This window comes from Aegilops tauschii, chromosome 4 (genome assembly GCF_002575655.3).
Source record: "Aegilops tauschii subsp. strangulata cultivar AL8/78 chromosome 4, Aet v6.0, whole genome shotgun sequence".
Lineage (NCBI taxonomy): Eukaryota > Viridiplantae > Streptophyta > Magnoliopsida > Poales > Poaceae > Aegilops > Aegilops tauschii.
Genome location: NC_053038.3, coordinates 252,386,602 through 252,458,690, shown reverse-complemented (window position 1 = coordinate 252,458,690; position 72,089 = coordinate 252,386,602). Strand labels below are relative to the sequence as shown.

Below are 72,089 nucleotides of genomic sequence, written 5' to 3'. Positions count from 1 at the left end.
TCATGTAGTCGACGTTCACATAACACCACTAAAGGAGAGACAACATACATCTCATCAAAATATCGAACGAATACCAAATTCACATGACTACTTATAGCAAGACTTCTCCCATGTCCTCAGGAACAAACGTAACTACTCACAAATCATATTCATGTTCATAATCAGAGGGATATTAATATGCATAAAGGATCTGAACATATGATCTTCCACCAAATAAACCAACTAGCATCAACTACAAGGAGTAATCAACACTACTAGCAACCCACAGGTACCAATCTGAGGTTTTGGGACAAAGATTGGATACAAAAGATGAACTAGGGTTTGAGAGGAGATGGTGCTGGTGAAGATGTTGATGGAGATTGACCCCCTCCCGATGAGAGGATCGTTGGTGATGACGATGGAGATGATTTCCCCCTCTCGGAGGGATGTTTCCCCGGTAGAACAGCTCCGCCGGAGCCCTAGATTGGTTCCGCCAAGGTTCCGCCTCGTGGCGGCGGTGTTTCGTCCCGAAAGCTTGCTTATGATTTTTTTTCCAGGGTAAAAGACTTCATATAGCAGAAGATGGGCACCGAAGGCCTGCCAGGGGGCCCACGAGGAAGGGGGCGCGCCCCCCACCCTCGTGGCCAGGGTGTGGGCCACCTCTAGTTGATTCTTTCTCCAGTATTTTTTATATATTCCAAAACATGCCTCCGTGAAGTTTCGGGACTTTTGGAGTTGTGCAGAATAGGTCTCTAATATTTGCTCCTTTTCTAGCCCAGAATTCCAGCTGCCGGCATTCTCCCTCTTCATGTAAACCTTGTAAAATAAGAGAGAAAAGGCATAAGTATTGTGACATAACGTGTAATAACAGCCCATAATGCAATAAATATCGATATAAAAGCATGATGCAAAATGGACGTATCAACTCCCCCAAGCTTAGACCTCGCTTGTCCTCAAGCGGAAGCCGATATCGAAAAACATGTCCACATGTTTAGAGATAGAGGTGTCGATAAAATAAAATACGGACATGAGGGCATCATGATCATTCTTATAACAGCAACATATATATTGTCGTATGATTTCTTATGCTAAAGTAACAATCTATTCACAATGTAAAGTATGAATCAGAAACTTCATTGAGAACCAACAAACTATAATCTCAGTCATTGAAGCAATTGCAATTTATCATAATATCGGAAAGAGTCAATATAAGAGTTTTTCAGCAAGTCCACATACTCAACTATCATTTAGTCTTTCACAATTGCTAACACTCACGCAATACTTATGGTTACGGAGTTTTAATCGGACACCGAGAAAGATAGGGGCTTATAATTTTGCCTCCCAACCTTTTACCTCAAGGGTAATGTCAACAATAATAGTTCATGATAACTTACATCCAATTGGATATATATATATCTGGATCTTTCCAACACAATGTGCTTACCAAAGGATAAAATGTAAAAAGGAAAGGTGAAGATCACCATGACTCTTATATAAGGTATGAGACAAGAATAAAAGATAGGCCCTTCGCAAAGGGAAGCAGAGGTTTTCATGTGCTTTTATGGTTGGATGCACAAAATCTTAATGCGAAAGAACGTCACTTTATATTGCCACTTGTGATATGGACCTTTATTATGCAGTCCATCGCTTTTATTTCTTCCACATCGCAAGATCGTATAAAGCTTATTTTCTCCACACTAATAAATCATACATACTTAGAGAGCAATTTTTATTGCATGCAACAATGACAACTTACTTGAAGGATCTTACTCAATCCATAGGTAGATATGGTGGACTCTCACGGCAAAACTGGGTTTCAGGATATTCGGAAGCACAAGTAGTATCTCTACTTGGTGCAAAGAATTTGGCTAGCATGAGGGAGAAAGGCAAGCTCAACATGTTGGATGATCCATGACAATATACTTTATTTCGGATATAAGAAAACATAACCCATTACATTGTCTTCCTTGTCCAATATCAACTCTTTAGCATGTCACATTTTAATGAGTGCTCACAATCATAAAATATGTCCAAGATAGTATATTTATATGTGAAAACCTCTCTTTCTTTATTACTTCCTATTAATTGCAACGATGACCAAAACTATGTTTGTCAACCTTCAACAACTTTTATTCATCATACTCTTTATATGTGAAGTCATTACTCTCCATAAGATCAATATGATCTCTTTATTTCTTTATTCTTTCTTTTTCTTTAATTCCCTCAAGATCATAGCAAGATAATCAAGCCCTTGACTCAACACAAATCTTTATTATATATAGCTCACGGACTCGATTACATAGAAGGATCATAAGGCAAAACTCAAAACTAAATCATACTAAAACTTTATTCTACTAGATCAAGATATTACCAAAAGGATCGAACTAAGAAAAACGGTAAAGATAGGGGTGTGATGGTGATACGATACCAGAGCACCTCCCCCAAGCTTGGCAGTTGCCAAGGGGAGTGCCCATACCCATGTGATTATATCTCTTTCCTCGGGGGTGGTGATGATGGAGTTGTTGATGATGTAGGCTTGTCGTCCATCTTCCAAGGCATAGGCTCACCATCATAGAAGGATGATCGAGTCTCCGGAATCCTCAAATCTGCAGCCAAACTCATCCTCTTGAATCTATATTCATACTCACGGTTTTGGTTTTGCAGGTCATAGACCTGGGCTTGGAGACGCTCAATTTTCTCGTGAAGCTTGAAGATGGCCTCCCCAATGTTCTTGGCATCCAGCTTGTGATTGTTGGTGAACTCCGTGATCATTATATGACTGGCGTCGAGTCCACGTTCCACCATCTCATGGCACTTGAAAACTTGTTACTCCATTGCCTCGAGCCTTGTCTCCATGCTTCCGGTCCTCCTTGGTCCCTCAACATCGCGGATGTGTAGTAACCCCTCACGCATCTCAATGGTTTGAGGATGTTGCAGCACTTCCGCGAGGTAGGGGTTGATGACCTTCTCGAAGAACTTGTCCTTGGGGGCACTTGGAGACGTCATGGTGATCAAGATCTGTCAGAAAAATAGCTCGAAACAAAAACAGAGGATATTTGCGTGGTACGGTGGTCAAAACTTCGGGAGATTATATAATGAATTTTTACCGACCAAAAGAAGTATCGGGCAAGAAACGGAGTTCGGAGAGCACACGAGGTGCCCACGAGGCAGGGGGCGCGCCCAGGGGGGTAGGGCGCGCCCTCCACCCTCGTGGACGCCTCGTGTCCTTCCCGGACTACTTCTTATTTTCCTATTTTCTTAAATATTCCAAAACGGAGAAAATTACCATTAGAACTATTTTGGAGTCGGTTTACTTACCGTACCACATACCTATTCCTTTTCGGAGTCTGAAACATTCTGGAAAGTGTCCCTTATGTATTCCTCCGGGGTTACGGTTTCAATAACATTGGTTTCAACATTTATAGGATTACCTGAGATGTAATGTTTGATTCTTTGACCGTTCACCACCTTTGGATTTGTGCCTTCGAAGTTGTTGATTTTTATGGCACCGGAACGATAGACCTCCTCGATAACTTAAGGACCTTCCCATTTAGAGAGAAGTTTTCCTGCAAAAAATCTTAAACAAGAGTTGAATAGCAACACATAATCACCTACATTAAACTCACGCTTTTGCATCCTTTTGACATGCCATCTTTTAACTTTTTCTTTAAACAGTTTGGCATTCTCATAGGCCTGGGTTCTCCATTCATCAAGTGAGCTAATGTCAAATAGTCTCTTCTCAGCGGCAAGTTTGAAGTCATAATTGAGCTCTTTAAAGGCCCAATATGCCTTATGTTCCAGTTCGAGAGGTAAGTGACATGCTTTTCCATAAACCATTTTATACGCAGACATACCCATAGGATTTTTATATGCAGTTCTATAGGCCCATAATGCATCATCAAGTTTCTTGGACCAATTCTTTCTAGATCTATTAACAGTCTTTTGCAAAATTAATTTGAGCTCTCTATTACTAAGTTCTACTTGACCACTAGATTGTGGATGGTACGGAGATGCAATTCTATGATTAACATCATACTTAGCAAGCATTTTACGAAAAACAGCATGAATAAAATGTGAACCACCATCAGTCATTAAGTATCTAGGGACTCCAAACCTCGAAAAAATAACTTCTTAAAGCATCTTAATAGAGGTGTTATGATCAACACTACTAGTTGGAATAGCTTCTACCCACTTAGTAACGTAATCAACAGCAACTAAAATATGTGTATACCCATTAGAGGAAGGAAACGGTCCCATATAATCAAAGCCCCAAACATCAAATGGTTCAATAACAAGTGAATAGTTCGTAGACATTTCTTGACGTCTACTAATATTACCAATTCTTTGACATTCATCACAAGACAAGACAAACTTACTGGCATCTTTGAAAAGAGTAGGCCAATAAAAACCGAATTGCAATACCTTATGTGCACTTCTATCTCCAGCGTGGTGTCCTCCATAAGCTTCGGAGTGACACTTGCGTAGGATCTGTTCCTGTTCCTGTTCATGCTCAGGTACACAACGTCTAATAACACCATCTACTCCTTCTTTATAAAGGTGTGGGTCATCCCAGAAGTAACGTCTTAAATCATAGAAAAACGTTTTCTTTTGTTGGTATGTGAAACTAGGTGGTAATAATTTAGCAACAATGTAATTAGCATAATCAGCATACCATGGAGCAGTACGAGAAGCATATATGACAGCTAATTGTTCATCAGGGAAGCTATCATCAATAGGTAGTGGGTCATCAAGAACATTCTCTAACCTAGACAAGTTGTCTGTAACGGGTTCTCAGCTCCCTTTCTACCAATAACAAGTTGCCCACGAGGCAGGGGGGCGCGCCCCCCACCCTCGTGGCCAGGGTGTGGGCCCCCTCTGGTTGATTCTTTCTCCAGTATTTTATATATATTCCAAAACGTGCCTCCATGAAGTTTCAGGACTTTTGGAGTTGTGGAGAATAGGTCTCTAATATTTGCTCCTTTTCCAGCCCAGAATTCCAGCTGCCGGCATTCTCCCTCTTCATGTAAACCTTGAAAAATAAGATAGAAAAGGCATAAGTATTGTGACATAACGTGTAATAATAGCCCATAATGCAATAAATATCGATATAAAAGCATGATGCAAAATGGACGTATCAGGGTCCCTGATTTTTTTCCGCTGCATTGGCTCGCCAGTGCAGGGCACCGATGCGAGATGTAGCAACAGTTGTCTTTACCCCAGTTTTGACATACATAGTGGACGGCCTTAGTGCTATTAGTTCTATGTTACTAAATTTGTGCATGTACACACCTGTTAGTATCAATTTGCTGTCATCCAAACACTGTCGCTATGCTGTTGCAGTTATATTTACCTTCCTCATAAAATGTTCAATTTGTTATTTATTGTACATGAGTAAGAACTTGTAGCGTTGTTGTAGTTAATTATAGCTTCTGATGTTCCAGAATTTGGTTGCTGTCTCAGTAGCAATTAATTCATTTGCACATTGCTCTTTTTGAGAAGATATGTCATAATTAACATGTTTCTTCAGTTTTTCAAAATAAGCATTGGTGATTTTCTATGTTGCTACAAACCCATTTCCCCTACAATTGTTACTGATCTAGTTTTAAATATTGTAGGATGAACGGAATTGTTCTTACTTGGAGTGGGTTGATCGAGAGTGGCCACAGTCTTTGAAGATGTGCCTAGTGAAGCTCTGGAGCATGTATGACGAAGAGAACAGACGTAGGCTTAGAGAAACTGTTGTCAACGCTGAAGAATATTTCAAGATGCGGGATAAAAAGTTGAAGGTGGAGAATGAGCTCAGATTTTTTTAATCGGATTTTTTTAATCGGATAACTGTTGTCAAATTGTTCGTCTCGTGATGCTCTTCATTTTGTTCAATTGCACCATGTTCATTAGAGGTCATCTTGATGCCCAAATCTTCGTTGGAAGAGGGCTAGTTGCTGTTATTCTCTGGTTCTTATCAGAACTTGGAGATTTGTCATTTTTGTATCATTTAATCTGTGCATCTTTTGAGCATGAGCTCTATATGTGTTTTGAAGTATGCCATGCCATCTTTCCAGTGGTATAGTCTATGTATTTTTGTGATCTCTGTGGTGACTAGCACAAGCATGCAAAGTAGGCCCCGTAATATTTCTGATTTCAGGGACAGTGATTTCTTTAAGTCCTTGTCTGCTGTAATTTTGTTGCCATGTAAACTTGATGCTACAGAGAGATACATGCATATTTTGGAGATGTTCAGTAAGGATGTTTTGTAGCAATAGTTGTAATTGATCCATTCCTGCAATTGTTTGCAATTATAGAGTGCCATAGCATGACTCAATCTTGCTCTACTTTTGCTATAATATATTTCTGGCAGATTCTTGACATGATTTGCAATATTGCCAAGCTTATTGTAGTTGATTTATACATGCTATGCTTTTGTTCTTGCCATGGTTAGCTTCATAAACATGCCATCTTGCTGTAGGTATGCTTGGTTTGTCATGAATTGCTCTGTAGTGAGCGCATAAAGCTAACAAAGTGGCCTACATATTAATATTTCTGCCATGCTCTGTTTTCTGCTAAGTCTGAAACCTGATAACGAAACTTGCTATGTTTACATGCTTGCCATCATATCTTCTGCTCCTTTTTGGCTTATGGTCAGTAAGGGACTTTTGTCATGTGCATTTAGTAGAACACTGCCATGCCTTGTTTTGCTATGTTAAGTTCCCGTAGCATGTTTATTTCATCCTCTGAACATTGCTACCTGATGCTGTTTACTGCCATGTCCAGTTTTTCACTAAGTCTGTGAACCTGTAATCTTTTGCACTTTTGCCATGCTTGTTTGAGCTTGATGTGTTGTGAACTAGCCGTAGCTCAGTGTTCATCTTTTGTCAAGCATCTCCTGTAGAGTACTGCCATGTGCTTTGTTGCTATGTTGGGGTGCTGTAGCATTGTTGTTTGTTGCATTTTATGTGCTATCTTGCTGTTTATCGCAGATTAGTGTCATTCTTGTTTTGCTTGCCATTTGCAAACCGTGCATCCGATTCCGGTGATCTTTATATCGATTTCGACCGAAATCATCTCATCTTTCCAGTGGCATACTTCGTTTGCCAAGTTACTTCCATGTTCATCATTTTCCTTCCGGAGCTCGCATATGCATCGCATATCATATCTTGCATATCACACATGTTTTGCATCATGTTGCTTGTGCATTTCTCGTTGTTGATTGTGGTTCCGTTTGTTTGTGTTCTTGTCTTGGGTAGAGCCGGGAGACGAGTTCGTGAACGAGGAACCTGTCGAGTACGCTTACGAGGATCAAGCTTTTGACAACTCTGAGAACCTTGCAGGCAAGATGACCACCCCTCGAAATCACTTCTATCTTTGCTATGCTAGTTGTTCGCTCTATTGCCATGCTCGCTACCTATCACTTGCTATATCATGTCTCCCATTTTAGCCATGTCATCCCTAACCATCCTTCCCTAGCAAACCATTGTTTGGCTAAGTTACCGCTTTTGCTCAGCCCCTCTTATAGCGTTGCTAGTTGCAGGTGAGGTTGAAGTTTGTTCCATGTCGGAACATGGATATGTTGGGATATCACAATATATCTTATTTAATTAATGCATCTATATATTGGTAAAGGGTGGAAGGCTCGGCCTTTTGCCTGGTGTTTTGTTCCACTCTTGCCGCCCTAGTTACTGTTATACCGGGATTATGTTCCTTGAGTTTGCGTTCCTTACACGGTCGGGTGATTTATGGGACCCCCTTGATAGTTCGCCTTGAATAAAACTCCTCCAGCAAGGCCCAACTTTGGTTTTACCTTTTGCCACCTAAGCCTTTTCCCCCGGGTTTTCGCGAGCCCGAGGGTCATCTTATTTTAACCCCCCCCCCCCCGGGGCCAGTGCTCCTTCGAGTGTTGGTCCGAACTAAGCAGACTGCGGGGCCCCCTCCTGGAAACTCGAGGTCTGGTTTTACTCGTAGGATGTCTCATCCGGTGTGCCCTGAGAATGAGATATGTGCAGCTCCTATCGGGATTTGTCGGCACATTCAGGTGGCTTTGCTGGTCTTGTTTTACCATTGTCGAAATGTCTTGTAAACCGGGATTCCGAGACTGATCGGGTCTTTCCGGAAGAAGGTTTATCCTTCGTTGACCGTGAGAGCTTATGATGGGCTAAGTTGGGACACCCCTGCAGGGTATTATCTTTCGAAAGCCGTGCCCGCGGTTATGAGGCAGATGGGAATTTGTTAATGTCCGGTTGTAGATAACTTGTCACTTGACCCAAGTAAAATACATCAACTGCGTGAGTAGCCGTGATGGTCTCTTCTCGGCGGAGTCCGGGAAGTGAACACGGTCTGTGTTATGTATGACGTAAGTAGGTGTTCAGGACCTCTTCTTGGTCATTTCTAGATGACGTCCGTTCCGTTGCTTCTCTTCTCGCTCTCATATGCGCAAGTTAGCCACCATATATGCTTTTGCCGCCGCAGCTCCACCTCACTACTCCTCCTTTCCCTGCAAGCTTAAATAGTCTTGATCTCGTGGGTGTGAGATTGCTGAGTCCCCGTGACTCACAGATTCTACCAAACAGTTGCAGGTGCCGACGATGCCAGTGCAGATGATGGGGTCGATCTCAAGTGGGGGTTCGACGAGGAACGTGGACGTTACTATGTGTCTTTTCCTGATGTTCAGTAGTGGAGCCCAGTTGGGACGATCGGGGATCTAGCATTTGGGGTTGTCTTATTTACATCTGGATTTTGGCCGTAGCCGGCCTATATGCTTGTATTTTGGATGATGTATGAATAATAGTTATGTATTGTGTGAAGTGGCGATTGTAAGCCAACTCTTTATCCCATTCTTGTTCATTACATGGGATTGTGTTAAGATGACCCTTCTTGCGACAAAACCACTATGCGGTTATGCCTCTAAGTCGTGCCTCGACACGTGGGAGATATAGCCGCATCGTGGGCGTTACAGGGAGGGGGCATCCCGACCCCCCTCCCCCCGGCTTGGCCTCATGCTAACGCGGCAATGCGTGCTTGGTTGACAGGCGCAATGCAGTTATTCTGTTTCCACCCCCCCCCCCACGCACGCAACCCAGAGCCACGCCCCTAAGATAGATAGTAGGGTCACTTATGTGACGGACTCGCCTCCGCATGCGACGACGCGGCGTGCCGCGTCGTCGCCTGCTCCGGCTCGTTCCTAGCTTGGCCTCGCAGGGGGAGGGGAGGGGTCCCTTCCCCCTCCCCCGGCTCGGCCTCGCGCTAATGCGATAGTGCGTGATTGGTTGACAGGCGCAATGCGGTTATTCTGTTTCCACCCCCCACGCACGCAACCCAGAGCCACACCCCTAAGATAGATAGTGGGGTCACTTATGTGACGGACTCGCCTCCGCATGCGATGACGCGGCACGCCGCGTCGTCGCCCGCTCTGGCTCGTTCCTGGATCGGCCTCGCACTAACGCGGTAGTGCGCGCTTGGTTGACAGGCCCAATGCAGTTATTCTGTTTCCACCCCACCCCCCATGCACGCAACCCAGAGCCACACGCCTAAGATACATAGTGTGGTCACTGATGTGACTGACTCGCCTCCGCATGCGACGCCGCGGCACGCAGCGCCGTTTCTTGACTCGGCCTCGCAGGGGGTGGGGAGGGGGGGGTCCCCCGGCTCGGCCTCGCGCTAACGCGACAGTGCGCGCTTGGTTGACAGGCGCAACGCCGGAGCAGGCGAGGGGGAACTTCTCTGGTTTCAGTGATTAAGATATTTAAATCCAAAAAAATGAAAATGTAAATAAGAAAGTTCAAAAAGTAAAGACACATAAGTTCATGGTTTTGAAAACACATCAGATGAACATGTTTACAAAAACAAATTGTGCACTACCAAAAAACTAGAAAGTTTAGGTTATCTACGTACTGAAGTTCTACCACTGTTCGAAGTACGAAAACATTTTACAAGAAGAAGAAAAAGTGCGTGCATACTTGGGCTAATCCCATGGTTGCTCAAGGGACAAAGTCCAAAAAACAAAAACAACTAAAGAATTAAAATTACCAAAAAAACAAACAAAGAAATTTTGGAGCGCGATGCACCTTTGTCTTGCAATGTGCAAAACCAGAAGTTCAACCAGTAATAACAAAGAAGTCCAGCTTCTACTAAAGACCGTGGATTAAAGGCAAAGAGTATGCATGTGTCTATGGACCAGCTCCATCGTTACACACATGAGGACTGTCAAACAACAAAAAACATACTCGATTTTTTATATAACAATAGCAACAGAGCAGATCGTTACTGCCACATCACCTCAAAACGTGTGTAAAAACTATAGAAGTTCAAGTACAAATGTTATAGAAGTCAAACTTGTACAACGGAACGTGAAATGATTGAAAAAACAACCCCAATCGAATTTGGTTCCCAGATTTAATTGTTTGGGTCGACTCCAACGTGTCAGCCGCCATTTCGAATGTCATCATGCTCTAGATAAACATCAAAATGATCCGCGATCATGATGTCCGCTCGAAGAACAAACCATGATGGGAGGCAATAGATCCAATAGCCCGAGTTCGGAGTGTATAAGTCCGCCAAATCAAATTAACAACATGGGAAGGATTCAGTCACTCTAACGGACGCAAATCCGCCACCAATCTTCACAGCAAAACTACAAATCGACAGAAAGCAGCGGAAACCACTCCCGCGAACGAAGAACAAAAAACGAAATCAAATTCGTTTGAAAATAACAACAAAATGTCCACTAAACTCATACCTAAACCCAATTCCCATCGTGTTAGAGGTTATAGAACATCCAGCGCATGCATCAAACTTGTAGCAGACACATGTTCCTCATGTCTCAATAGCACATCCGCCAACGAGCTAGATTACGAATCGAAAAGAAACATTGAGATGCTAGAAAGTGTGTCTGGATTACACTTACATCACAAAGAACAGGAAGCACCAGGCAAAATGTCTAGGGAAGCCACAGATGCGAAGATAGAAGGAAGGTCTAGTTCTTACATGGCCAGTTCAGTTTGAACAACTCAGGAAGTTCAACCAAGGATCAGAATATTATTCTGATCCCATGATCAGAATAGCGTTTATGTGTGTGTGTGTGTGTCTATATATATAATTTAGGACGACCATATGGGACAGCTAGGTGCCTGGGCACCTTACCTATTGACCGTTGCATTACATTGAGATGTGTGCATGTGTAACTACTATTAACACTGACGGATGTCCCATTACCTCTTTTATTAGAAAAAAGTTATTGCTTGATATGGACATTTAATGCCCACATTAGAAGGAGAGAGAAAATCAGCAATTAATGATCCATTAAGGCCATGCATGCTCCATTACGTGCCCTTCTTTGTTTCTTATACGTGCACTTATTTCATTTTCTGGTATGTCTTGAAAATCATTTACGGGTATGTCTTCAATATACGTGTAATTTTTGTAGAACACAGTACGTTTATTTTAATTTTTGATATATTATTTAGGGGTATGTCTCTTATATCATTTATGGGTATGTGTTCAAGGTATATACAGTGTATTTTATTTTTGGGTATATTATTTTATGGGTATGCCTTCAAATACCATTTACGAGTATGTATTCAAAAAAGGTATATTATGTTTAGGTATGTCACCATTAATATTACATCATTTTAATTTTCAGAACATAGTGCGTGTAATTTTTTTTAGAACATAGTACGTGCATTTTATATTGGTATATTATTTACGGGTATGTCTCCAATATCATTTACGGGTATGTCTTCAAGACGTATATGTGTATTTTATTTTTGAGAATATTATTTACGGGTATGTCTCCCATACCAATTACGGGTATGTATTCAAAAAAGTATTATATTTTGGGTATGTCACCGGTTACTGGTATATAATCACCCAATGATATGAAATTGATAGCACCCAATACAATTACCGATATGAGAAATTAAGAGTGCTCAATATATTTCTAGGTATATGCATACTCATCATATTTATAAACAAGTACATACCCTCACTTGAAAATTATGAGTATATACCCAATAATACATAGGTAATATATGTAGTTGCAAAGTGGGTATGATACCTAACTTTTGCCTACGCAAATATGAGGGCATGGTACCAAATAAATTTAAGTATATAGTCGCAAATACATAGTGTACAACTTCTGCATGAAAATGTTATGAGAGGAGGAAAACAATAAAAGGAGATGTACTAATTGAGAGAATTTTGAACACTTAATTATATGTCATACATGGAAAGTCTTGCATGTAAATAGTAGGAAACGAATCAAAATTTCTAGAAAACGCATTAACGGGTTGGACCCGATCAAGGTGCCCCCAACATTTTACCTTGTGTGTGTATACATCTGGGCTATTCTATTTCGCGTAATAGAATATATTGTTCTGTTACCCTACTTGAACTGATGATTTCAGGCGGTTGTACTGATGAATTCGAGCGGTTGAACTGATGCTTTCATTTTCCCTTAAAAATCGTCTTTTTTAGTTCAATTTTTTTGTAATTTTGTTTATCGAAACAGAGCATGTAATATATCGTTGGAAAGCTCTTGACATCTATATTACAATCATATAATTTGTTTTTGCAAAAAAATTATGGTTTAAGAGCAGTTTTGAAAAAACTGTTTTTTCAAAACCGAAAACGTGAATCGTATTTTGGACTTAATTTTCAAATGGTTTATCGGAATTGAGCAAATAAGACGGCGCTGGAAAGCTGATGAAAATACGCTTATTCCATATATCTAATGTTTTTTCAAATTCTATACGATTTAAAATTAATTTGGAAAACAGTGAAATTCTGGGCGAAACGTATTTTCTCTTTTTTTGCAAACGGTTTGTCGGATTAACGCAAATGATACGGCGTTGGAAAGCTATGGAAAATGCGCAACTTTTCCGTATAGAAATATTTTCCTAATTCCTTACGGTTTAAACTCGAATTCAAATACGGTCAAATTCGATTTCGAATGTGATTTTTTTTAAGTTTGTCGAAATGGGGCAAATAATATACCATAGGATAGCTATCGAAAATGCGAAATTTGGTCATGTTGAACGTTTTCTCTACTTCGCAACCATTTAAGAGTAATTTTGAATAAGGTGAAAGCCATAGTGTTGTTTGTCCTGTCTAAAAAACACAGTACTCGTACTGATCTATGTCTATGTTTGTACTGAGGTATTTTTCACAGAGTACTTTTGAATACGATGATACCGGCTGTGCTATTTTTCTGTTTTGGAAACATAGTACTCGAACTGATCTCCGTATGGGTTTGTGCTGAACGTATGTTTTCACATACTCGACTTTACTATGTTTTTTCGTTAGAGGTTTGCTTGTAACCTTTCAACGGTTTACTATATTATCGTCCCCGAACATGCATGGTTTATATCATTGAACTGAATGCTATTCTTTTCAAAAATAAAATGTTTTGCATGTTTTGGACTTCTCTCATTTTACGACTTGTACATTTACCGTTTGAATTTTTGTGGGGTTTCTTTTTTGTTTGAACTTTTACAATTTGAATTTCTATGTGTGTTTCTTTTTTAATTCAAACTGACCATTTCTTTTTATTCCGAACTGATCATCGTTTTTAACTCGTACTGATCAATATTTTTAATTCAAACCTTTTTGTCCTTTCATATGACAGAAATTATTCATCTCCCCTGACCTCTTAAAATTCAAGACTCAGGCACAAACATCATCATCTTAGCAGGACAAGCTAATTCATTCGCATGCAGAGCAACAATAACAAAACTCCAAACATACCAAGGGACGTCACACTGGAAAAACAATGCAACCAACGGGTTCTCCCCAATGGCAAAATCCACAATTTTTTAACTTGCACGACATCTAAACAAGAACTACATGATACACAATTTTCCATCATGCACCTGCTATCCTGAACATAAATGAAATGAGAGAAGGGTATCCACATCTAAACAAGAACTTGCAATTTTTTCCATCATGCACCCAGAGGTTCTGCCTTCTCCCCCGGCCCTGAAACAAGATCATCATCAGTTTAGTTTTAAACAAATTGAAAGTTCGAACATGAGGCATGTAGATTTTCAGATGATGAAAGTCAAAAAAGTGAGCTATTTTTGTTTTACTTTAAATAATTCATCATGAAGAAGACAAATAGAGATAAATATTTTTTTGTGCGACATTCTGAAGCATATGTCAGTCAGACATTTTTAACTATTTTTTGCACAAGGAGATGATGTTATTGAACTGGCTAGGTACATTGAGTTTTACCTGGTATGGTTGGACTAGTAATGCAAGCACTTCTTCCAAGGTTTTATAGAGATCAGTAGCCATCCAACTCCTCAGCCTTGGTAGAGCAGACGACGATGCCCTTGGCTTCGCTCTCCTCACCGCGACATCGGAGAAGTTACCGAACAACATGATCAGAGGATTGTCGTTGCTCATGTCCGTCTTACGTAGGTACACCTGGGCCAGCGCGTATCCCACTGGCCAGGAAACTGGGAATGCCTCCGTATTGCCGACTTGCATGTATCTGTCAAGCATCATCAGGCACATTCAGGAGACGCGTTCAGTTCATGTCAAGCACCATCAAGCAACATGCTAACAAAATACATAAATTCATTTTTATTAACACAAAAAAATAACTACAACGACCAGGAATACAAAATGCACTATACAGGTAGAAAGTAAACATACAACTCCCATTCTAAAAAATACTCCCTCTGTCCCATAATATAAGACATTTTTGACACTAGACTAGTGTCCAAAACGTCCTGCACTATGGGACGGAGGGACTAGAACTTAATAGCTCTCAGTGTTTGAACTATTGTACACTTTTTTGTCTAACTGATGCAAAAATCCCCCATGTAGCAAATTGTCATACAATATAAAACCGATGAACCGAATTGGTGCAATAACACAAATCAAACTTCTATATGTGCTTATTTATGAACTGATAATATAAATACACTGTGAACTGGTAGACCTAGTGTGTTTTTCTTTTGTACATAGTGTATGTTTTGCCAGCAATAGAACTTCCTGCCCTTCCAAACTCGTACTGTAAACATGTACCAAAGAACATCATGCACCAGTATTCAGAAGACATATTAGAGCTACACACTGCCATGAGGTACCCAAAAACAGAGTAGTTTGTGCATTTTTTGACACAATGACATTTTATGGAACTACTTCTGCATTTAGACATCCTATGCTCTCATAGAGATTAACACACCATCTTGTGTGCTAGAAAGAACATAGTAACATAAGTGAGTGAAATCAGATTTAGATAGGTGAATTATGAAATGCAATTTTTCTCTTTTAGGAATAAGCAAAAATACCTTCGGGGCACAAATGTCAGCCATCAGCAGTAGCTCAAAAGGCTATTTCTTCCTAAAAGAATTCTTCAATTCCTGAAACTTAAAGTGTTTTTTCAATTGAACTTGCATGGAAGTATCATGCATATAGTCCGTACACGAAAAGAAGATGCGGAATTTACAGACGAGAAGGTTAAAACAAAAGTTGAAACAACAGGGAAACAATGAAGGAAATAACATCCGTGATCTTCTAACTAAAGCATCATACTGTACAGATATTTCTTTTGTCAATGAACTTTTGCAATATAGGTACTAGAACTCACTGATGCTATTTACTCATTTTTTAAGGCATTTTCAGTACATGCTGAGCATCCGTTTTTTTAAACACATCCACGGTTGAAATGGATCAGTACATGATGAACAATGTCCGTTTTCAGAAGCAAAACTTGCACTGAATCGGTTAAACTTCTTTTTGCCGAGCTACTAATTTTTTTATATATAGCCACACTATTTTTTGAACACACACATTGAACCGTTTCTGGGGTTCTTGATGGAACAAAACTAGATTCTACGTTGCACGAGTCTAGGTAATTTAAGTACAAACTAGCATCTTAATTAGCTAGGTTAGCTTCCCTTGTACTATTGATCCGAGATGGTAAGTGATACCTGGTTGATGTTTTGTTCCATTTAACTTTATACGATATCTGAATAATGCTATATCAAAGTCCTTGATACATTTACCATGTAACAAAGTTATATATAAGAGGCGATGTAACGGCTACATGATGGAACAAAACCGATCTTCTCGCAAACGGAGTAATCCTTCTGCGAAGCAGAAATTTGGCAATGAATTCTTTCATATACAAGAAGAAAATTTGCATAGGCACAAAACATATGCTACTACATTTCAGATTTTATGGTTTCTATATATGCTACTAGGATAAATTAAGGTAGTCGGTTGACTCCGATGTGTTGAACATGTGTACATGTACGTAGGTTTGGGTTTCGTATGCAGTACCTGTAGTGTCTGTCTCCCTTTGTATGTACGTGTATCTTAGGAGACAAGATACCGGTCGCACCCCTTTACCTATATATATGTGCCTAGTGCACGATCAATCAATATTGATGCACCAAATCATTCTCCACATGGTATCTATCGCAAGTCGATCTTCTTCCGCTTTTGTCTAACCCTAGCCGCCGCTGCCTCCTCGGGCCGCCGCCGCCTCCCTGCGCTGCGTCTCCCCTCCCGGCTGCGCTCCCGCTAGCGCCACGCCCCGCCAGCCGCTTGATCCCGCTAGCGCCGCGCCCCACCCCGCCGCTAGCTCGCTACCTGCCCCGCACGCGTCGCACGAGAACGAAGATCCCCCTCTCCGGAGCCCCAAACGGACTCCAGATATGGCCTCCCGATGAAGAACAGGAGGTGACGGCGGCTCTGTCTCGTGGATCACGATAATTCTTTCTCCCTCATCTTTTTTCTGAAAAAATAGGATTTTATAGAGTCGGTTTCAGGGTCAGCGGGGCCACCAGGTGGGGACAACGCACCTGGGCGCGCTAGGAGAGGGGGGCGCCCCCTGGTGGGTTGTGCCCACCCAGGGGCCCCTATCCAGTAGGTCTTGGCTCCAGAAATTCTTATATATTATATAAAAATTCCTCATGAAGTTTCGTTCCATTACGAGAACTTTTATTTCTGCACAAAAACAACACCATGGTAGTTCTCCTGAAAACAGCGTCAGTCCGGGGTTAGTTTCATTCAAATCATGCAAATTAGAGTCCAAAACAAGAGAAAAAACGTTAGGAAAAGTAGATACGTCGGAGACGTATCAATGTTTTGTATGAAGATGTCTATGGTGAAGATTGAGAGTTTGAAGTAACGAATGTTAAAATTACTGAATAAAGTTCCTTTAAATATTTAAGTTCTCCTACTAGAAAAGAAGAACATGAGGGTATAGAACTAACGAGGAAAGTTATGGATGACTTGATCAAAAAGGACTTGGGAACTAAAGATGACAATACTTGAAACTATGCATTACGCCTAGCTAGGGGCATAAAACAATAGCGCTTGTTGGGAGGCAACCCAACAGTTATCTTATTTTTCTTGGTTATTTTCTATTTTCTTGTGTCCACACAACTATGCTACTGTTATGATTGTGTTCTTGTGTTTTAATTAGTGTTTGTGCGAAGTAAAGCCTTTGGGATGATTTGGTTGACAGTTGACTTGATTCAGTGAAAAAACAAAAACTTTTGCACCCGGTATTGAAATTGTTTAGATTTAGTGAAATGCGATAAAATTTTGATTTTTTTACACATGATGGATATACAAATTTCCCATGTTGTCCTAATTTTCCAGAATGTTCGCATTTACAGAAGTATTGCATTTGTTCAGATCATTACAGATTGTTCTATTTTTTTTACAGATTTTGTTTCTGTTGCATAGTTTGCTTGTTTTAATGAATCTCTGAATTGTATCGGGGGTATAAGTCATGGAGAAGTTAGAATACAATAGGTATTAGGCAATAATAAAATATGAATGGGTTTACAACAGTACCTAAAGTTTATGATTTCTTATTATATTAACGGGTCTCACGAGGTTTCTGTTGTGTTTTGTGTACTGAAGTTTTCAAGTTTTGGGTGAGATCGCGATGGATTAAGAAATAAGGAGTGGAAAGAACCTAATATTGGGGATGCCCAAGGCATCCCAAGGTAATATTCAAGGAGAGCCAAGCGTGTAAGCTTGGGGATTCTCCAGAAGGCATCCCCTCTTTTGTCTACAAACCATCGGTATATCACTTGGAGCTATATTTTTATTCATCACATGATATGAGTTTTGCTTGGGGCGCCGTGTATTATATGAGTCTTTACTTTTTTTTGCTTTTTAGTTTGCCACAATCATCTTTGATGCACACACTTTTTGAGAGGGACACACATTTATTCGCGATTTATTAGAATACTCTATGTGCTTCACATATATCTTTTGAGCTAGGCAGTTGCTCTAGTGCTTCACTTATATCTTTTAGAGCACGATGGTGGATATATTTTAAAGAAATAGTAGCACTCTCATGCTTCACTTTTATCTTTTGAGAGTCTAATAAATAGTAATGACAATATGCACGTGTTATGAAATTGGTCCTAATATGATAGGTATTTAAGAGGGATATAATAAAAACTTTGATGTAGATCACTGAATATGATAAGTTTAACTCCTTGCAGTAGTCTTGCGATATAGAGATGGTAATATGTGGGTTGTACTAGTGAATAATTGTGGTTTAGTAAGAATATTGGTGTTAAGGTTTATGATTCCCGAAGCATGCACGTATAGTCTCTCGTTACGCTAAGAAGTTAGAGCATGATTTATTATTGAGTGTCTTCCTTTGCATGAAGGTCGGGGCACGCGATGATTAACTCCTACCAACCTCCCCCAGGGGCATGCGTAGTAGTACTTTGCTTTGAGGGCTAAAAAACTTCCGCAATAAGTATGTGAGTTCTTTATGACTAATGTGAGTCCATGGATTATACGCACTCTCATCTTTCTGCAATTTGCTAGCCTCTTCGGTACCGTGATTTCCCTTTCTCACCTCGAGAGTTGGTGCAAACTTCGCTGGTGCATCCAAACCCCATGATAAGATACACTCTATCACACATCAGTCTCCTTATATCTTCCTCAAAACATCCACCATACCTATCTATCATGGCGTTTCCATAACCATTCCGAGATATATTGCCATGCAACTTCCACCGTTCCGTTATTATGACACACATCATCATTTTTATATTAATTTGCATGATCATATAGCTGACATAGTATTTGTGGCTCAACCATCGTTCATCATTATCATACATGTTACGCTAGCATCATTGCACATCCTGGTACACTGCCAGTGACATTCATATAGAGTCATATGTTTCTATTTTATTGAGTTGTAAATTTGAGTTATAAGTAAATATAAGTGTGATAATCATCATTATTAGAGCATTGTCCCCGTGAGGAAATAAATAAATAAAAGGAAAAAGGAGAGGCCAAAAAGAGCCCAACAAAAAAAAGGAGAGAAAATGAGAGAATGGGCAATGTTACTATCCTTTTCCACAATTGTGCTTCAGAGTAGCACCATGTTTTTCATATAAAGAGTCTCCTTTGTTGTCACTTTCATATACTGGTGGTAATTTTTCAGTATATAACTTGGCTTGTATATTCTGATGATGGGCTTCCTCAAATGCTCGAGGTCTTCATGAGCAAGCAAGTTGGATGCACACCCACTTATTTTTCAGTTTGAGCTTTCATACACTTATAGCTCTTGGCATAAACACTAATACAAACAAAACAACACAACCATAATAGTAGAATAATTGTGTGCACACCAAAAAACAGGAAATAAACAAGAAAAATAAAGATAGCTATTGGATTACCTCCCAACAAGCGCCATTGTTTTACGCCCCTAGCCAGGTGTAATGCATAGTTTCAAGTGTTGTCATCTTTCAAATTAATTCTGTAGGTGGCGCTCATAATAGATTCATATGGTGGCTTAATTTGTTTCTAGGGAAGTTTTCCATACCCTTCTTTAATGGAAACTGAAAATTTATATTGCCTTCTTTCATATCAATAATAACACATGGTTCATAGGAAAGGCTTACCAAGTATTATGAGACAAGACGGATTGCAACAAATATCAAGCACAATGAAATCAATGGGCGCATAATTCCTATTTGCAAGAATAAGAACATCATTTATTCTACCCAAAGGTTTCTTAATGGTGGAATCCGCTAAGTCCAAATTAAGAGAACATTCATCCATATTAGTAAAACCTAGCACATCACATAGAGATTTGGGTATTATGGAAACGCTAGCACCCAAATCACATAAAACATTGCACTCATAATTTTTAATGTTAACTTTAATGGTAAGTTCCCATTCATCATATAATTCCCTAGGTATTGAAACCTCCAATTCTAGCCTTTCTTCTAAAGCTTTCATCATAGTTTCTACGATATGTTCAGTAAAAGGCTTATTTTGTTCAGAAGCATTGGGTGAATTTAGCATGTATTACAACAAGGAAATACACTCAATTAAAGAACAACTATCATAATTAAAATCCTTGAAATCCAAAGAAGTGGCACATCACTATTTAAAGTTTTGACCTCTTCAAACCCACTTTTATCAATTTTTTCATTAAGATTTTCACCCTCCGAACAATGGGGACGCCTTCTAGCTAAAGTTGGCTCATCACCAGCCCCCTTTTCATCAAGTTTTATACTGCTAAACAAAGATTGAATGCGTGTAACGCCAATCATATTAATCTCTTCATCATAATTGCAATAAAAACCGTGCGGAATCGTTTTCTCTAAGAATTCTTGCTTAGCCCTCAACCTAGCGGTTCTTTCTTTACTTTCATCAATTGAAACATAAAGAGCTTTAATAGACTTGCTAATATCAAGCTTGGGTGGCAAAAGTTTAGTTTTGAGATTTATCACATCATGGACAATTCTATCCATTCTCCTACACATATCATCAAGTTTACTCAATTTTTCCTCTATCATAGTATTGAAAACCTTTTGAGAATTAATAAATTCTTTAATATCAGTTTCAAGATCAGAGGGCATCCTATTATTATTATTATAAGAATTACCATAGGAATTGCCATTATTAGAGGAATTTTCAGGAAACGGCCTAGGATTAAAATTACCTCTATAAGCATTACTTTTGAAGTTGTTTAACAAGACAGAATTCACATGTACGGGATAAGCATTACTTTTTACTAGTTTTGAGATTTTTCACATCATGGACAATTCTATCCATGCTCCTACACATATCATCAAGTTTACTCATTTTTTCCTCTATCGTAGTATTGAAAACCTTTTGAGAATTAATAAATTCTTTAATATTAGTTTCAAGATCAGAGGGCATATTATTATTATTATTATTATTATTATTATAAGAATTACCATAGGAATTGCCACAATTATTAGAGGAATTTTCAGGAAACGGTCTAGGATTAAAATTACCTCTATAAGCATTACTTTCGAAGTTGTTTAAGAGACATAATTCACATCTACAGGATCATTATTTTGCTCAATCAAAGTAGACAATTACACATCATTAAGATCAATATGAGCACTCATACTAGCAACCATTTTCATAAACGCATCTACTTTATCACTCAAAGTACTAATTTCTTCAATAAAATTCACTTTTTTTACTAGTGGGAGTTCTTTCAGTATGCCATTGTGACTAATTTGCCATAATATTATCAAAAAAAATTGTAGCTTATCCTAATGTGATTTTCATAAAAGTACCACCCGCCGCGGAATCTATTTTTTTCTAGAAACAAAGTTCAACCCCGCGTAATTTTTTTGTATGATCAACCATAAACTTAAGCCATGAGTAGGACAATTTCTTATCATTAATTTTATCCTCTCCCAAGATTGGGCAACATGTTCATGCGCAAGTTGCTTAAAATTCATAATTTGATTTCTAAGAGAAATAATTTTCGCGCGAGAAAATACTTGTAAATAAAAACATCCTTACACTTATCCCAAGAATCAATACTATTTCGTGTAGCGCGATCTCGTAGTGAGAACATAAATAATTTTAATTTAACAATATCATTATCCAATTTTTTTTCTTTTGCATATCACACAATTCAACGAAAATGTTAAGATGGGATGCAACGTCTTCAATAGGACTACTAGAAAATTGTCCTTTCATAACAAATTTAGCAAAGCGACATTAGTATCACAAGACTCCGCACTAGCGGCGGGAGGATCAATTGAAGTACTAATAAAATCCTTATTATTAGTATTGGAAAAGTTACACAACTTTGTATTTTCTTGAGACATCGTGACAAAGCAATCAAACAAGCAAAAAAGCAAACGAAAAATATTTTTGTGTTTTTGTGAAAACATTTTAGAAGTGGGGGAGATGAAAACGAGAGGCAGATATCAAATAAAAGTAAATGCAATGAGATGAAAGTTTATGCGATAATACTTGATAGATGTTGATGATGTCTCCCCAGCAACGGCACCAGAAATTCTTTCTACTACTTTGTGACCTGTGTTGGGATTTCCTCTAAGAGGAGAGAATGATGCAGTACAGTAGAAATAATTATTTCTCTCAGTTAAGAAACAAGGTTATAAATCCAGTAGGAGAACCACGCAACACCTCATTAACAACACCTACACACAAAATAACGAATAGTTGCACCAACGCAAACAAGGCGCTGTGAATCTCTTGGCGGGTAATTACAAGGATCAAATCTTGTAGTGATAGATAGATAAATAAAAATCACAAAAAAGTAAAAAATAAATAAATTGCAGTAAGGTATTTTTGGATTTTAATATATGATTAAAATTGACCCGGGGGCCTTAATTTTCACTAGAGAATTCCCTCTTGAATATAACATACAGTGGATAAATAAATTCCTATTAGGCAATTGATAGAAAATCGCATAGTTATAACGATACCCAAGGCATGCTGGTCCTTATATATGCATGTAATCTTTCACTAATAAATGATGCTAAAGCTCACGGAGACCTTGTGTTTGCGTATGGTGTCCCGGACCAACTACCTAATCAGCTCTGGAAGGAAAACAATGCAGCCTTGACGTCGGCCTAAGTCTTGATGTAATCCTCGAAAAAGATATTGCTTGCAGTTAGGTTATACATAAACATGCATGTTGTAGGTCTGTTAATTTTAATTTTGAATACTGAGATCTATTCAGATGCTTTCCTTACTCTTATGGCTAAAAAATCCAGCAGATAGTGACTGAAATTTGTTAGTTTTACTCAACTTGCTGCTGCTTGATTAGTACTCAATCAGGCCGAGTGTGACCATGATAGCTGGTGTTGAGTAGGTATATGCATTGAATTTTTCGTTGTGCCAAAACTAACACATTAGAATCTTCCAATTTGGTGCTACCATATTTCAAAGTAAGAACACTATGATGCAAAGGAATCTTATTATGTAGCCATATGTAATCTCAATTTGTTGCTATGTATAAACTATGATAGGAGTAGTCCCATATAGATGTGTATCCATTTTCCCCTTCTACTGATATATGACAATGGTGCTGGACTAAGTGGCCGTTGCTATTGAAGCAAAGGAGTGGAACTCGCAATTTTTCAATGAGTGGAGGTTATCTTTCATATGGATTTTATTATTAGATACTTGCAGATGTGTGTCACTTCCTTGGATCATGTTTGATTCTTAAATTTTTAGATGTTTCATGTAACCATCAATTATGCTACTGGCAGTCCCTGTACATTATTTTTTATCTGCTCTAAAAAATTATCTCGGTTTATAAGCATCATACGTTTTAATGTATAAGTAAGATTATGAGTTGATCCAGTGCCGATTTTTTTTCCAGTTGAACATGTTTGTTCTAGCAGTTTTAGGCAGCATATGAAGTTTGATTCCATGTGAAGTCTATGATTGATTTTTTTGGGATTCTTCAGGTTTGATTGGTGAAGTTACATTCAGCAGAGAAGATATGTTTATTTGTAGGGAATTTTTGCAGGCACAGTCCATCCAACCATATATAAGTCTGATATTCTCATTCTTTAACAATGTGTACATGGCCTCTACTCTGTCATGTGTTGAGAAAAGGCTGGGACATATATTGTTGTTTGTATAATCTTATATTGTAAAATAATTTGTGGTAACAAACATGTTAACAAGGGCGCAAGTTTTTCTATACATAATTACAGAAGTACTCCCTCCATTTTTAAATATATGACGTTTTGGTAGTTTAATTTAAACCACCAAAACGTAAGGAAACAGAGGGAGTACTATTAACTTATTTGGCTGATTTCCCAAACTAAATCGCTAATTTGAACCATTTATTTCTGAGCTACGGAGGAGAGCAAATATTATTCATGGTATATTGTAATTAAGAAAGAAGAGTGATTTAATGGTAAAAAAATACATGATAAGTATTTGCACCAATACAATGTCTATGCCACTAGCTTGATTCTCACAGCTTGCATTCTCCCCTTGCAACGTACGTGCATTTTTGCTAGTGGGAGTTCTTCTAGTATGCCATTGTAAATAGTTTACCATAATACTATCAAACAATTTTGTAGCTTATCCTAATGTGTTTTCAATAAAAGTACCACCCGCGGTGGAATCTATTTTTTTTCTAGAAACAAAGTTCAACCCCGCGTAATTTTTTGTATGATCAACCATAAACTTAAGCCATGAGTAGGGCAATTTCTTATCATTAATTTTATCCTCTCCCAAGATTGGGCATCATGCTCATGCTCAAGTTGCTTAAAATTCATAATTTGATTTCTAAGAGAAATAATTTTCGCAGGAGAAAAATACTTGAAAATAAAAACATCCTTACACTTATCCCAAGAATCAATACTATTTCGTGTAGCACGATCTCGTAGTGAGAACAGAAATAATTTTAATTTGACAATATCATTATCCATATTTTTTCTTTTGCATATCATACAATTCAACGAAAATGTTAAGATGGGATGCAACGCCTTTAATAGGACTACTAGAAAATTGTCCTTTCATAACAAGATTTAGCAAAGCGACATTAATATCACAAGACTCCGCACTAGTGGCGGGAGGATCAATTGAAGTACTAATAAAATCATTATTATTAATATTGGAAAAGTCACACAACTTTGTATTTTCTTGAGACATCGTGACAAAGCAATCAAACAAGCAAAAAAGCAAACGAAAAATATTTTTGTGTTTTTGTGAAAACATTTTAGAACTAGGGGAGATGAAAACGAGAGGCAAATGTCAAATAAAAGTAAATGCAATGAGATGAAAGTTTATGCGATGATACTTGATAGATGTTGATGATGTCTCCCAGCAACGGCACTAGAAATTCTTTCTGCTACTTTATGACTTGTGTTGGGATTTCCTCAAAAAGGAGAGAATGATGCAGTACAGTAGAGATAATTATTTCTATCAGTTAAGAACCAAGGTTATAAATCCAGTAGGAGAACCACGCAACACCTTATTAACAACACCTACACACAAAATAACGAATAGTTGCACCCAACACAAATAAGGGGTTGTGAATCCCTTGGCGGTTAATTACAAAGATCAAATCTTGTAGCGATAGATAGATAAATAAAAATAAAAAAAATTTAAAAATAAATAAATTGCAGTAAGGTATTTTTGGATTTTAATATATGATTAAAATAGACCCGGGGGCCTTAATTTTCACTAGAGAATTCTCTCTTGAATATAACATACAATGGATAAATAAATCATTATTAGACAATTGATAGAAAATCGTATAGTTATATACTAGTCCTTAAATATGCATGTAATGTAATTATGAAATAGAGAAGAAGACCAAATCTCAAGGCACCAGTTTTTGTCTTCTGTTGAAAAAGCGAAAACTTTTCGAGGCGGCCAAAAATCTTCTCATGCCGTGCGTGCCACTCAGCCTAGTAGTCTTGGCCATGGGCAGCCCGGCCTGAACAGCCCGGCCCGACCCGACCCGAAAAAGACCGACCCGGCCCGGCCCGACGCCGCTCCCGGGCCGGGCTCGGGTCTAGATTTTGAGCCTGAAGGCCGGGCCGGGCCGGGCGCGGGCCCATCGTTTTCACGTTTTCCTGAAGGACGGGCCGGGCCAGCCCGAAGCCCGACGGGCTTTTACGTGTTCGGGCCAGGCTCGGGCCCAGAAAACAGGCCCGACGGCCGGGCCGGGCTTGGGCCTGGGTTTTTTGCGTCAGGCTTGGCTAGGCCCGGCCTGAAGCCCGGCCCGGCCCGAGGTATGGCCAGGTATAGGCCCACTCAATCCCCTCTGCCCCCTCGCTTCCCAACCCGAATCCATCCACCCACGCACGCGCCCACCTCCCCGCCGCCGGAGCGGCCGCGATGGACGTCGCCGAGTCACCGGACCTCCAGGCGCAGCTGGCCGCGGCCGTGCACGCACTTAATCACGCCTCGCATCCCTCCGCACGTCTAGCCGCCAACCAGTGGCTCCTCGGCCTGCAGCGCTCGCCGCATGCGTGGGCGCTGGCGGTCTCGCTCCTCGCGTCCGCGGATCATCCGTCCCCTTCCGCCGATCTACTCTTCTTCGCCGCCCAGATGCTTCGCCGGAAGATCCAGTCACCCGACTACTCGCTCCCGGACAACGCCGCGCAGCTCCTCGACGCGCTCCTTGTCGCGGCCCGCCGTTTCTGCCTTGCCCCTCCCCGGCTGCTCACGCAGATCTGCCTGGCCCTCGCGGCGCTAGCGCTCCGTGCGGAGGGAGGGGTAGACGGGCTTTTCGCTCGAATGCCGCACCTACCCGACCCCGCCTTGCTGGAGCTGCTCACCGTGCTCCCCGAGGAGGTGGCGCAGGATGAGAGCGGCGACACGGGGGTCGACTCCGCCACGCGGTGCAGGTTCGCGCGTGAGCTGCTCATGCACGCGCCCGCCGTGCTTGAGTTCCTGCTAGCGCAGTCTGAGAAGCCGGCCGCCGCGGACGGGGTGCCCCTCCACGAGCGCAACCATAGAATCCTGCGATGCCTACTGAGCTGGGTATGTACGGTCTTTGCTTGCTTCACCCTCAACTCAATATTTCAATTGCGTTCGTCTCTCGCTCTCCCTGTGCTAAGAGAAACGGCAATGTTGTAGGTTCGCGCGGGATGCTTCTCGGGAGCGCCGGCGTCCGCCCTCGCCGCACACCCACTTCTGACGTTCGCGTTCAACTCCCTGCAGGTGCGAACAGTGTACGCACTTCGACCAATTGGTTGTTCACTCATCACGTCCTCACATGTTGTTTCGTTCCTGTGTGGCTGATAAAGGCGTTCTTCTCGTTTGAAGTGGCCATAGAGGTTATGACCGAACTTGTCAGCCAGTATCAAGTAAGTTCTGTTCTTCTGTACTGCATTAGTGCAATCGACTCATTGAGTAACATCTACTGTTTAATTGTTGTATGAAATAGTGCTTGAAATGGACCCTGTACCAACTTCTCAGTGTACTACTTACTTTTCGTGCAGTGCATTTCTTTCAGTTAAACCGTAGTTATCTTTATGAAGCATCATGAAATAATCTGGGTCTGGACATGTCAGTTGATTCCAGTTCTGTTCTCTTTTCACGTGCAACACATGCATTTTTGCTTCTCTTTGCACGTGCAACCAACTGCATTTTTGCTGCTTCTGTGTGGTTGGTGGGCTAAGAAGCTCCGTGTCATGGTATGAAGGAGTACAGCGGCGGAGCTTGAAAGAAATCTTTGAAGGGGCGAAGCTGTAAAAGAACCCGAGTACGAAATCATACGAATACAACAATTTAGATATTGCAAATATCAAGTAACTCAGATAATTATATTGATCTTCTCCACACTAGCTTACAAAATACATTTCTAATCAGCAGAGAATTCAGTTCACTACAAAGTGCTATTTAACCATGGAGCATTCAGTTGACTATAGATCAGCTCCAGAACAAAAGAAACTATACCCAAAATACTATTTAATCATGGGGCATTCAGTTCACTACAGATCAGCTCTTCGTTTCTTTACACCCTTAAAGTGCATAAGAACATCTTCATAGCTGTGCTTCTCCGCGATTTCACTCTTTATGTTTACTAGCAAGCTATTGGCTAGATAATCATCTTCCATAGTATTACGTAGCCTTGTCTTAATGATCTTCAAAGTAGAGAATGCCCGCGCGGCACTTGCTGTAGAAACTGGAATAGTTAGAAGCAATCGGAACAATCGATCAACCAAATTGTAGATAGAATGTCTCCCTCTCTCAAAGAGATATCGACAACGATTTGTTAAGGTTGACACATTTTTCAATTATTTATCATGGGGGGCATCCACAACAAAGTGTTTTAGTTGCTGCTCCAATCCATAGATTTCCTGTTGGGTGAAATCTGCTGGATAATATTTCTTCACTAGCTCGCAAATATCATCAGCATTGAAGGATGTGGTCCGTGTTGCTCAAATTCGAGCAACAACAGAGGAGGCTGAACATGTATTGCTTCCGTTGATGTTGGTTCATCAGCTTCACATTCAGTTGAATCACCTCTCTTTCTTTTGTGAAATGCATCAATTGTTTTCCCCTTAAGCATCACTGCCTCCCTCGGTCCCTCTTATAACCTGTAAAGGACATTTTCTATTTCAGTACAAAATCCAATTGACAAAATCTAATTGACAAAATCAATACCAGATGACCTAATTAGAATTTTCCTCCACCAAGGTAACAAAACTACAGAATCACAATATTTCAACTTTCCACAATTTCCATATGGGAGAGATTAAGAGAGATACAGGGACGGCAGTCTGCTCACACGGCTCACCGAGGCACTGCGCGGCGTCGACGGGGCTTGATGTTGTCGCCGTGTCGCGGACAGCCGCAGCCGAGGCAGAAGTGGATGAACCTGAGCGGAGGAGGAAGGAGCCGACCAATCCCTAGCCGGCCACCCGCCAGCAGTCGCCCCCATGCCGGCAAGCCACAGTTGCCACCTTGACGCCGGTGGCCCACGTCGCCACCTCCATGCTCAGCCGTCCGCGGTGGGGAAAAGGAGTTTCTGGAGTTGGTCGCTGCCTGGTCTGGTGGCTGGATTCGTTCGTATCCAGGCATCGTACTAGTTGATAAGTGGGCCTATGGGCTGTATGTAATACATAGCGGTAGTAAAAAAAAAATCATTTTCGCTGGGGGGCGATGGCCCAGGTTCGCCCCCACGAAGCTCTGCCGTTGTAGGAGCACATAGCCTGAGTTGATGAATTGAATGTTCCTTTTTTCCTGTTCAATTATGTGTTGTTTTGCCTATGTATTGCCCAGTCAAGTATCATGCAGTGTTGTTGACTATGCAATGGTACTGTAAAGTTATAAAATGGCGGATGTTGTGCCCCCTTTTGTTTCTGTTACTTAGAAAAAGCCACTGTCCTTCTGTTGAGGTTGCTGACTAGCAAAGCACCGTTCAGCAAATGTGCTTCCAACTCATAATGAATGAGAATTCTCACGTATGCTGGTATGGTTGTAGGAATTACCGCAGGCATTTCTGAGCAAGATGCCATACATCAGAGAGGTTCTTCTTTTACCAGCTCTAGCCAACAGAAGTGAGAAGATTATTGCTGGTCTTACTAGTTTGATGTGCGAAGTTGGTCAAGCAGTAAGTTTTTTCTTACTTGTAAAGTTTTGTGTGTTTTAGCATGATGGTCAGGCCTTGTTTGTTTCAGCTTCAATTGGCTTCAAATCACCTGTGAATTCGCTTCATTGGGAATCAACTTTGCCACTGAAGTACACCTGGACGTGCTTCAGGCAATTGCACTGAAAATGGCCCGAATCCAGATTCAGCTTCACTGGCAAAGCTGATTTCAAATAGCTGTTTGTTTTGGCTTCTGATTTTTCCTATGAGAAGCTGCTGCCTAAAGCTGAAACAAACAGAGCCGTAGTCTAGTTACTCACACATGTCTAGTCAAAATTAGTTTCCCAGTTAGGGTTTGCTTTGGATGGACAATATATTGGATTCTGCCTTTTAGCTTTTGTGGCACTCTCTTGTCACAGAGAACGCTAGAAGCTTGCCGCCACTTCATCCATACGACTTTGATTCGATGGCTCACATCTTCATCGATATTACCATCCTTTTGCAGCATCGACCCCAAATATCGAAAGGTGTCCTTATGAGGTACCGCCTGTCCATCAAGGCTAACCTCCCCCCTCATGCCTAGTTGTATTGAAACTGCACCTCATGTACTCAATTTTTGTTCTACTAAGCTTAAAGCCTTTCGATTCCAGAGTTTGTCTCTATAGCTCTAACTTTCTATTGATCCCTGCCCGACTATCATCGACCAGCAGCACATCATCCGCAAAGAGCATACACCATGGGATATCTCCTTGTGTATCCCTTGTGACCTCATCCATCACCAAAGCAAAAAAGATAAGGGCTCAAAGGTGACCCTTGGTGCACCTATTTTAATTGGAAAGTCATCAGTGTCGCCATCACTTGTTTGGACACTTACATGTCCTTGATGAGGGTAATGTACTTTGTTGAGACTGTGTGTTTCTCCAAGGCCCATCTTGTGACCTCATCCATCACCAAAGCAAAAAAGATAAGGGCTCAAAGGTGACCCTTGGTGCACCTATTTTAATTGGAAAGTCATCAGTGTCGCCATCACTTGTTTGGACACTTACATGTCCTTGATGAGGGTAATGTACTTTGTTGAGACTGTGTGTTTCTCCAAGGCCCATCTTATGACATTCCGCGGTATCTTATTGTAGGCCTTCTCCAAGTCAATGAACACTATATGCAGGTCCTTCTTTTGGTCCCTGTATCTCTCCATAAGTTGTCGTACCAAGAAAATGGCTTCCATGGTCGACCTTCGAGACATGAAACCAAACTGATTTTTGGTCACGCCGGCCATTCTTCTTAAGCGGCGCTCAATGACTCTTCCATAGCTTTATTGTATGGCTCATCAGCTTAATTCCACGGTAATTACTACAACTTTGAACACCCCCTTCTTCTTGAAGATTGGTACTAATATACTCCACCTCCATTCTTGTCGCATCTTGTTTGCCCGGAAAATGAGGTTTTAAAAGCTTAGTAGCCATACTATTGCTATGTCTTTGAGGCCTCTCCAACCTCAATGGGGATACAAATAGGGCCCATCGCCTTGCCTCCTTTCATCATTTTTAAAGCCCCACTAACCTCAAATTCCTGGATTCGTCGCACAAAATGCCTACTGGTACCATCAAAGGAGTTGTCCAACTCAATGGTAGAGCTCTCATTCTCTCCATTGAATAGCTTGTCGAAGTACGCCCGCCATCTATGTGATCTCCTCGTCCTTCACCAGGAGCTGATCTGCTCCGTCCTTCATGCATTTGACTTGGTTGACATCCCTCGTCTTGCTCTCTTGGATCTTGGCTATCTTATAGATGTCCCTTTGGCCTTCATTCGTGTGATCGTGTCTAAGCGCTGGTAGAGGTCCTCGTATGCCCAACCCCTTGCTTCACTCACAGCTCGCTTTGCGGCCTTCTTTGCCACCTTGTACTTATTTATGTTGTTTGCACTCCTATCCAAGTGTAGGCGTCTGAAACCGTTAATAGCCTTCTGGACATCTATTTCCACCACCAAGTATCGTTAGCTTCGATTCTACTTCCCCTGTTCACCCCAAACTTTGAAGCCACCTTAGGAATGCAAATCGCCATCTTCATCCACATATTATTTGCATCACCTCCTTCCTCCCAAGGGCCCTCCTTAATAACCCTCCCCCTTGAGCTTCCACCACTTCGTTCTAGCGTCTTTGGCGCGCCTATCCCGCTGACACGAATCCGAAAGTGGAAGTCAGCCACCACAAGCTTATGTTGAGTGACAACACTCTCTCTTGGTATCACCTTACAATCTAGGCAAGCACGCATGTCTTCTCTTCTCGAGAGGACGAAATCAATCTTGCTAGAGTTGACCACTACTAAAATTCAGTAGATGGAATTCTCTCTTTTAAAAGAGGGTGTTATCTACAATCATGTCATAGGCTAGAGTAAAGCTCAATCATCTTCTCCTTGATTCCTGATGCCATAGTCGAAGCCCCCATGCGCCCCTTCAAAACCCGTGTTAGATGTACCCACGTGGCCTTCGAGGTCTTCTCCTATGAAGAGTGTCTCGCCAATAGGTACACTCCTAACCATGTCCTCCAGGCCTTCCCAGAACTCCCCCTGGGTGCTCTCGTGCTGATAACATTGAGAACTAAGTCCGCAACTACTAGCTTGACCAGGACAATCTAGCCCCCTTGCCACTTGACGTCTACCACTTCATACTCGAGGCTCTTGTTGATCAAGATGCCTACTCCATTTCTGTTTGTAGTTGTCCTTGTGTACCACACAACTTGAAGCCGGTATACTCCACCTTCTTCGCCTTTTGTCCCCTCCATTTGGTTTCTTGGACGCATGGGATATCAACACCTCTCCTTACAGCTATATCAACTAGCTCCCGTAACTTACCTGTCACGGACCCTTTGTTCCAACTACCTAAGCGGATCCTGCTAGGCTCGGCTAGCTTCCTTACCCTTCGCACTCGTGAGTCAAATGCGAAGACCCTAGCTCATTTTTCACTAGACCCAGGCGTTGATGTAGCGCGCCACTAAGGATGCATCAACCCGATCCTTGTTCACTCATCACCATATCCAAATCAAGATACGGCGCGCCACCAAGGGCGTGATACCCGTCCCTTGCCCATTTAACACCACACCCGGTTTCGATATGGCGCGTCGCTAAGAGGGTTATGCCCCAAACGATGTATCATATAGGAGTGGCTGAGTGTTCTTCTGGGTTTCATCTCCATAAGAGTGGCTGAGTTTTGACGTTGGCTCGCCAAGCCTATCACAACCCTCCTCCTCCACCCGGGCTTGGGACCGGCTATGTTGAGACAACATAGCATTGCAGCGGGACATCGAGTAGATTTCTAAATGCTATGAGCGCCTTGGTTTCAATGGAATCATTAAAATGTTTTTGTACTAATGGAGTACTGATATATTTTGGATTGTCCGCATTCTAATCTAATTTGATATTGCTATAAAAATCTGGCATGTGGTCAAGTATGCACTAACTAGGAGAGAACCTATGCAATTTGTATTGTGAAGATTGATCATATTGCCATATGCCATCGGACATCCGTTCTATATACAAGAATACTAAAGATGAATTGCTAAACATGAGCGTTTTTCATAAGAGGCATTTAATTTCGCAAACTGAAGATTGAAGTAACAATTGTCATTCAGTAAATAGTGCAGAAGGGTAGATGCATCAAGCAAATGAAATTAGTTTCTAGTGATGGACCAACTTCTTAATATTGCTTCAAAAAGTGTTATTGCAAGCAGGCACAAACAAACCAAAACAAGCTACTAATTCTAGCTTGTGACTTTTGGGTGAAAAAATTATTATCATATATAATCACATTTTCTTGACCTAACTAACTGGTGATCACAAATGAGATTTTTAGGCTACCCACTGAATGTAGTTCACAGCCACTAGTGATAGCAACCTCTAGAGATCTTTTAGTCTTTCCTAGATGATGAATGCGATGAAAATCATCTAAAAAGTGAATGGGACAAAAAATTGAGTTGGATCAACACCTTATGCAAGATAAATTAAATCTCCAGATGGAATGACAAAATTCATAGATTTGTCATACGTAGTTAAATCGAGCTATGATGCAACTACTAATAAGCAGGCAACTATAGTTGGTCTATTGATCTCCACTCTGGTTGAATGCTGGAGAAATTTGGAAGCGTAAATTGGACTGAGAGACAAAGAGACCACTACTACTGAGTTGGAGAGCGTAAATTGGACTGAGGTACAAAGAGACCACTACTACTGAGATTGGAGATTTGGAGGCGACTAAAGCAGCACAAGGTCGTGGAGGAGCAACTCTACCTTGTTGCTACAAAGTGTACAACACAAGTGTTGAAGGAACTACTTAAATGTATTGCGCTAGATATCGCTTTAGAGGCGAATATAGGCCGATATGGCAGCAGGAGTTCAATCCGAAACTCCTAGAGCACAAGATCTAGTCCAAAATCTTAGATAAGAACACCAAGTTCTATTATAGGTAGTGGGGTACGTAGTCTGGTTACAAATTAGAGGTGATGGCCTGTATTTATAGGGCTTTGGAAGCCTTCACATCCCACTTCTACTTATAGCTTGAACACTCTAGAAAACATTACTCAAGATTCACCTTTCTACTCATAGCCAGAAGACTCTAGAAAACACTAGCTAGGGTTAAGAAAAGAAAAGAAATACTACTAGAGTAGAAGTATCTGGAAGTAGCTAAACAGATTTGACATATGTTTTCCCCCCTCTATTGTTCCTCATCATTCTCCCCTGGCTGTTTGGAACTCGACCTCAAATTATCTTCATAGAGTGCTTCTTATGGGTGATAGAGTCAAGTCCGCAACATTGAATGTGTTGGATATACCCATCTCGCTTGGAAAACCTATCAAATAACCATTATCATTTATCTCCCTCATAATAGGCAATCTTTCTTTTCAGAGGTAGACCATCACCTTATCACCAACTTGGAATGATTTCATCCTTCTTTTGATGTCAGCAAGTTGTTTATATTTCTGATTTTGTGCATCCAGAATACCACGAATTTCTTCAATAACAGTGTAATTATCAGCAAAGGACAATGCTGATTTTGAGTTTCCCCTTGATGGTAGCTTCACCAGGTCCACCACATGTGTTGGACCTTTAGTGTAGACAATGGAAAAAGGACTACTTCCTGTGGATCTATGCTTGGAGTTATTGTAGGAGAACTCTGCAAGAGATAAAACCAAATCCCATTGTACCTTTCTTTCACCACAAATGCAACGGACCAGATTACCCAAAAATTTGTTCACTACTTTCGTTTGTCCATCTGTTTGTAGATCGGCAGTGCTAGAATTTTTTAATTCAGTGTTGAATTGCTTGCACAAAGTAAGCCAAAATCCAGCAAGAAACTTGCTATCATGTTCTGAGTCGATGGACCTTGGAAGGCCATGAAGTCTGACCACTTCTTGAAAGAATAGGTTTGCCACATGATGAGCATCCGTTGTCTTGCGGCATGAAACGAAATGAGCCGTTTTAGAGAATCTGTCCAGGACCACAAACACAACATCACTCCCATGTCTTGTTCTTAGCAAACCCAAGACGAAATCCAAAGATACATCCTCCCATGGAGTACCATGCAATGGCATGTATAACCTGTGTTCAGGACTTGGCCCAAAGTAAAGTGAACAAGTTGCTTTTCATTGTAGAGCTTAGAACTCTCCAACCTTTTGTCCGCCAGGACTGGTTGCTTCCGGGTGACTTCATCTTGATCACCAAGGTCACCTACAAGCTACAAGAACAAGCTCAACATTAAACGTCTTGTAGGTAAATTTTGCGTTGCCCTTGATTTTCTTTAGCTTAAGGAGGTCAAGTTAAATGGCCGTTGCGTGTGCAATATGGACTAGTAGACCAATACTAGTACCCCTTAACACCCCCTCCCTCCAAATGCGCATCATTGCATTTCAAGAACTGTAACAGAGCAAATAAAAATAATTCAAAATCTGCGTCTTGAGAGTGTTGTCATGGCATGGAGTCTTCAAAACTTGCCAAGTCAAGCCAAAGGGGATAATGAGAAGATGGTGCATGAGCGGAAGACACATGAGGCAAACGACATTGTTTTTTTATAGAATCACTGAGGAAGCCTAATCACAGAGCTTGCGTCAAACAAAGCTCCTTGTACTAGCACGAACCAAGCATGGGTAAGCCAAGTGCTTGTGGTAGCGAGAGCAGCAGGCTCGCTGCAGTAGTGCACAAGCAAACACGCGCACGAGAAGCATCAAGCAAGTAGATGTGGGAACCATGAACGGAGCCGCCGGATGGTGGTGAGGAACAAGCGCTCGACAAATGGTGACAGGTTGTTGGATCTTCGGCAAATAGGGAGCGGCGAAGCAGGCGGGGAGGCAGCGTCCAGGTGTAGGCTCGATCTGAGCTGGCAAAGCAACGTCGAGGCGTCGCGGGTTGTGGGAAGGGAGTTTGCTAGGAGTCGACGCCTGGGTGGTGGTCGAAGTGAGCGGCAGTCGGCAAGCTTAGCTTCATCAGGTGGGAAGAGGCGTGTGGCTTCTGGGAGGCGAGATGGCAGCTGGTTGGGTGGCAGAGGCATCCGTCGTGGAGGCGCAACGACAAATGGGGTGCTATGACATGCATGCGTAAAGTCTCAAGCAACGATCAGTTGGGAGCAGCACGACCTAATCCAGTCGGGTGGAGCGAAGCGATTTGCGCAGGCTAGAGATGCAGGAACGGCCCAGGCTGCACAGAGGTCGAGTAGCGGGCGCTCAGTCCGGAGGATGTGTCGATCTGAAAAATCCCACCGATGGTGTCATCAATCGATCAAGGAAAGAGGAGACCGTGGAACTCGATTGAACGAGACCGGGAAAAAAATCCGATCGTGAGGACGAGCGGCGGCATCCGAAATAATCTCTAAACCTAGGCTCATGATACCATGTTATGGATGCAACTTATCTCTATTGCATAACTCAAGGGCAATATATATTGCACAAGACTGGGGGTACAAGGATGAAAATGTAGACTAATACGGATTCCTAGACCAATACTAACACTCCTTAAAAGCTCTTACCTTACGACGTGGTGGACATGGACCTCCTCCGTACTTCCATGACTATCTCCATCGGCGGCGGAAAAAAAATGCCTCCTTGCACGACAACTGGTTCGACATGAGATCCCTTTGCCATCATTGCCCTCGGCTTTCCGGCATTGTGACACGTAAGCACAAGACGGTGCACAACAAGCGGCACGATGAAAACTAGATTCGTTCAGTGGCAGGTCTAAACTCACCGGGTAGTTACGAGAATTCATTGCCTTGGCGTCCATCATTGGCTCGGTGACCCTTCACCCCCAAAGCCGGACACCATCACTTGGCTATGGAACTCTAGCAGACAGTACCCCTCGACCTCGGCCTACATGACCCAATTCATCGGTTCCCATCATAAGTTCTTGGTGGAGAAAATTTGGAAAGCTAGTGCGGAGCTGAAATGCAGGTTATTCTCCTAGCTTGTCCATCACGGGAAGATTCTGCGGATTGGCTGCCCCAGAAGGGGTTGGCCTCATGACCCTGTCCGCCAACTTTTCCTTAGGTCCCCCAAGACCATGCTTCACCTTTGCAAGTACTGTCCTTTCAACTCTGCGGTTTGGCTGCTCGTGGTTGTAGCCTCTAGTGGCGATGAACGAGCTCAGAGACAAAGGAATTTGCGCAGTGTAATGTGTGCTGCTTTTCTGTTTCTTCCTCTATTTATTCTGAAGAAAAACGAATGTGCCGTGATGCCTGCCCCATCTATTGGGTCGTGCCATCCCATGACCATGAGCATGCAGCCACGGAGTGCCTACAACTTTGCCATGGACCGCACAGACCGCGTCTTGTGGCCAGCTCAAACTAAAACCCTGAACAACCGCTAACAACCACAGTGCTGCCATGGCAACGAATGCGAGCCTAAAACGGTTGCCATGGCACGAAAACAGAAACTGTGCCTATTGCACTTTCTAACTGAATAAACAGCTAGACTGTTCCTACAGTGGTGCTTGGGTGGATGACCACATTACTTCGGGCTCCACAATCACCTTCCCGTCGATTGACACATGATGGAATGGGGCCTCAAGAGGTATAGACAACAACCACAAGCGGTGGCGTGTAGTGGGTTACTTATCTACATCATGTGGAACGCCTGGATTGAGAAACCGCCACATCTTCAACGGTACAAGATTGATGTACATCAAGGTGGCACACCTTGGATTTGAGGATATCGTGCAGAGGGCCATGCAAGGCTTTCCAGCCAAGAGTTAACCAGAACCAGGAGTACTTGGCATGAGGAGTTGTTATTAGGGGTTTTGGTGTGTCCCTGTTTCAGAACATGTCCACTTTGGAAACATTCTTCTCCTTCATGAAAAGGCAGAGCTCGTCCCAGTTGCTCGAGGAAAAAATAACTCCAACGTGCATATGGTCATGTTTTTTTATTCATCTCCAAAGTGCAGTTTGTTTTTGTTTGAGACTTTGTTGAACAGAAGCTGATAATTATTCGATTTTCTAGGCACCTGGTTTGGTTGCAGAAGGGAGTAATGAAGCACTTTCTCTTTCAGATGCACTTTTGAGGTCAATCTATTGCACTGCCAATGTGGTACTTTTCCCTGAGTTTTGAAATTATTGGTTTAAACACTTGATGCTAATGCTACACTGTAGTTTAGTTCACTCATTACCTCTTATGATCCTGAAGGACTTTACTCTCAATTGCAGATGTGTAGCTTTTTCTAGTGAAGACTGGGAGATCGCAGAATCCACCTTGCAATTTTGGTAAATTCCCACATATTTTCATGAATCACAAATGTCTTCCTTTCCTGGGTTGGGGTTAGTAAGTAATACACATTTACTTCGGAACATCTCTCTCTCTCTCTCTCTCTCTCTCTCTCTCTCTCTGGTGTGTGCGAGCAAGTAATACACATGTACTTTGGAACATCTCTCTCTCTCTCTCTCTGGTGTGTGTGCACGCACACACACACACATGGAATGAAACACCTGCTGGTTGCTCTAGCTGTGGCTTACTGTTGCTTATATGAGCATCGATTAGTAGGCAAAGTGTTAGCTTGTATTTGTGTTCAGATTTGAATATCATTTCCACAACTGTTTTTCTGAAGTGAAGCCAAGTTCTTAATCAATGAATTATTTATACACACAGTACCGAAATTTTGTAGGTGCAGTTTGGCACATTGTATTCTTGGAATCGATGAGCAAACATCCAAAAGGAATGCCACACAAGAGTTGTTTCTCCCTGTTTTTTCTTCACTGCTAGATGCTCTTCTTTTTCGTGCTCAGGTTTGTCTCTTTTCCCTCAATATCATTTCCAGTTTGACCTATCGTTATACTAGAAAATTTCCTATTGCCTCTCATATATTCGACATTTCTCCTATATCCGGCGTTTTTGTACAGAAGTTCTAGAGATCCAACTATTTTCTTATGCCTTTTAAATTCTGGTAATTCACAGATTATTGATATCGATGAGCATTGCACTGGCCGAGTATCTTCCATACCTGATGGACTAGTACAGTTCAGGCTGAACCTGGAGGAGCTTCTTGTTGATATTTGTTTGCTTCTAGGTGCTCCTGCATACATTAATAAGGTATGTCTGTTTTGCTAAAGGTGGCATTACCTCCCATGGCTACTCTCTTCTTCTAGCAATGCATCAAAACACAAAGTTTTTGCATTTTCCTGAAAAAAAGATCGTCTTGTAATGTCCAGATAATGTGCCCCGCTCATGGTCGTTGCAACGGGAGGCACAGATATTTTACTGGTTTTTCTTCAGTACAAATACTTACTGAGTTAATGTGATTGTATAGACAAAAAATGGGTTTTAACGGCCAATTGAATCATCACTTATTGACTTAACAAAAACATGATTATGTTTGGTTGGGTGGTTGGAAAAACTGCTGGAAAAAACCAATGATGGGGGGGGGGGGGGGGATGGGGAGAAGGAAGAACCTTCTGCTATTTCCTAAATCAGTATCCACCGGCATAGTATCTACTCCCTCCGTCCCATAATATAAGAGCGTTTTTGACACTAGTGTAGTGTCAAAAACGCTAGTGTCAAAAACGCTCTTATATTATGGGACGGAGGGAGCACAATATTTGGCGGTCTGTATGTAAGGATTTTAAGAGGAATGAAGGAGGGAAACGAGAACATTATCCTTTTTTATAGTATATAGGTGATTGCCAGTGCATTGCCATGGAATAACAAAATTAGAAATAAAGACAATGATCAATACATCGTTACAATTTACAAGAGATCTCAATTTACAATGTTGCACGTCACATGGGGCTTATGATTGTGTTGCGATAAATATCACATTATACTCATATTAAGTACTCCCAACACTCTTATATTTCTTTAGAGGGAGTACAATTTAGGTGACTCAATACTTAAATGTCGAGTGACATGTTTATTATCATGATTCAGTCTAAGAAAAAGTGTAGCCCGATCTTGACCATATCTCTGAGGAAAAGGCGCCCGTGCATTGGTACAAAACAACATGTAGTATTTCCGTTGATCGAATTTTTGTTCTTTCTTATCAACCCACACATCAAGCACAACATCCATGTGGTGCTTCCATAACCAAATCAGGCAGTGTGGTAATTAAATCATATCTCTTATAGCCCACTATAAGTGAGAAGATTCCATAAGCATGTGTATGTGATCGCTGCGAGTCATATGTCTGTCCAGTTGTGGACTGCACACTGCCACTGCTTCATTTCTATTTCCTTAGCTCAACTGTATTCATGATTCCTCTGTAAAATAAATTGGTGTCATTTAAAAGTATCTATCCCAAACATGATACCCCCTCCGATCCATATTAATTGTCGCCGATTGGTGACACAATTACTAAATCGGCGACAATTAATATGGATCGGAGGGAGTATGATATCACAGTACATCTGAAGAGAGCGCAATTCTATTATATTGTGGGAAACCACAAAATTAAAAAGGTCATGTACCTGTGACTGATGGATGAAAAGCAAATGGGCTGATATTTGGTGCGGGCCATTCACCCAGAGTCATGCGAGCCAGCAAGGCTGTCTGGGTGAGTATCCAGAGTTGCCTGCCCAAATATGAACAACATAATAGGTTATACAAGCAGAGAATTTGCAAGTTAATGCATTGATCGGAATTATTTCTATACACATGGAGATTTGGACATACAAAGATACGAGATATAGCTGATTGAAATGAAAGCTTAGCTCAGTTCAGATTATAGAGATATAGTTTTAAATCTTTACTCGCATTAATAACAGTATTGTTAAGCCATTCTTTTTCATATACTATTGCAGTTCAATCATCACCATGATCATGTGTTACCGAAAATATCAAAGTATATCTGTATATGTGGTATATGCTATTGTTCATGTCTTGTTAAAGAAATAAACTATATGTAGTATCAAGGATGCCATACCAACTAACAAAAATACCAGAGTATATATTCCACTTACACAGCCGATTCTCCTATGCAACTTCATAATAGCACACTAATCCCCTAAAATTAAACACTTCATTATCTTTGATATTGGTCTATCTTTCCACAGCAGTTTGGACAAAAACAAAGATCCTGATGTGCAAAAAACAGCAAATGCTGAGAATAGATAGGAGCACTACAAACACACAGTGAAACATGCACAGTACTCTCATGAAAAGGATCAAGAAGACCAGAACCAACAGAAAAAGAATAGTAATACACGCATGTCCGTTCCCTTGCAGCATAGGTCCCACTGTCTACAAGTAGTTGAAGTTAATGCAGTGAGATAGAAGACAGCGAGTGGCTGTGGTTCCTGCCTCATATGTGTTGGGCTGTGAGATAAAACCAGCAGAATAGGAAGGGGATTGACAAGATGCATACACATTTGTAGGGCATCTCATCACCGTCCGCCGGGGGGGGGGGGGGGGGGGGCAGCTGGATGTGTCGGGCGTCCGGGGCCTCTGCTCTGCAGACTGCCTTGGCGTGCACAGCACTGCTTGACCGACCGTGTGGTTGGTGAGCGCGCGGAGGGCCTGATCACCTCGCGGTGCCTGCTGTCCAGGGCGATGGCGAGAACGGGCTCGATGCATTTGGCGACCTGGGCGGAGGCAGCGGCGCAGAAGGCACGGACGAGCGTGGGCGTGAGGTTGAGAGGGAGGCGACACACAGTGTGCACCGCGATCGCCATGTCTGGTGGTGGGGGAGGATGCATGGTTGTTTGTGGTGGTAGTCCATGGTGTAGTCGAGCGATATGACTCATGCCGAAGCACTTCTGCTGGCGGCTAGGGTTCGTGAGGCCAAGATGGGCAGGGAGGAAGAGAGACGGTTTGTGTACCGTGGTCGCGAGGGCTGGTGGTGGGAGAGGATGCATGGTTGTTTGTGGTGGTAGTCCACGACGTAGTCGTGCGATATGACTTATGCAGAAGCACTTCCGCCGGCGGCTAGGGTTCGCGAGGCCAAGATGGGCAGGGAGGAAGAGATGGGTTGTTCTTGTTTCTCTAACATGGGAGACGGGCTGTTCTGAGGGATCACGCAAGGGAATTAAACCGTGGTGGGGCGGACGAACAAAAAAACGGTGGGAGAAGGGAGGGTGGACGAATGTTGGGAAGACCGCGTTCTGTCTGGCAGGAAAGGGAACCTTACGTTCTTTTAGATAGTAGAGACAATGTTTCTGTCATGTGGGAGCACTGAATCTGTTCTGTGACAATTGTTTTAATGTTTTTTTCCTATACTCTACTCCTTTTTGTGTGTTCATTATGTGGATTACTTTCATTCTCATACCTTTGCATTTTGCGTAGCTTCTTTCTAGCGGATGGGGACTGGCTAGCCAATCAATACCTTGGAAAGAGGTAGAAGTTAGAATGTACGCACTTAGCATGGTAAGTGGGCCACATCTATTTGGTTAACTCGATTTATAAGTTTCTACAGAATGCACATGATCATTTTGTTCTTATAGATTGTAATGTAATTTGATCCTGACGTTGATTATGCTGACCTTGATATGCTTATCCACGGTCCTTCTGTTTACTTGGTTCAAATGTGGAGTAGTCTTGATCGCTTACCATTAAGTTGGTCTCTAGGATGATATGATCTGTTCGGAGGTGCTTATGGTTGTTTCAAAAGTCTATTAGTCCATTGGCAAATAGCCCCCTTTAAGCTTCTCACTACAAATACAAATGATTTTAATCTGCAAGAAGCAAATAATAATCTTGCTGGGGGTTTATTAGGCTTTTTCAGAGCACCGCTAGAAAAGCGGTCTACTTTGGGGATGCCTGATTTTTCTCCTACTGAAACAGTGTCATAAGAAATAGGCATTAGGCAGGAAAATCCACATGCTTTGAAAATAACCAATACTACTACTACTACTACTATGATCTGTCTTTTTAGCTTTTAGCTCTACTGGTGATGTACTCCCTCCGTCCCAAAATTCTTGTCTTACATTTGTCTAGATACGGATGTACCTAATACTAAAACATGACTTGATACATCCGTATTTAGACAAATCTAAGACAAGAATTTTAGGACGGAGGGAGTACATGGATAATGATCATATCAATCTTGTGATCCCATCTTGAGTAAATTCTTCTACTTGCTTCCTCGTGTTCTGTTTTGGACTCTTGTGCTATCGATTCATTTATGAGTTAAAATGCCTTACCTTTTCCAATTTTGTTGGTTGGCATATGCACCGCCCTGTGGTGCTAGATATAAGCATACAGAACTGTATACTAGTCTGCTGGATCTACATGGCATTCTCATAAGTTGCCAAATTTCAGGTTGCTGACACAATTTTACAAGATGGAAGCCCCTTCGATTTTTCAGTTGTAATGCACTTTGTGAACATTCTGTCCAGCAGAACACCTGCTGAACTGAATGGATGCCAGTTCTTGGTAAGACTTCCTCAATATGCTTCTTAGGCCTTGTACAATGCAAGGTGCTTAGGAGAGGTGCTTGGAGAAATAAACCAGGCTTTCCTTAAGCACCGGTGCTTATTTGTACAGGGCAGACGCTTAATTAGGCGTCTCTTCTGTAGAAATAGGCACTGGTGCTTCAGAAAAACCCGGTTTATTTTTCTAAGCACCTCCCTAAGCACCTTGCATTGTACAAGGCCTTAAGATGATCGGATATTTCTTGATTGTATCTTGTGAAGCTAATGTTCTCTTGTGTGTTTTCCTATTTGTTCTAGGTATACAAATCGTTTGGTGATGTCATTGGTTCTTATTCAAAGTGGTTATCATCTTCCAAAAGTAATATTAAGCCATTACTGTAAGTATGTTCAGTATGTACTGAAGTTTAACATCAATTTTATTTATTTTCCATACATACTTGAATATGTTTTGCCACCATGGACAGCCTATTCTGCGCTTCAGGGATTTCAAAATCCATATCATCAAATTCTTGCTCTGTAGCTTTACGTAAACTTTGTGAGGATGCTTCGTCATTCATCCACGAGCCTCCGATTCTAGACATTCTTTTCTGGATTAGTGAGGTAAACATACTTTTATCATAGTGAATTTAATCTGGCATGATACTTTGATGGCTAGGGGCAAATGCAGTTCATGCAAAATGCCTGCAGTTCTATGTTTTAGCTCTGTTTAATTTAATTTAGTTCCATGAATGTGGTCTACCACTTGCCATGACACACTGCCTTATCAATTTAGCATATACATTCAATTTGGGCTTTGTATAATGTATCCAATGTAGTATTCAAAGAACAGTGTTCTTTAGGGTATGGGCGAGGGGAACCTGCGGATAGAGGATGAGGAAGAGATCATTAGTGCAATTACACATGCTCTATGTTCTATTCTCGACAAAGAATTGAGGAAAACTTCACTGGCCAGACTACTTTGTTCAAGCTACTCAGCAGTTGAAAAGATTGTATGTTTTCTTCCCCTAGCAGCCTTTCTTGGATGGTTGTCTGGAATTTATATTTTCAATTTTATCTTGTCACATTGTGTTCATTTATGGGCTCATAATCTTATTACCACATACAAGATTCTTTGTTTTCTTTCCCTAGTGCAGCCTTTCTTGGAGTGTTGTCTGAAATCTTATATTTTCAGTTATATCTTCTTCATTTGGAGGATCATAATCTTATAACCATATCCTATGTTGGCGGATCCCACCAGATGCTAGTCTTTGTTTGCGCCTGCTAGTTTGTGTTGGTGAATGTGTAGTTGTGTACATTATGATAACTAGTGACATGTTCATGAATAGATTTACTTATATATGTTGAGCATATCTTCTCTATACTCACTCTTGTGAAGTAATCCGAACAATTTCTTTTTGAATTTGACTATTTGAGCAGCATATTTTCCCAATCCAAAAGCCAAAAAGTTTGAACTGCTATTTTATGAGAGAACATGCTGGGAATTTATTAAGACTCCATGGACATACATTCCGTGCCTAGCATGTCGGCAATACAATCTGGTGGGAACCTAAGCCAAGTGGTATACCTTTTATTTATGTAGCCATACTTTGCTAACTTAATGAGCTACCTCATTCGCCGCTCTCCTAACTGATTTGACAGCGATCTCCTGAAAGCCACGTAGCAAACCCTTAAACTCCTCGGTGCTACCCCTGCCAGTGCGAGAGCCACTCGAAGTCGCTTGGTCTCGAAACAAGTTATGGCTCAAAAGGAGATCGCACATAGTCGCCCTTGCTTTGCCTTAACCATCACTCTCCCTAAATCGCGAACTACTAAAGCTATAGCCGTCGGATAAAGATGGCTTGTGTGCCGCATCGACAGGCTTCTTATTTCTTCCGGAGGAAGCACGCAACACTCCCTGTGCATTGTACAATGACCGCTTTTGGGGCCTCCCATCGATCATTAACATGAGCTAACCGACTGTAGTCAAACCATAAGTGTGTAACCTTCTCATACTAAAAGTCATACAAGTTCCTTCAAGACCTTTTGTTGAAGATTTGAGCATGAATCCTCGCACCAATGACTCATGCACATGCGTTTTATTTCATGTCGAACCATCCTTATGTATGTTATTTTATTCAACAGCAGGTCCTTAAGCCGCACCCATACTTCCAAGTAATCAAACATCGTCGCGGACGGTTTCGTTGCCCCATCAAAGTTCTTCATATAATGGCATGGAAATCAAACTACTAGGGACCATTATTCAATCGACATGACTTTTCCTGACTCACCAATCACCCCCGTCGTGCCTGTGCCTATTCGTTCCACTCCCTCTGCTTCTCCACCTCTAGTCGATTTGCAGCCACCATCTTCTCCGGTCTCCTCGCCTAGCATGTCACCGGATTCTACACCTTCATCTCCGGTGACTTCTTCGTCGCCACCCCCCGATTCTACCTTGGCGATTCCTCCTTCTATTGTTCCCTCTTTTCCTCAGCATTACACTCGTCGTTCACGACCTGTGGATGCCTCATTGGATGAGTCGTCCTCTTCCTCTCAGCCTACTTATGGCTTGCGTTCTCGTCCTCGTCCGCCTGTTGATCGCTTTGGATTTCCCACCGCTGGTGCTGCTGTTCTTGAGCCGACTTCTTACCGTCAGGCTGTTGTTCATCCTGAATGGCAGTTTGCGATGGCAGAGGAGATTGCTGCTCTTGAACGCACTGGTACCTGGGATCTTGTTTCTCTTCCTCCCGGAGTCCGTCCCATCACTTGTAAGTGGGTCTACAAGGTTAAGACTCGCTCCGATGGTTCTCTTGAGCGTCACAAAGCTCGTCTTGTGGCTCGTGGTTTTCAGCAGGAGCATGGTCGTGATTATGACGAGACTTTTGCTCCTGTGGCCCATATGACCACTATTCGTACACTTCTTGCCGTTGCCTCTGCACGCCATTGGTCTATATCTCAGCTTGATGTTAAGAATGCCTTTCTTAATGGTGAGCTGCGTGAGGAGGTGTACATGCAGCCACCAGGGCGTGGGTAGAAGGGACGAGACTCATCAATCTTCTCCACAAGGGAGGTCTTGAACTCCAATGAAGTCTTCTCACATAAGAGGGAGGCCTTGCCCCCCTTAGGGAGATAGATGAGCAAAGCTCTCTAAAGTTTAAGTTGTGCTAAAGTTCAAGAAAAGAGCTTTGTCTTGCAATGGACCCAAGTAAAAGGTGTATCCTTGTTTGAAAGAGGATGCAAAGTTAAAGCAATAGTGATAAAGTCTTTGACTAAACAATGGTAAAATCCGGCGAACCCAAGGAAACTACGGACTTGTGTAACATTAGTGGATTGAGGCCAACTTTTAGTCGCGTCGAGTTTAGACTCATTGTCTTCAATGCCATTTGAGGAAACAACGGATCCTAAGAAAATGAGTTGAGTTGTGCAAAATGTGCATTTTCAAGATTATCACAAAGTTTCTTATTTCTTAGCACCTCAAGAACTTAGGCAACATGCATAGGATGATCATTAGTAGACTTGCTATATATCAAGATGCCATCAAAGTACACAACAACTAATTTTCTTGTAAGGTGTCTAAGCACATGATTCATGAGACACATGAAAGTGCGCATTAAGCAAACCCAAAAAGCCCAAAATTGGTTTTCAAAGTCATTTTCCATTCATCGCCGAATTGCATATGGACCACTCTTCAACTCAATCTTGAAGAAACTAGTGGCACCACTATGGTCATCTATGTCACGTCATAGGGTATTGGACCCAGCCGAATATGTTTCCTTGGTTTCCTAGTCTTGTTAGTTTGGATTCTGTTTAGGGACTTCCCTTTCTGTTTAGGCCTTTCCTTGTTAGTGGAGTCAGTTCAAGTCTTCCCTAAATTACTGCCAAGCTGCCTTATAAAGCAAAGGCAGTTCACATGTAATCAGGCATCAAAGCAATAAACAAAGAAAATGGGATGTTTACCTCCAGAACCAGTTTATTCCCCAGCCGCCACGACGCCCAAGCCTAACCCCCCCTCGCCTTCCTACCACCCATGACTGTTAGAATAATTCAAACATGTGCTAGTTATGATTAGGTAAGTTTAGGCATACGTGCTTTGATTGGCTTGCATGCCATCTTGCAGCACATATGTATTGAGTCCAGTTAGGATTAGTAGTTGATCAGCGTTGTTGGTGATTAGATTAGGGAAGCAAAGTTGTGTATGTACGAGTACTAGTCCAGGTAGGCTTTAAGTTAGAGTCCGTGTACGTCTAGGTTATTTGAGTCGGTCTGTGTCTCATTGGTAGTCTGGCTACGTGCGTTTATATATACATATGCATAGGGCTCCAATATTGTATCGTGGAAAAGAGTAAAGGAAAAAAAAGAAAAAAAGGACATGACAAGGGCCCTTGGCTACAAGTTTTTGCGTGCGCGCGTTCGTCATGTTTTTGATGTGATCGATCCTGAGGGCGAAATTCCAACAACGACTATACCCTATGTAATCTAGGTCGTGACAACTTGCTATCGACGTACTGATCCTTGGCCAATCTCCGCAACCATCCTCCATGGCCACCATTGCAGAGACCAACAATCTTTTAGATGAGAAGCTGTCTGCCCACCAGAAAGAACTTTGAAGGGCGCTGTCTTCAAGAAATTTGAAGAGGACATTGAAGAAGTTTGGGAGCAAGCAGCAGTCAATCGCCTGGCCATCGAGTGTCTGGAGCAGGGTGACTTCGGCAAGGGCTAGTACATGGACGAGCATGAAGATGGACACCACAAAATGACCTTCCCACAATGGAAACCCAAATTTCACAAGCTGGAGTTCCCAATCTTTGACGGCTTTGAAGACGCAGTTGGTCGCGAAGGCCCGGATGAGATCCATTTTCCCTAGACATTGTGACACTAAGCAAGGTGTGAGCAGCTAAATGGAAATGAAATATGCTTAGTTACTTCTTTCCGATGTATTTGAAGGACCAATACCTCAATTGTCATGGAAATGAGCGGGGCTTGGTTATGAACCTTGTATGAGAGCTCACACACCTAACACAAGGCATATATATGTAGGCAAAAATCAAGCAAAATGAAGTTCAAGATATTGTAAAGATTGGGGATAAACAACAATGAACTGGGATATATGGGCCACGACCCTGTTGTAGGCTAAACCGTATGTTCGATTTGCAATCTTTCTATGAATATTTTTTGGACTCTTTTGTTACCAAGCAATAGTGCAACCTATTTTGCAACAAGTTACCATGTGGCGACTTTACCACCAATACAGTGACAACCTTTTTAAGTGGTCGGACCCTCCCCCAGACCCTTTCCAAGTGGGAGCTACGTGCACCGGGCTGCCCTTTTTACAGTGGCAACTTTATAAATCATTGGGTGGCAGCTTTAAAATCATTGGGCTGCAACTTTTAAATTGAATTTTTTCGCTAAAACATACACATGTGATCTAGTATCGAAGCCCTCGTCGTGGAAAACCCAACCGTGAAGACGGATCTCTTCACGGATCGTAAATTAGATTTGTGGTTTGGGAGTTTTTTGTTTTGTTTTGAAATTTCAAGTTTGGGGTCACATGATGACATCATCTGCCTTGTCCTCCTCACATGCATGCAATTGAGAAGGAGATTTTGTGGTCGCACAGTGCTGTAGGGCTCATGTTTGCTCTCTATTAAAGTCCTTATCTAAAATCACAATGCATTTGTTTTCGTCTTATGCAGATTGACATAGACAGAGATGAATTGCTAAGGCAAAATTCTAGTGCTTACGCACAAGCCTTGAACATCGCAGTTCGTGGACTTCACAGGTGCTTACAATGTTTGACTCTTGTATGCTCCACCCTGGTGTTCTTTTTAGATTTAATAGAAATGATACTTCAAGCGTGCCACACTTTCCAGCGCTCCTGCTACAAGTTTGATGTATTATTTCGAGCATGGTCCAGTTAATGGTGGGTCGAGTTTGTTTGCCATTTCAAAGTAATTTTTTTCTAGTTTGAAGAAACGAAAATCATATTATGTGGGTACAATTATGGTTTGCATCAACGAGTTATAGACTAATGTACTTATAAGTTGTGCAAATGGCACACGTTGGTAAGATCTAGATGATTGAAAATATATGGTGGACATTGGTGTGTACATAAAGGAGTAGTGTTTTTTCTGGCTATCATCAAAAGAAAAGTTACTGTAGATATGCGGGCAACTTTGTTTGTAGAAACTAAAACCAGTTGAGATTAACAAGTGAAGAACAGAACAAGAAAGTGGAAGAGCAAAAGCATGGTAGCAGGCATCTCGTGATGGTCAAGAATGTATGCTCGGTCATTCATTGAAGTGAAATTGTTGAAATGCAGAGATAGAATCTCCGCTAGTGACCATAGCTAAAATTTGTATCATGGGAAAGTGGGCATATTCAACTAATGGTCATTGATAACTATCAGAGGCAGTATTGATATAATTTGACTAGATCGAACATGAGAAGGGGTATTACAGTTAAAGTTACTTGCTACTAATCTAACATATTTTTTACCACTTGTTGGCAATATGTTGTAGGTTCTATTGGTTCTCTTAACAGAAATTTCATGCAAATCTTTTGCATGCTCTCTCCAAGTCCTCTTTTTGTAAATTCGATATGATCTACAGTATAAGCAAATATACTTTTATGTTTTCAGAATGGGTGCATTGTTCAGTCATTTGGCGATGTCAATTACATCTGGTCTAATTGATGATGATACGATTTCGGTTCTTTTCGGTATATTCTGGCCACTCCTTGAAAAACTTACGCAGTCATCTCATATGGAGAACACTAGTTTATCTACTGCTGCTTGTCGTTCTCTTTCTTCGGCCATACATTCTTGTGGTAAGTTCAACTGATCTCTAAAATGCTAAATTTCAAGCTGTATGGTATATAGATCATTATGCTGATCAAGCATTTTGCAGGACAACATTTCCAAATTTTATTACCTAAAATTCTTGAATGCTTATCTATGAATTTCTTGCTGTATCAAAGGCATGACTGCTTCTTAAGAACAGGTAACGGTTGATACTTTATTCACAAGGGGGTTTGGCCTGCAATTTGCACCTACAACTACAAGAATAAACTTAGCTGTCCTGCATAATCCTGTGTTTAGTTAGAGCATCCATGAAGATCAATGGCTACCACTTAGTACTTCCTTATGCCCCTACCTATGTTCTCTTGATTACTTAAACGACATGCCATGCTCATAGGACTTCATTTTTGACCTACTTTATAGTTTTGCATTGTAAAAGAAATAACGGTGCCATACAATAGACTGATAGCACCGAAGTGTACTTACTACCGCAGCACCTTCTTCCAGTATACTCCCTCCGTTCCAAAATAAGTGTCTCAAGCTTAGTACAACTTTGTACTAGAGTTAGTACAAAGCTGAGACACTTATTTTGGGACGGAGGGAGTATCTCGAAAGTCTACTCTACATTGACATTATTGACATTTTCAGCTGCCAACATGATTGAAGAATTTGGCCACAAGGAAGAATACAGTGTTGTATGTGTCAGAACTATTGAAACGTTTAGCTCTGCAGCTTCACTATCAAATTTGAATTCTTCTTACACATGTGATCAAGAACCCGATCTAATCGAAGCCTATGCAAACTTCACATCTGCATTTATCCGCTGCTGTCCAAAGGTTCCATTTTATATTATGTTAAGGTTCTTCGTTCATTATTGTCGCACAATATGGATTGACAGTACGGCACTGATTCTTATGTTGATTGCATGATTAATTAAGGAAGCTGTCGTCACATGACACTAATTCTTCTGTTGATTGCATGATTAATCAAGGAAGCTATTGTCGCATCTCGCTCGCTGCTTGAGCTGTCATTTCAAAAGGCAGCTATATGCTCTACAGCAATGCACCAAGGAGCAGCACTTGTAGCAATTTCATATATGTCATGTGAGTCCCACTTGACCACTTTTTGCATATGGCCTTCTGCTATATATCAGTTGAATGTTCGTATTACTCCCATAGTTCGTTAGATAGGTGTACAATGAGTAAACTTGCGGGTTGCATTCAAAAGAAGAGTGAGAGATACGCAGAATGAGGGAGGGTTGATGCTTTGTGCACAATAAACTAGAGCGTGGGCTGTCGAGTGTCGACTGCTGGTAGAAGAATAAGCTTTACAAGTTAGTTTATTTACTGCGAATGTACGAGTACAAGAGACAAGTAGGGACAGAGTGTTTTTGGAATTGTGACCAATGAAGTAGTGCAAGGGACAGACTGCTGGTAGCACAATTGTGTCAAGTTAATGTTTTTTTACTTCAAGTGCATAAATGTACTTCTATCTAGTTTCTATCCCTCTTGTCTTCTGGATAGCGCAGCCAATTTGTATAGCAACAGTAGGGCATCATTTAATCACATTTAGTAATTTTTTCGTAGTACTTTCAACTATGCACAGGATTTTTGCGAAGCAAGTTGGTATATCACTTAGAGCTTGGAAAGCACCTTGGGTAGTTTTCTTTTTTTGTGTGAACTTCAAAATTCTATTTGTACTTGCTGAATTATTCGTGTTCAGTGAGGATCATTGACTGATGAAGTCCTTATGACATGCTATTGCTCTTAACATGGCGTAACACTTTTTTTTGTTGCTAATTCGATCACTTCAAAGTAATATTTGGAAATACACACCTGCAGGTTTTTTTGATGCTAGCCTTACTGATGTGCTGGAATCTCCAGAATGCCCCTCTGATGAATCACGTGGTGCGGTGCTGGTTCAAATTTTGGCACGCTGTGGTGAAGGTCTTATGTTTAACGTATTTTATGCTCTACTTGGTGTATCAGCCTTGTCAAGGGTAGGTAGATTTTGAAGAATACTTTTTTGAGTTGTTTTTTGGCACAGTTTTTGCTATAACTCACCATTTTGTTATGTGAGGTGTCAAAACTGGCCATGGTGTTATGCTTGCGCCTCAAAGCCTTTCAATAAATTCTGGAATCTGGAGCTTATCTGCATTTTCCTGTGGCATAAGCTAGCATGCTGATGCTCTTGTTGTTACTAAGTCGACTATTAATTCCTTTGCATATTGATGATGCTACTTATAATAACTTGCTTCTGTTCTTCTATTTTAGTACTACAGCCATACTAATGATTTAATTGTTCTGCATACTACATATTTCTTAATTTTGCTCTAACCAGAGATAAATTAGGTGATAATAGAAATGTTTCAGAGTATTGAATTTTTTCTTCAACAGGTACATAAATCTGCAACAATGCTGCAGAAGTTGGCGGCGTTGTGTAGCCTCTGTGAGAGAACAATGTGGAAGGGGATACTTTGTTGGGATTCCCTTTGTGGGTGGCTGCAGACAACGGTACCATTCCCATGATCACTGTTTTGCTGTAATTATGCTAGGCATGCCTTCATGCTTTTCTCATCTACATTTTAGTTATATAACTTTGAAAATATCATATGCTGTAATCTGTGCCATCCGCTTACCGTACATTTGTCTCTTCAAGATTGGAAAGGTTTAGCAGCGCTATTCTTGCAGACTATTTTTCGTAACTGTTTAAACCTAACTAAGGGTGTTCAATACTTGACATCTGATGCAAGGAGAATCTGTCGATGTAGTCATAGAATGTGGTCATGGTAGTCTAGTTGCATGCTGCAACTTGGCACTGAAGATTTTTTTGCTACCTTCCCGAGTTCTTGTGTTATATAGAGGCTATATGTGTAGTAATAATACTTCTTACTTGTATATTTGCTGCTGAAGCTTACTTTGTATATCTGTTTCATTTAGCTGAATGTTTTAAAACTTGATCAGGTGAGTTCTTTGTCCTCAGAGTACCTAAGGCAAGGGGAAGCCGAGCTGATAATTCCATTATGGCTCAAGGTGCTTCAGGATGCCGCCTCGGACTATCTTCACAGCAGGACTGGCGACAATTGCAGAAACCATCCTGGTTACATGCAAGGAAAAGGTGGAAGAACCCTTAAACGCGTAATTCGAGATTTTGCAGAAAGCCATCGAAATGTTCCCACCCCCTATATTGATAGCAGGTGGAGCTGCCGTCAACAGTTAAGTTAAAATTGTTGAAGTTTGAATCGTAACCGTTTGGAATAGCTTCCATGCGATAAAGGTCCTTGCTTTGGTGTGGAATGCAACAGCTCGCTTTGGTGGCACAATACAGAATGTTGATCCCTAGGTTTTGTCTCTGTATTATCCTTCTATTAACTTTAAGGATATGTGTTATTCAGATGTGATGACTGGGTTAGGAGCTCTGTCCTGCGTTCTATACCAATGTAGTGAAGTATGAGAGGTCAATAAAGAATGGTCGTTCCGTTGACCGTTCTTTAAGTTTCAGAAAATAAAAAAGCAATCCATAGCCTCATGCAACCTAGTGCTGATGAGCAGCTACGGCAACAATTATGCTGAGAATTTTGAAACAAGAAAGTGAAGAAGGTAGATGTGATAGTTGTGCATATTATTCTTTTACAGTTGGGGCGTTTTACCAAACATCTATCTGCATTTTTTACTTCTGAATTTATGGTAGAAGGAGGTTGGCATCCATGTGCACATGCATGTGCGTGCACCGCTACACCCAAGAGAGTTCTCACAATGTTGATATGTATACCTCGAATTTTGAATTTCATGGGGCAAAGTGGCATTTAATAAAATCACTATTTAGTCGATTTAAGTAGAGGTTGAGGAATGCATGATGCGGACATCTCTAGCTGTGCCATCTTCACCTCATGGCGCACCAGGGCAGCCTACGATAGGTAAGAGCAAAAGAAAAGAAAAAAGATTGCACCATCATCGATTAAAGGAGAGAATACACCATGCAAACAAGATGTTCCGGTGGACTCGGATCGACTATTGGGAGGTGTTAATTTGAAACGTTGCAAAAATCTAGGATTGAGGGAGAGGGAGGTGGGGTATTGGAAGGCCAGATGATCACCAATTTGGAACTTTAGAAGTACTCCATCTCTAAAGAAATATAAGAGTGTTTAGATCATTAAAATAGTGAAGTAGTAAAGATTACGTAGGAGTAGGATTGATTAAGAACCAGCAGATGCCGGGATCCCCTAGGGTTTTCCAGTCCTCTCGGCGGTGGACGTCGTGAGCCCCCCTTGTTGACAAGGACGACTGGTGGACTTCTCTCTGATCTAGAACCACCCTAGGTGGTGTCTCAGGTCGTTGAGATTGGAGGTTTTTGGGGAGACGAGCCAAGATTTTGAGTGGGATCTCAAACTCCACGGAAGCATCAGGGTCGAAGGGCCTAGTAGTGGAGGATCCAAGCAAGCTTCTAGAGAGATTGCATTTACAGGATGAAGAGATTGATGAACTAACCTGGGAAGATGAGGTTGATGTGATGGAGGAGAAGCTTAGCAAAAACTTTTGACGAAGAAAAGTTTCAGTCAGAGTGCGCTAATTGGTGACATGCGTGCGGCATGGAACCCACTCAGGAGGTAGTGTGGAGGAGGATAAATTCAAACATCTTTTTATTACAATTTTACTACCTGGCGGACTGGAACAAGGCCATGCATCAAGGACCGTGGGATTTCAAAGATTGTGCTCTGTTGGTTGAATATGACGGGTTCACAAACCCTGAGAGTCAAGTTGAATCCACTTGAGACATGGTGCTAGATCCATAAACTCCCCAATGGAGTCTTGAAGAAGAAACCCTTTTTTGGAAAACTTGGCGAAACATATAGGGGAAGTGCAAGAAATTCAGATTACACTCCCTGATATCCGAATCGGAGTAAAACTTCATGTTTTGTGGGTTCACAGTAAAGGGTGAGACCGAATTCTACCAAGTTAAATTTGAGAAGTTCCCGATGCTTTTTCACGCCTATGGGAAGATGGGACATTGGCATGAGGAGTGTGGTATGGGAGAACACGATGAATCAAAATTTGGATGGGGTCCCTTTATTCTTGCTCCGAGAAGGGGGCGAGGCGGTGGTCGCGGTGTGAGTGGTGGTCGGTCATTGGGTGCTGGTCGTGGAGATATGAACATGAGGGGGGGGGACTATCAAGCAGAGGCATGGATGGAAGATTTGGTGAAAGAGCTTGCCAATGGAATTATGCACCTGCAAAGAACCCATCTGATCTGGAGGGTATGGACCTGGATGGCTCTGGAAAGGATGGGGACAAGAATGATGGTACATCAATGGTACCAAGATATAGACAAAAAAATCAAAATTTGTTGGGCAAAAGGCAAGCTGATGGTAGAACAACTGTACGCTCAACCACAGAAACACTTGAAGTGGGTGGGGGTTGCGGCGAATATGTTAATTAAATTTGAACCTCCGCTTAGAGTGGTCGTTGCGGGAAAAGGTGGTGTGAGTACTCCATAGAAGGACAAGAATAAGAAGAAGCCAAGGACATAGGAGAACGGTGAATATTCTTCATCGGAGCAGGTGGGAGACGAATAAAAAAATGAAATGATATCGTTGGGCTCGGATGTCGAGGCCTGACCAAGAGTGATGAAAATCCTGAGGTACAACGGTCGTGGCCTCATTGGGGTCGCGACGGTCCGGTTGATGGAGCTAAATCGGAAGATCTCGGGTAGGGGGCCCCGAGCTGGTGATCTTGGCTAGATGGTAACATGAAGAAAAAAAGACACAATGTTTACCCAGGTTTAGTCCCTCTCAAAGAGGGAAAACTCTACGTCCTACTTGTATTGTATTGATTGTGGATGGAGTACAGAGTACAGGTTGATCTACCTCGAGATTATATGTGTGAATGAATTTACCTCTATGGTCTAAACACCTTGGCTTATATAGACACCACGAGTACCTAGGGTTACACCTAAGTCGGTTACATCGAGGGGTAAATATGCTGAGGATTACATCATGCCTTGGAGTGTGCGCCAAGTCTTCGAAAGATTCCATCTTGAGTATGCTGTGGGGCCTGTCAAACGTGGCCCACTTGGTTGATAGTTTGGGGGTCCTTGGCCCAACCCGCTTGGGGACCGACGTGCTTAGCACCCCCTTATCTAGGACACCATCAGTAGCCCCTGAAATGGTCTTCCAAGCTGAGGACAATCCTGAGATGATTTGTTCTCCTTCATTGGTCTCCGGTCTTGCAAATTGGTTCAACTTCCTCCAATGCAACCATGGCTTTGTGTTTGAGGAGTTATATACCTTGGACTTCCGAGGAGCCCCAAACGAGCTCTTCCCGAGAAGTATTTTTCTTATTGTAGGTTCCAAAGACCCTTACCTCGTCTAGTTAGCTTAACAACGAAGTCTTTTGTTGGTGCAATAATTTGCCTCCTTATGTTTTGGAGATTGTTGACATAAACAGTAAGGGACTGATGTGTTTGCTAGTGCACACAGAGTAACAGGTCCCTGGAGTCATGGGGAGTTTGGTACAAACTCCGAAGATAGTCTCCAGTGTGGCAACGAGGATTATCATCGAAGATTATGCTGTCGAGAGTGACCCCCCAAAAATGAATCAATTGGTTCGGTGCCATTTGAAGGAATTGTCTGCAACCGAGAAGTTGAAGATGAAGCACTTATTTCGTTCTTCTTCTTTCTCTCTATTGAGTCATAGGACCACCGTCCTAGGAAGAGGGGTATAGTGTTTGAAACTTTGATTCTCTGATGCTAAACCCAATCCAATGTGAGTTGAGAGAGAAATATCTTTGTGTTCCGAGCAAGTACTTGCTAGCAAGTGACTGTGATCTTCTTCACCGCGAGAGACTTGTCTCTGACTGAAGAGTTAGCATTACTTGTTCCTCAAGTAATGTTACCGTTGCATCCAAAATCCGACCGTTGAGAACATGTCGGTTGGCCATTGGCTGGACTGTGTGTGTAAAATGGTCATTTCCCATCAGGGAAGGCTGCGACTATAAATAGCCACTCTGCACCGGCTTTGTCCGGTGGCTGCTCCATTTGATTCCGAGAAGAATATTGAGCAACCCTCTCTCAAGAGTGATTTGAGTTTAAAATCCATCGAGAGAAAAACCCCAGAGCCAAAAAATTAGATAGTGGTTTAGCATCATTCGAATCTAAGTCCAGTACGCTCCACCTATTACTCTTGAGAGCTGCGAACTATCTAGACTGTTAGGTGTCAGTTTCTTCAGAGACCAAGATTAATTGTGGTTCTCGAAGAAGAAGTATGTAAAGGTTCAAAGATCACCTCAAGCATCTACCATGAGTGATCGACATTGGTTGACGAACCAATTGTCGAGGAGAATAGGGCGAAGAGAGTTTATCTTCCGTGTTAAGTCACAACCCCTCTAACTAGACGTAGTCCTTTTGCAGAAGGGCGAACTGGTCTACCAAATCCCTTGTCGCCATCGAGCATCACCGGTTATCTCTACACTTGTTTTCATTCGTCTGTGTTGTATGATAAATTTTGATCACGTGATTCTCTTAGATGCATGCGGTTAGTTCATGTTCGCTAGTTTGTTTTCGCTCCCTGTAATCTATTTTCATTCGCTCTGCTGCTGGTTCCGATTGTTTTGAAGTTTTCGTAGAAATTTTAAAACTCCCATTCACCCCCTTTGGTAGACATACTTTGTTCCTACAATTGGTATTAGAGCAAGGTACTCCTTAACTCTGCTCATTTTGGTCTAACAACCTTGGAGTTTAAGTATGTCTTTAGTGAGTTACAAGTCGCACCTGAAGATCCCCATGTTCGATGGGACGAACTACCCCTTCTAGAAGGACAATATGAAGATCTGTCTTTGAGCAATTGATGATGAGATGTGGAATGTGGTGCAAAATGGGTGCTCAGTTGAAGTTCCTCAAGTTCCCACGGACCACGAGAAGAAGCTTATCCAGATGGATGCTCAAGCCAAAGATGAAATTGCTGGCCATCTCTCTCGTGCTCAATTTCTTCGCTATCGCTAGTGTAAAATTCCGAAGGAATTATGGGACATTCTGGAGAAGATCAAAGAAGGTGTCTCAACTCAGAAAGAAGCTCACATTGATACCCTTCGTGCAAATTCAACCGATTCAAGAGAATTGGCAATGAAAGCTTTCAGCAAACCTTTGATCGTCTGAGTGACATCGCTAATGAGCTGAAGGTCTCGACGCCAAAGACATGACTGATCCCGGAGTTGCTCTGATCTCTAGATAGTTCTTTCGACATCCCGGTTCTGATGATTCGTGAATGAGCTGATTTCAAGGTTCTTGACTCTACTGATATCATGGAAAGGCTGAATACCCATGAGGAACATGAAGAAGAAAAGAGAGATCTCTATGGCTCTATTCACCGAAAGAGTCACGCGCTCAAGGCTATGGCTGATTATTCCTTAGAAGATATTGCCGAGGAAAATTCTGTTGACCCAGAAAGGATCAGAAAGGTTCTCACATTGATCACACAAATATTCCAGTGCTTCTAAAAGAAAAATCTTATTCATAGAAAAGGATCCAACAATTCTGGTAGCTCAAAGTCTTCACCAAAACCTACTTGAGATTACACCTGTTTCAAGTGCAAAAAACCAGGACATTTCATCTCGGATTGCCCTCTCTGGGAAGATGAGATTCGTGCCAGTGGAAGATTTAACTCAGGAAATAGTAACCATGGAAAAGGGAAGAGCAAGAACTACGACCCGTATGATGAGAAGAAAATGAAGAAGTTCTTAAAAAAAAGAACAATTCCTCCTCCAAGTCGTCATCAAGATCTTCTTCACGAAATCCCTCCAAGTCCCCATCCAACCAGAAAAATACATTTTGCAAGGCCAAGGTGTACATCGGCAAGGAGATGGACTCTGATGAGGAGGAGTCATCTGACTCTGAAGAAGTTGCTGAATCCGATGATTATTCTGACTCTGGCATGGCCGGCATAGCATGTGCCTCAACCCCCAACATCAAACTTCTTAGAGAATCATTCATGCGACAACGAGTCTCCTGCCTTCTGCTTTATGTCCAAAGCCTCGAAAGGAAATGTACCCTCCAAACATCACAAGGTTTACACTAGTGATAAATTTTCTTCTAATGAGGATGACCATGCCAAACTAACCTCGAGAAAATTGAGAAAACCATCAGAAAATCCAAAGGGTTGTTGGTTGAGGAGATGGAGAAAAACTAGTCATTGACTGAAGAGCACTATGCTCTCGAGTCTCAAATGGAAGAACTGACAAATCATCATGGTTTTCTCTCGGCCGACCACAGAGACTAACTTATGATTACCTGAAAAGGAAATAGGAACTTGAGTCACTGAGAGAGGCTCATGATGATTTGATCAGGGAAAATTCTCTTCTCACCCAACAACTCAAGGAGAAAACTGAAATGTTTCTACCACCTTGCTTAAAGTGTCTTGAACACAGAAATGTTGAATCCTCTGTGAATGCTAACCCCTCGGTCGAGGAAAATGTATCTGTGTCTGATGACAATGCTAGGTTGAACGATCTCGTTCAGACAGGAATGTTCAAAAGTCTCAAAGGTCATCAAACCCTCTATGACGTCCTAAAGAAATCCATTCTTCACAAAAAATCACAGAAAAGAAGGTGTTGGTTTCGAAAGGAAACTGAATGAAAACAGTTCTTATTGGGAACCTGATCAATATCCTCGCACTATGTGGGTGCCTGCCAAGAATAAAACTCTCGACCCTACTTTACTCTCGGGATATGAATGTCCCATTCCTGAATACTCGTATGATGATTCTATGGATAACCATAAGTTGTTCAAGAACCAGCGTGGTGAGGCAGTTGCTCGCTATGTTGGACCAAACAGTAGGAATGGTCTCCCAAAGAAAACCATCTAGGTGCCTAAGAAAACTATCGAGGCATTGCCTGTTACCATGTTACTAACCATGCAAGCTAAAAATGCTCGATACATACTCGAGAAGGCTCAACAAAATAAGTACATGCATACCTCCTCAAATCACTATCCTCATTTGTCCGGGAAGAATTTCAATGCATATTACTTTGATTATGCTCGCACTTCTTCGAGAAACAATCTTATGGTTATCGACAGAAATCATATCATGTTCGCTCATATGCTTCGAAGCCACCTGCAAAGATGTGGGTGGTTAAGAAAGTCTGATTCTCCTGCAGGACTATGTCTCTGGGTGTACCGAATGGATCATGGATAGTGGATGCACTAGTCATATGACCGGAGACAAGTCATTGTTTGTCGACCCCAACTTAACTGCTTCATCTCAGAAGTACATTACTTTCGACGACAACAACAACGGAAAGGTAATTGGGCTAGGTAAAATTGCTATATCCGAAGACAAGAACATTGATTATGTTTTACTCGTTCAGTCTCTTGGATTCGATCTTATGTCAGTTGGCAGGCTATGTGATCTAGGCATGCTAGTTCTATTTTCCATCACCAAATGCATTGTTCTTTATGGCCATTGACAATTTCTTCGTCTTCGAGGGAAATAGAAAAGGTGATTTGTATATTGTGGATTTCTCTAAGGGTCCCCCAGTCCAAACTTGTTTGCTTGCAAAAGCAGCTGAAGGTTGGCTGTGGCACCGAAGACTTGGTCATGTAGGTATGAGGAATTTGTAGACTCTTGTGAAGAAAAATCATCTTCGTGGTCTTCCTAATGTGAAATTCAACAATGATCGTCTCTGTGGTGCATGTGAGGCCGAAAAATTGGCCAAGAAGGACCATTCGTCACAAACTATCATGACCACGACAAGACCTCTGTAAATTCTTCATATGGACTTATTCAAGCCTTAGAACTATGCTAGCTTCGATGGCAGTCATTATGGTCTGGTTCTTTTTGACGATTTCTCTCACTACACTTGGGTGTTCTTTCTCGAAGACATGACATGCAACCAAGACGTCTTCAAAAGGTTCGCCAAGAAAGCTCAGAATGAATATGATGTGTGCATTAAGCATGTCAGAAGCGACAATGGTATTGAGTTCAAAAATACTTGTATTGAGGATTTTCTCGACGAAAATGGTATCACTCATGAGTTCTCTGCTGCATACACTCCCCAACAGAATGGAGTTGTTGAGCGAAAGAATAGAACTCTCATTGAAATGGCGAGAACAATGCTCAGTGAGTACAAAACTCCCATTCGCTTCTGGGTTGATGCTATTAACACTGCTTGCCATGTTGTGAATCATGTTTATATTCACAAGTTCCTTCAAAAAACTTCATATGAGCTTATCACTGGCAAGAAACCGAATGTTTCTTATTTACGTGTTCTTGGTGCACCTTGCTACATTCGTGATATGAATCACAATTCTAAGTTTGCACCTAAAGCACATTAAGGATTTCTCTTGGTTACGGCTCGAACTCGCATACTTATCGTGTCTATAACTCTCACCATGGGAAAGTTATGAAAACGGTGAATGTGCGGTTTGATGAATCTAACAGCTCTCAACAAGAGCACCTACCAAATGTGATAGATGAACCACCGATTTCGGATACTATTCGGCAAATGGCTATTGGCGATGTCAGACCAGTCAAAGTAAATGCTCATGACTCCTCCGATGATGGTGCTCCTACTGTTCGAAGAAGAACTCGTCAAGCTACTGCCGAAGAAAATGCCACTCCGAACATAAATGGCAATCCGAATGCAAAGGTCGAACTTAATGGCAATCCTGATGAAAATGGCAATGGCAATGCAAAGCCACACGCTGATACTGAGGAGAATGAAAATGAGCATCCAGAAGGAAATCCTCACCCATGAGTGGCAAATTGAGTTGATCCTGCATTAATTCTCGAAGATCTAGAGAATCCAGGTTATTGGCCCACAACTCATTCTCACACTCATTTGGCTAACTGTTGTGGCAGTTTCTCTTTTGCCTCATTAACAGACCCTACCAAGTACGAAGCAACCATGAATGATCCAAATTGGATGAGTGCCATGCAAGAAGAGTTGGTGCAATTCGAATTGAATGATGTATGGGAATTGGTCGATCGACCAAATCCTAAGAAGCACAATATCATCGGTACCAAATGGATCTTTCAAAACAAACAAGACGAAGGTGGCATTGTGGTGAGAAACAAAGCATGTCTTGTTGCTCAAGGGTAGGTAGAAGGTATAGATTTTGGTGAAACCTATGCTCCTATTGCTCGCCTTGAGGCAATTCGCATTCTTCTCGCTTATGCAAATTACCATGATATTCTGCTTTATCAAATGGATGTGAAAAGTGCTTTCCTCAATGGTGAAATTGATGAGGAAGTTTATATGAGGCAGCCACCTGGCTTTGAAAACCCTCAGTTTCCTAACAAAGTTTGCAGGTTGAAAAAGGCTCTGTATGGGCTCAAGCAAGCCCCTCGGGCCTGGTATGACACTCTGAAGAAGTTTCTTCTTGAAAAAGGGTTCAAGCTAGGATCCATTGATTCCCTCTATTCACATGTTCTATTAATGGTGATCTATTCGTGTGTCAAATATATGTGGATGACACTATTTTTGGCTGTACTAACATTGCTTCCGGCATGGAATTCAGGCGAATGATGTCCGAGAAATACCAAATGTCTATGAGGGGTGAACTCAAGTTCTTTCTCAGACTGCAATTCATCAACATGACAATGGCATTTTCATCTCTCAAGAGAAATATCTGAGAGACTATCTAAAGAAGTTCAAAATGCAAGATTGCAGTCATAAGCGCCACAAAACTCCTATGCCTACGAATGGTTAGCTAGATGCTGATGTGTACTGTTGGGGAACGTAGTATTTAATTTTTTTTGCCTACGATCACGCAAGATCTATCTAGGAGAATTATAGCAATGAGCGGGGAGAGTGTGTCCACGTACCCTCGTAGACCGAAAGCGGAAGCGTTTATTAACGCGGTTGATGTAGTCGAACGTCTTCGCGATCCAACCGATCCAAGTACCGAACGTACGGCACCTCCGCGATCTGCACACGTTCAGCTCAGTGACGTCCCTCGAACTCTTGATCCAGTTGAGGCTGAGGGAGAGTTTCTTCAGCATGACGACGTGGTGATGGTGATGATGAAGTTATCGGCGCAAGGCTTCGCCTAAGCACTATGACGATATGACCGAGGTGTGTATCTGTGGAGGGGGCACCGCACAGGGCTAAAAGATTAACTTGTGTGTCTTTGGGGTGCCCCTGCCTCCGTATATAAAGGAGGGAGAGGGAGAGGCAGCCGTCCCTAGGGGGGCGCGCCAAGGTGTGGAGTCCTACTAGGACTCCCTAGTCCTAGTAGGATTCCACCCCCACACGGAGTAGGAAAGGGGGAAGGGAGAAGGAGAAGGAGAGGGGGGGGGGCAGCCCCCTTCTCCTAGTCCTAATCGGCCTCCTACCCAAGGGGGGCGCACCAGCCCCTTGTGGGCTGGTGTGCTTCCCTCTTATGGCCCATAACTTCTCCCGGGGGGTCCCGGTAACCTCCCGGTACTCCGGAAAAATGCCCGAACCACTCGGAACCATTCCGATGTCCAAATGCAACCTTCCAATATATGAATCTTTACCTCTCGACCATTTCAAGACTCCTCATCATGTTCGTGATCTCATCCGGGACTCCGAACAAACTTCGGTACGTCAAATCACATAATTCATAATACAAATCGTCATCGAACGTTAATCGTGCGGACCCTACGGGTTCGAGAACTATGTAGACATGACCGAGACACATCTCCGGTCAATAACCAATAGCGGAATCTGGATGCTCATATTGGCTCCTACATATTCTACGAAGATCTTTATCGGTCAAACCGCATAACAACATATGTTGTTCCCTTTGTCATCGGTATGTTACTTGCCCGAGATTCGATCATCGGTATCACCATACCTAGTTCAATCTCGTTACCGGCAAGTCTCTTTACTCGTTCCGTAATGCATCATCCCGCAACTAACTCATTAGTCATATTTCTTGCAAGGCTTATAGTGATGTGCATTACCGAGAGGGCCCAGAGATACCTCTCCGATACTTGGAGTGACAAATCCTAATCTCGATCTATGCCAACCCAACAAACACCTTCAGAGACACCTGTAGAGCATCTTTATAACCACCCAGTTACGTTGTGATGTTTGATAGCACAAGGTGTTCCTCCGGTATTCGGGAGTTGCAAAATCTCATAGTCAGAGGAACATGTATAAGTCATGAGGAAAGCAATAGCAATAAAACTAAACGATCATTATGCTAAGCTAACGGATGGGTCTTGTCCATCACATCATTCTCTAATGATGTGATCCCATTCATCAAATGACAACACATGTCTATGGTCAGGAAACATAACCATCTTTGATTAACGAGCTAGTCAAGTAGAGGCATACTAGGGACACTCTATTTTGTCTATGTATTCACACATGTACTAAGTTTCCGGTTAATACAATTCTAGCATGAATAACAAACATTCATCATGATATAAGGAAATATAAATAACAACTTTATTATTGCCTCTAGGGCATATTTCCTTTAGTCTCCCACTTGCACTAGAGTCAATAATCTAGTTCACATCGTCATGTGATTTAACACCAATAGTTCACATCACCATGTGATTAGTTCACATCGCCATGTGACTAATACCCAAAGGGTTTTACTAGAGTCAATAATCTAGTTCACATCGCTATGTGATTAACACCCAAAGAGTACTAAGGTGTGATCATGTTTTGCTTGTGAGAGAAGCTTAGTCAATGGGTCTATCACATTCAGAGCCGTATGTATTTTGCAAATTTTCTATGTCTACAATGCTTTGCTTGGAGCTACTCTAGCTAATTGCTCCCACTTTCAATATGCATCCAGATTGAGACTCAGAGTCATCCGGATCGGTGTAAAAGCTTGCATCGGCGTAACTCTTTACGACGAACTCTTTATCACCTCCATAACCGAGAAATATCTCCTTAGTCTTCTAAGGATAATTTTGACCGCTGTCAAGTGATCCACTCCTGGATCAATATCGTACCCCCTTGCCAAACTCATGGAAAGGTACACAACATAGCATACTTTATAGAACCTATGGCTGAGGCATAGGGAATGACTTTCATTCTCTTTCTATTTTCTGCCATGGTCGTGTTTTGCGTCTTACTCAACTTTACACCTTGCAACACAGGAAAGAATTCCTTCTTTGACTGTTCCATTTTGAACTACTTCAAAAATCTTGTCAAGGTACGTATTTATTGAAAAATCTTATCAAGTGTCTTGATCTATCTCTATAGATCTTGATGCCCAATATGTAAGCAACTTCACCAAGGTCTTTCTTTGAAAAACTCCTTTCAAACACTCCTTTATGCTTTTCAAAAAACTCTACATCATTCCGATCAACAATTTGTCATTCACATATACTTATCAGAAAGGCTGTAGTGCTCCCACTCACTTTCTTGTAAATACAGGCTTCACCGCAAGTCTGTATAAAACTATATGCTTTGATCAACTTATGAAAGCGTATATTCCAACTCCGAGATGCTTGCACCAGTCCATAGATGGATCGCTGGAGCTTGCACATTTTGTTAGCACCTTTAGGATTGACAAAACCTTCTGGTTGTATCATATACAACTCTTCTTTAATAAGGAATACAATTTTGATATCCATTTGTCAGATTTCATAAAATGTGGCAATTCCTAACATGATTCGGACAGACTTTAAGCATCGATACGAGTGAGAAAATCTCATCGTAGTCAACATCTTGAATTTGTCAAAAACCCTTTTCGACAAGTAGAGCTTTGTAGATAGTAACACTACTATCAGCGTCTTGCCCCGTTTTACACCACACAAAGAGAGAGTCTTGCCCCGTTTTACTATACAAATGCTATTCAAAGCTACTCCCTCCTTCCATCTATATAGGGCCTAATGCGTTTTTCGATGCTAACTTTGACCAAATATTAGAGCAATGATATATGACATGCAACTTACACAAAGCACACCGTTAAATTCGTCTATGAAAGGTTCTTTCAATGATATAATTTTCACATTGTGCATGTCATGTACTATTAATCTTGTCAATAGTCAAAGGCGGTCTTAAAAATCTCATCACGCCCTATATAGATGGAAGGAGGGAGTATGAGTCCATGTTATGTCCGATTAATTTTTTTCGCTTGCTGTATAATGCATGTAACCTACTCATACCAACATTTTAGTGCATTCCAAATGTCTATACTACCGCTGCAATTCGAACTAAATTTGAATTCGTTTCTCTATTTCAATAAGAATCTACAATCATGATTGTTGCCAACTTCAACCATCATAGTTTCCTTGCTATCCGCCAGATATAAATCGGACGACCTGTAATGCAGGATGGCAGGCACACCATCATCAATAACTCTGTTTTTTATAAGAGTAGAGATAAAATATATTAAATGTAGTATAACATGTTCATAACCACACCATGTGTATCACCGTTATATATATTCACACATGCGTCGGTTTGAAACACTATGATAAATTCTTCAAATATCTGAATTCGCTTTTTATAATGAAGTATATATGATCTCTATTCGTCTTTTACACCCACACAACCCTCTTATCTTTGTAGCTAGTGCTAACTTTCTCTTGTGCATGCACACGCCCGCATCCCTCTCACCCTCCCTCAGCATTCTCTAGCTCCATCGCGCAAATTCGTCTTTTCACTTTAGGTCGTTCACCCACGGTGTGTGTAGGCCCCCCAGCTCCTTCTTTACGGCACACATCGATCGATATGCCTCTCTAGCCAGGTGTGCCTAGCACAAACACAAGCTTCCCCTCTTCTCTTGTCACCGTCCATGCCTCACTCCCACCACTCTTTTCATCGTTCTCGTACTCGCACACTCCTCCCCCCTCGATATAGTATGCCTCTCGTACCACCTCCTACATGCATCCCCCTCTCTCTATCCTTCTCCTCGTGCCTCATTTGCTTCTAACACACACATGCATGTATACCGATCGATCTCCCAACATATACCTAGATCGACTTTAACTACCCCCCCATCGATCGACGTACCTCACAAGTTATGTCTCTCCTTTCTCTAACAAAGGGCGATTGATCTTCCTATGTAGTTACGTCTGCTTACCACAGCCACATTGCCCCCCTCATCATTCGTGCAAGCTTCCTGACCCGTCTCTCACACGCACGTGCACAGACAACAAGCAGCCATCTCCTCTCTTATTGATATTGCGGGCGTGCCCTCCGTTTGTCTAGCAAGCCTATCCCACCATTTGTTAGAAGCAACTCAACTACCACCCCCTCCAACACTCTAGCTCTGTCTCTCTCCCAACCTTATTCCTCTCCTGCACATATGCATGGATGCCGATCGATCTCCCTTAATACATTAATTGAGTTTCTGGACTTTTAATGTGAATAATCTAAATATGAATTGCATGCACATGCTCCGGTGCACCAAAGTGGGTTGAAAAATCACATGTGTGTCCTTGGTTGAATTTCTAGGTCCCATGGAAGAAATGAGAATGAAATTCAAACATCTGGGCGTCATGACTCAGCTGAGAACATCGAGAAACTTTGATTTTAAATTCATGTAAATCCAAAACTCGCTTGGAAATCATGAAACTTGGCATGGTGTCATGTCATGGCACTAACATGTTGTGGTAAAAAATTGGGCTGATTTGGAAGCTCGTGGTTCTAAGAGGGAACGTGCCACCTTTGAGTGTGAAACAATATACGCTGCCCCCCTTGAGTTTCTTAACAAAGGCAACATAGAACTACATTAGTGCCCTGTTAAATTTTGGAATTATTCCGGGTTCGTTTGTCATTTTTTATACATTAATTGAGTTTCTGGTCATTTAATGTGCATAAGTCAAATTTGAACTACAAGCACATGCTCTCGTGCACCAAAGTTGGTTGAAAAATCACATTTGTGTCCTCGGGTGAATTTCTAGGTCCCATGCAAGAAATGAGAATAAAATTAAAACATCTGGGCATAGTGGCTCGACCGAGAACATTGAGAAACTTGGTTTTAAAATTCTTGTAAATCCAAAACACGTCTGAAAATCATGAAACTTGGCATGGATGTCATGTCATGGTACTACCATGTTGTGGTAAAAAAATTGGCCGAATAGGAACAGATTTTGGTATAAGCTTCTTGCAAACCGAAGCTTCTCTCAAGAAGGCTCGTGGTTCTAAGAGGGAACGTGCCACCTTTGAGTGCGAAACGATATACGTTGTCCCCCTTGAGTTTATTTACAAAGGCAACATAGAACTACATGAGTGCCCTGTTAAATTTTGGAATTATTTCGGCTTCGTTTGGCCTTATTTACACATTAATTGAGTTTTTGGTCATTTAATGTGCATAATTCAAATTTGAACTACAAGCACATGCTCCCGTGCACCAAAGTTGGTTGAAAAATCACATTTGTGTCCTCAGGTGAATTTCTACTCCCTCCTTCCATCTATATAGGTCCTAATGCGTTTTTCGAGGCTAACTTTGACCAAACGTTAGAGCAATAATATATGACATGCAACTTACACAAAGCATACCTTCAAATTTGTATGTCAAAGGAGCTTCCAATAATATAATTTTCATAGTATACATCTCATGTGCTATTAATCTTGTCAATAGTCAAAGGCTGTCTTGAAAAACACATTAGGCCCTATATAGATGGAAGGAGGGAGTAGGTCCCATGCAAAAAATGAGAATAAAATTCAAACATCTGGGCATCGTGGCTCGGTCGAGAACATTGAGAAACTTGGTTTTAAAATCATGAAACTTGGCATGGTGTCATGTCATGGTAGTACCATTCCGTGGTAAAAAAATTGGCCGAATAGGAACAAATTTTGGTATAAGCTTCTTGCAAATCGGAGCTTCTCTCAAGAAGGCTCGTGGTTCTGGGAGGGAACGTGTCACCTTTGTGTGCATAATTCAAATTTGAAATACAAGCACATCTTCCAGTGCACCAAAGTTGGTTGAAAAATCACATGTGTGTCCTCGGGTAAATTTCTAGGTTCCATGCAAGAAATGGGAATGAAATTCAAAATTCCGGGCGTCGTGGCTGGGTTGGAAACATTGAGAAACTTAGTTTTTTAATTCCTGTAAATCCAAAACACGCATGAAAATAATGAAACTTGGCTTGGTGCCATGACATGGCACCAACATGCTGTGGTAAATTTGCAGTCCGATTTGGGAAGGTGCACACATTAACAATCAACAAAGTCATTTTGGAACAAGTGTTGTCACGTTACAATCGGAAACACAAGTATTATTGAAACCGTGGGCGTTCTACTTACTAGTACCATTTACGTGCCACCACGCGTCCCCATTTTTTATTAGTTAGGAGGCGCCGTGCAGGGTACCTATTTGAGTACGAGAGGCATGCAATCAGACCCCTGCGCGTGCTTATCGGGAGGAGAGCCCTTTGACCTCCATCTGCCGTCCACCTCTCTCCCAAGGTCTCCATTAATGGCGCCCGAGCCTCTGTTTAATGGCGTGGCTATGTCTCACTCGACTGAGATTTAAGAGAGAAAAAAGAAAATCTGAAAGCACAGATCTTGATGTAAGATCCGACGGACCTATATAGCATCTACTGCGACTTATAGCAAGACTGATGAATATATAAGGACGCGGCAGTCCGCGCAGGCCAGGTGCCCTCCCTTGCACTGCAGAAATCAATCGAACAACACATCAATCAAGAAACCTGCACCTTGCTCAATCAACCGAACAGACGAGGTGTATTCGAACCTCATACACTGGAGGCGTCAAGGGGCGGAGGCACAAGGGGCAGTGGAGCACGGTGAGGTCCATCGAGACCTTAGAGAGCTCCATCGTCGGGTCCTGTTCGGTCTGCATGATCTCGCCCTCCTCGTGCACAACCATCTCTCGACTTGGGCCGGGGTATTACAAAGCTTTACTGTCACATATTTTATACTACTTCAAGGTGCATTAAATCAACACATGCAAGTATCAAAAGGAGAGTCACGGCATGCATGCGTTGTAATTAATGCATCGGTAAACGCAAATTATTGAAATATATCGAATGTAGTGCTTTGATGTGTCGCGTCAACTCGTACATCAACGAGAAGTTTGATTATTCTCTCCCTCGCGGACTTAACTGCACCTGCCTTTGGCTGTATGACAGGTTGGCCACACACCTGTCGGGCCCACCTATCATACACGCAAAGGCAGGAGCGTCCCTCCCTCGCCCATGAGCGTGGTGGCTGGCAAGACTAGGAGAAGCTTTCGCTACACGCTCTCCCTCCCGCATGCGGTGGTGTAGCGACCAGACCTCAAATGGCCTGTGCTGCTGTGCACCAGTGTCATCCCTGGATCAGTAATGCTGACACGCACAGTACAAATGGAGGATTTATAACAGAGTAGCAATCACACACTTATTACATCGAATATCTCCGAAGAGATTAAGTATAATCAACATGGCTTAAGGCCATCTAATAACGATAACAGCGGAAGACTTGGAAGATAAGTGAGTCCATTAATTCCAGCGGCATCACTGAGTATAAGACCACGACCTAAGGCACCTTACTCGTCGTTTGAAAAGTCTGCAACATGAAACGTTGCAGCCCGAAACGGGTCAGCACATAGAATATGCTGGCAATGTAACACATAGAGAGCAATGAACAATAATAAGGCTATACTACATGCATATATGGCTGGTGGAAAGGCTCTATGGTTACAGTTTTTGCGAAAAGCCAATTTTATCCTACTGCAAAGGAATAAATTTTATTTAACTATCATGGTGGTTGAAACATTGAGAAGGTACCCCCAACTCAATCCCAATTAAGTATCATCATTAACCCAACAAAATTAATTATAGGTATCACGGTGATGAGATTCAAATGATAATCCAGGTACTAGATACTCAGGTTGTCCATAACCGGGGACACGGCTAATCATGATCAGTTTGTACACTCTGCAGAGGTTTGTGCACTTTTCCCCACAAGACTCGATCGCCTCCGCTTGATTCTCGCACTGCATGTTGTTTGAGAAACGGATGACCGAGACACAGTCTTTCAGAAACAGTCACTCTCTACTCTGGATGGACCGGTACACCTACTTTCCCCTACATCTGCTAGTCCACCTCTTCAAGAGATCCTGTAACCTACTCAGCTATGCTAGAGCCCATAATAGCTTGCGGCTGCACACGGAAGTTTCTAGCATGGATAATCTTATGATCCCTTTGAGCCTAGGTGGCGGACCTTATACATACAGACAACACTGGGTTCTCCAGGTGCCTCAATCCACCCAGATGTGAGTTTTAGTTGCCACCTTAAGTTGAACCATTATTAACCATCTCACATCTGTCATGAATGTCTCTCAACCCAATCCACGTCTACGCATAGCATGGCATTGATAAAAGCAACGTAGAAGTAACTCCCAAGGGTTTGATAAATAAAACAGGTAATAGGTACTACCTCAACTACTTCCCAATACCCACAGTTTAATTAGATCCTAATCATGCAATGTGTTTGAGAAAAACAGATCTAATGCAATAAAACTGGGTATGAACGGGGTATGATCAAAGTGTTACTTGCCTTGCTGATGATCCGCAAAACCTAGCGAGTCGAAGTAACAAGCGGCACACTCCGGGTACTCTATCGCAAACAAACAAGCATACAATCAGTACTCAACTAATGCACGGGTAAAACTCGAATGAAAGATCCAACCAGAAAGTTCAACTTAAGAACTCCGGTTTGCAAAAAGAATCAACTCGAAAGAATCAACGAAAGTCAAACGGCGAAAGAAAGAAACTTCGTTTGCTAATCTGGATCTAGGTCAAATTTTACTGTAGCAAAAACTTGTTTGAGTGGATTAATCGGAAAGAGAATTTCGAGACGAAACTCTAGGCGCTTGAATCACCTGATTCCGATAAACGAGCGAAAAGTTAAACAGATTCGAAAATTCGATCAGAAATCGAATCTGAGAAAATAACGAGAAAATCCGTCGAAAAAGAAAAACGGACGAACGGTTAAATAACGGACGTTTGTTAATAGAGAAAAACCGACGAACGCGTTCGTTAAAACGAACGGTTCGGTGAACGCTCGTGAAATAAGAAAACCGAAAAAACCGATCTAGGGTTCTTTTTTTTTAAACGAAAGGGTTTTTTTTTCTTCAGAAAACCGGTCAACACGAGACGACCGGCGGCAGTACCTCGTCGGGGCTCCGGCGACGGGGCTCCGGTGGCGGGGCGGCGGGCGCGAGGGGTGCGGCGGGGCTCGGGGAGGGCGACGAGGGGTGGCGGGGCGGCGGCTCCGGGCTCCGGCGGCGGCGGCGGGTGAGGCAACCGGCGGCGGCGGCGGGCGCGAGGGCGG

The 72,089-nt window shown here is 41.9% G+C and overlaps 1 protein-coding gene across 8 annotated transcripts; it reads left to right on the top strand.

Moving 5' to 3' along the window:
* The first annotated feature begins 26,014 nt into the window (after nucleotides 1-26,014).
* Nucleotides 26,015-53,363, top strand: LOC109739337 (transportin MOS14). Of its 8 annotated transcripts, none has more exons than XR_012181901.1 (21): nucleotides 26,015-26,727; nucleotides 26,824-26,907; nucleotides 26,994-27,053; nucleotides 29,177-29,305; nucleotides 37,755-37,816; nucleotides 37,958-38,014; nucleotides 38,413-38,533; nucleotides 38,703-38,837; nucleotides 42,021-42,101; nucleotides 42,996-43,109; nucleotides 43,406-43,485; nucleotides 43,573-43,708; nucleotides 43,948-44,097; nucleotides 48,778-48,863; nucleotides 49,722-49,909; nucleotides 49,990-50,082; nucleotides 50,529-50,716; nucleotides 50,876-50,983; nucleotides 51,722-51,879; nucleotides 52,277-52,393; nucleotides 52,913-53,363. XR_012181901.1 is itself a non-coding variant. In XM_040387085.2 (21 exons), the coding sequence occupies exons 1-21, from the start codon at nucleotides 26,080-26,082 to the stop codon at nucleotides 53,102-53,104; spliced, it is 2,991 nt and encodes a 996-aa protein (XP_040243019.1). In that variant the 5' UTR covers nucleotides 26,015-26,079; the 3' UTR covers nucleotides 53,105-53,363. The 8 variants fall into 8 exon arrangements, 6 of the variants coding, with proteins under 6 accessions (XP_040243019.1, XP_040243022.1, XP_040243018.1 ...); XR_005754284.3 differs by having other exon boundaries at nucleotides 52,844-53,363; XM_040387085.2 differs by having other exon boundaries at nucleotides 50,872-50,983.
* The last annotated feature ends 18,726 nt before the right edge of the window (nucleotides 53,364-72,089 follow it).

Excerpts from the sequence above, each read along its gene's own strand:
- LOC109739337 (XM_040387084.2), top strand. The coding sequence starts at position 26,080 with ATGGACGTCGCCGAGTCACCGGACCTCCAGGCGCAGCTGGCCGCGGCC. Across the intron at positions 26,908-26,993 it reads TCGCGTTCAACTCCCTGCAG|GCGTTCTTCTCGTTTGAAGT; the intron begins GTGCGAACAGTG and ends TGGCTGATAAAG. Across the intron at positions 43,709-43,947 it reads TTCTTTTCTGGATTAGTGAG|GGTATGGGCGAGGGGAACCT; the intron begins GTAAACATACTT and ends AGTGTTCTTTAG.